Genomic DNA, 71,104 nt, shown 5'->3' on the forward strand with positions numbered 1-71,104 from the left:
CACCTGCAGTGACAGGCTGAGGAGTTGTACCTTCCTTCTTGGGGCTCTTGGAGCCATGGAAATTTTTGCGTAAAAGGGACATGATCTAAGTTAAGTTTGAAAAAATCCCCAGAGTCTGTTCAGTAGAAGCACAAATTGTAGGGCTGCTGAGGACGTTGCGGCAGAGGGTGTTTGGGGTTATTTCCCCAAGGACACAAAACTGCTGAGAGTCAATACAGAGGTTAGATGGTCGGTCCGAGATTACCTGGCTCTGGTGACTCCCAGGGGTGCAGGGAAGGCCTGAGCCCCTGGTAGGATGCCGTGCTCACATCCCCCTAAGACCTGCCTCTTCCCACAGGTTTCCATGGCTGCGGAAGTGCTTTTGGAACCTAATCAGGTAAGTGGCGGTTTCGTCCTCCCTCACTGGTCCCAACCCCTATTTTCTCCAAATTTGTGGTGTCATGAGACTTGTCACCTGCCATTTTCCCAACCTTTGGGTGTGGGGACCTTAGAGAATACTAGCTCAGGGTCCTGAGTTGAGTCCAGGGGTTTGATGGAAGGGTTCCCATTTCAGGCCACCAATGGAAAGAGATGTAGAAGCTTGTCACTAAAACGGGAAGTGCTTGGAGGTGAGGCTAAGCTGGTTTAGGGAATTGCAGGTCTCCTTCCTTTCTGGTGAGAACAAACTGGGTGTGGGGAGTAAGAGTCAGACTTGGAATGACTGCCAGTGAGGTTAGGCATCTGTTCTGCAGGCAGTGGGAGGTCTGGATCAGATGAGGGAGGTGTTCGCATCTAGGTCTTAACAGGCCCCATGTGGTTGCAGAGTGGACAGCAGAGTGAACACAGTGCTGGGAGTATGAGAAGACAGCAGACACCAATGGCACCGGGATCTGGGATCTCCTCTGCGATCTTAGGAGGAGGATGGACATGGGGTAGATGTGTGAGGAGATAGATTGTGGGTCTTCAGGAGTGAGGCTGTTGATGATTTCATCTGTCTCTGTCCTGGCAGGGAAGTGTGACCTTTGAGGATGTGGCCCTGTATTTCTCCTGGGAGGAATGGGCCCTCCTTGATGAGGCTCAGAGATGCCTGTACCACGATGTGATGCTGGAGAATTTTGCACTTACATCTTCATTGGGTAAGCCCTTACACCTGCCCCTATGCCCTGGGCAAGGCTTGGCCTTTCTCTTTTCTCCAGGGTCAAGTATGTCTCCATCTAAACCATGGGTACTGCTTCCTTTCCCAGTTGCCTGGGTATGTGCTGTGGTTCAAGGGGTGAGCTGAGTGCATGTCTACTTCTCATCCTTATCACTCCAGCACCTCCTGCCCCGAAGCTTCACAGGGAAGGATTAGGTATCGCTGTTCTTTAGGTCAGCCTAATGGATCCCACCTGTCATGCCCTCTCTCTCGCTGGGTGACTGTCTAGTTCCATGGCACCCTAGTATTGCTCCCTTCCTGTACCTCATATTTATTTGTTCCTGACTGTGCCTGGAAATGTAGTTACTTATATAGTCACTGCTTACACAGATGATCTTGATAGGTCTTTTGCTAAGATTCTTTTTTCTTTATTTTAGTTGTGGCAATTTTGCAGAACAAAACATTTACCACTTCTAAGTGGCATTTAGTAATTCTCACTGTACAACCATCACAATCATGCATCCACAGAAGTTTTTCATCTTGTAAACTTCAACTCTGTACCCATTAAACAGTAACTTCCCCCATCCACTCACAACCACCATTCTACTTTCTGTATCTGAATTTGACTATTCTGAGTGTCACATATTGGTAGAATCATCAGCACCTTTTTTTTTTGGTCTGGCTTTTTTGACTTAGCATAATATCTTAAAGGTTCATCTGTGTTGTAGTATGTGTCAGAATTTCCTTTCTTTTTAAGGCTGAATAATATTCTATTTTATGAATGTACCACATTTTGTTTACTATTAATCTATCGATGGACACTTGAATGCTTCTACCTTTTGGCTCTTGTGTATAATGCTGTTATGAACATGGGTGTGCAGATATTTAGTGTCCCTGCTTCAATTTTTTTGGGTATATACGGAAAATTGGAATTGCTTCATCTTATGATAAATCTGTCTTTAATAGAATTAAAATTACAGCTGCACAAAGGTTCCAATTTCTCCCATCCTTGCCAACACTTCTGTTTTTTTTGGGTGATAACCATCCTAATTGGTGTGAAGTGGTAGCATAGTTGGGGTTTTTTGTTTGTTTTGTTTTTGTTTTTTTAAAACAGGTATGTTCTTTTATTTATTTATTTATTTTTGGCTGCATTTTGTCTTCGTTGCTGGGCGCGGGCTTTCTCTAGTTGTGGCGAGTGGGGGCTACTCTTCGTTGTGGTACGTGGGCTTCTCATTGTAGTGGCTTCTCTTGTTGCAGAGCATAGGCTCTAGGTGCACGGGCTTCAGTAGTTGTGGCATGTGGGCTCAGTAGTTGTGGCTCGCGGGCTCTAGAGCCCAAGCTCAAGAGTTGTGGTGCACAGGCTTAGTTGCTTCGCAGCCTGTGGGATCTTGCCAGATCAGGGATCACATCCGTGTCCCCTGTATTGACAGGCAAATTCTTAACCACTGCACCACCAGGGAAGTCCCAGTATCATAGTGTTTCGATTTGCATTTCCCTAACAGCTGGTGATGTTGAGCATCTTTTTGTGTGCTTATTACCCTTTTGTATATCTTTGTTGGAGTAATGTCTGTTGAAGTCTTTTCCCAATTTTTTTTTTTTTTTGGCGGTACGCGGGCCTCTCACTGTTGTGGCCTCTCCCGTTGCGGAGCACAGGCTCCAGACGTGCAGGCTCAGCAGCCATGGCTCACGGGCGCAGCCGCTCTGCGGCATGTGGTCTCTTCCCGTACCAGGGCATGAACCTGTGTCCCCTGCATCAGCAGGCGGACTCTCAACCACTGACCCATCAGGGAAGCCCTTTTCCCAATTTTTGAATCACGTTGCTTGATGTTTTTGTTTTTGAATTTTAGGAATTCTCTATATATTCTGGATATTAATTTTTTATCAGATATTTGACTTGTAAATATTATCTCCCATTCTGTAAGTTGCCTTTTTAGTATTTTCTTAGCATCGTTTGATGTACCAAAGTTTTTCATTTTGATGAAGTCGTTTGTTTTCCTTTTGTTCCTTGTGCCTTTGATGTCGTTTCCAAGGAATCACTGCCAAATGCAATGTCATGAAGTTTTCCTCTGTTTTCTTTGAAGCATTTTATATTTGTAGCTCTTAAGTTTAGATCTTTGATCCATTTTGAGTTAATTTATGTACCTGGTGTCCATCTAATTTAATTTTTATGCATGTGGTATTCAGTTTTCCCAGCATCATGTGTTGGAAAGCCTGTCCTTCCCTGTCGAATGGTCTTGGCCTCCTTTTTGAAAACCATTTAACCATATATGTGAGAGTTTATTTCTGAGCTCTTTATTCTGTGCCATTGGTCTGTATGTGTGCCTTGATTCCAGTATCACACTGTTTTGATTACTGTAGCTTCACACTGATAACTTGAAATTTAGAATTGTGACTCCTCCAACTTTGTTCTTCTTTTTCAAGATTGTTTTGGCTGTTTGTTGTCATTTGAGATTGCATATGAATTTTAGGATGAATTTTTATATTACTGCAGAAAACATCATTAGAATTTTGATAGGGATTGCATTGAGTCTGTAGATGGCTTGGGGGTCATATTGACATCTTCACAATATTAAGTTTTCCAATTTATGAGCATAGAAGTCTTTCCATTTACTATCTTTAATTTTTTTTAGCAGTGTTTTATACTTTTTAGTGTACAAGTCTTACTTCCTTAAGTTTATTTCTAAGTATTTTATTCTTTTGATAGATAGTTTTATAAGTGGAGTTTTTCTTAGTTTCCTGTTCAGATTGTCCATTGTTAGTGTGTAGAAATACAACTGTGGAGAACTGCCGCCATGTCCTGCCTGCCGTCTGCCACACATGGTGGGTAGTCGATCCAGGACCTTGCTTCATACATGTGGAGGGAAGCCCTTCCCCTGAAGTTAGTTATGACTTGCAGCAATTGGGTAAACTACACCTGTGCATAGAATTGAAACATTTTTCTTTTCTCCCTGCCTGGTGCCTCCAGAAACTGGGGACTCTTGGGTTCTGAACAGCCTTATCAGGGGAATGGAAAAGGCTGACTCCTGGCATGTGCAGGAATCTCAATATTTTGGGGACTTCTAGAAGAGAAAAATCCACCAAGGCATAATCTGGTGGCATGCCTTTGGCATGGCTTTCCTGGCCTTGAGAGGCCTTTTGGGAATTCATTCTGACACTCCTTCTGAGGAATTCCACCACAACTAGTTTGGAGGAGCCTAAGTGGTCAATTGACCACACTTGTTTTACAAACAGAGTAGTTTCGATTTGGCTGTGTTTGGTGGAGATGAGGGTAATTTCAAGGAGAAAAAAGGCTATGTTTTAGTAGATATTAAATTCTAGTTCTGTTAATTGAGGTTTGTATTTATGAAAGTTATTGTGTTAGCCATACTTTTGCCCTGATGTTCTGGATGGAAAGAAAGTTATGTAGTGAAATTGCCACAGAGTGTGTGACAGTGTGACTGTGTCACATGAAGTGTGACACTGCTTGCTTTAAGTCTGCTACTAAAAGCACATGTACAATGCTGTGTGACAATTGGGTATAAGAAATATATGGTCTAGGGCTTCCCTGGTGGCACAGTGGTTAAGAATCCACCTGCCAGTGCAGGGGACACGGGTTCAAACTCTGGACCAGGAAGATCCCACATGCCACACAGCAACTAAACATGTGCACCACAACTACTGAAGCCCACGTGCCTAGAGCCCGTGCTCTGTAACAAGAGAAACCACCACAATGAGAAGCCCACGCACCACAATGAAGAGTAGCCCCCGCTCACCGCAACTAGAGAAAGCCCGCGTGCAGCAACAAAGACCCAATGTAGCCAAAAATAAATAAATCAATTTATTTAAAAAAAAGAAAGAAAGAAGTATATGGCCTATAAAGTGTTTGCCCATTAACATTCTTCTGAGCCTGTTCATGAGATCTGATTGGTTTTCCCCCACCTTGTATAACTAGGCAAATATAAGGGAGGCCTAGCACTGAGGGACATGATCTGAACCTGGGGTAGGAGCCAGCACCCCAGCCTAGAGGGACGGATATTTTAGTCATCAATGTTTGCTACTGAGAGATTTGCAATCAGAAGGGGAAATGATGGAAAAATCTTCATGTGTTGAGGTATAGGGGAGTCATTCTGGCTTAACTTAAATTTTACTGATCAGAGCAGCCTATTTGTGATCTTTCAGACATGCGTTGTACATCTGCTTTGGCCATTGAGGAAGGGAATGGGTTTGAAAGTCAAAATGGAGTAACTTGTTCAGACATCCAAGGTGAAACTAAGGGGCCATCGTATACATGATTTTAGTCACGTTCTTGTGTTATTGAAAGTTGTGTTTTTGAACTGTTTTACAGACTAGGAGAAAAACCACAGGCAGGTGTGTTATCTCAGAATGTGGTTACTGCTTGTGTTTTGCTAATTTGTCATAATCTCCCCTGTGTTGTGCCTGTTAGATGTCTTAAATTTCATCTCTAGCCTGAAGGAGGAAATCTATTCCACGACTGAGCAGCAACACTGGCCTCACTGTGAAGTGAGTCTAATTGCTGGGTCTCCAGCGAGTTGTAATTGTCAACCTTCTCTGGACTTCCATGAAAAATTGACCTGGCTACTATGACTATTTGGGGACTACTGACAATGGGGGAGAAAGACTCTCACCATATTTTTGTCCCACATGCCAGTACATCAGAAGGAGCCCTGTTGAACTAAGATCTCGCATGCTTCATGGCACAGCCAAAAATGAAAAAAAAGAAAAAAAAGAAAAAAAAAAGAAGGACCCCTGTTGGTAAACGTTACTATACAGCTGACTGCCCATGAGCCTCCCTTGGCTATGCTGTGTGGAATGGAATAGGCTGGCTTCTGGGCACATAAGTCCAACTAGTGGGATTAACTCTTTTTTGTTTGGAAGGATCTAATGGGTCCAACCTTAATGGCACTCAACCCAGCATGGGGAGACAGATCTGTAGTGCGACTGCTGACCATTGGCCAGGCCACCAGAATGTTTCTTTAAAATCCGGACCTCACCATGGGGGTAGCTCTGGGTTTGTGAAAACCCGGGGTGGCCTTACCTTCCTTGTAACTGGACAGGGCACTCCTACTATTGACTCTCTTTCCATTGACCTGGTAAGATCTTGCCTCCAAATTTTGCCCACATCCTGGCAAATGACTCTTCTGAGCATAGTAGGTATCTTGATACTCTGAGGCTGGTGCTGTCTGTATGGTGTTTGTGGTATCTGGTTGCAGTGCCCCCTACATACTTGACCCCAGGGATATCGCGGAAGAGGGTAGACCAAGATTGTAAGGGTCGTGCAGTATGTGTAGGGGTAGAGTGTATGGTCAGGCCACTCAAGATGGCTGTTCTATTGCTCTCTGTACATCCCCTGCCCGACCATTGCCTGCTTCATCTATACCCTATGCACATGACTGACCTTCCTCCTCACTTGCCCCAGACCCCAGCTAGTGATCATTCTTATCAAAGGGGTGGTGAGGGGTTTGCCTCTCTACTGGTTTCCCTGGTAACTAATGAGCCCACCTGATGCCAGTTCCCCTATAACTGGTAATCTTCTCTTCCCCCTGGGAGCAAGGACTGTTGTCATGTCCTGCCCATTGTTTGCTGTACAGGGTGGGGTGTCACGTCAGGACCTTGCTTCAGATTTGTAAGCTCCCCCATCCATTAAGCCATTGATGTCTCTGTTGCTGGGAGGAAAAAAAAAAAAAAACACAACTGTTTAATTCTTTTTTTTTTTTCCACACTGCCTGGCTTGGAGGATCTTAGTTCCGGACCAGGGAGTGAACCCAGACCTTGGCAGTGAAAGCTCTGAGTCCTAACTACTGGACCACTAGGGAATTCCCACAACTGTTTAATTTGTATCCTCTTCCTTTGCTGAATTCATTTATTCTAACAGTTTTGTGGTGGAATCTTTAAAATTTCATGAGCTATGGATGCTTTTTGTCTTTCCTGCCTAATGCTCTGTCTAGAATTTCCAGTACTATGTTGAATAGTAGTGGTGGAAGCTGGTGTCCTTTTCTTGTTTTTGATATTGTAGGAATACTTTTCAGTCTTTTACCGTCGAGTACAATATTTGTCATGGATTTTAAATCCTTTGCTTTTATTATGTTAAGCTAGTTTGCTTCTATTGATAGTTTGTTGAGTATTTTATCATGAAAGGGTATTAAATTTTGTCATGTGCTCTTTGTGCATTGATTGAGGTGGTATGATTTTTTCTCATTCTGTTAATGTGATATATTACACTGAATTTTGTATCTGTTTTTAAAATATTTATTTATTTATTTTTTGGCTGCATCAGATCTTAGTTGCAGCACACAGGATCTTCCTTGTAGCATATGTGATCTTTCACTGTGGTGCGTGCTTCGTTGTGGCGTGCAGGCTCAGTAGTTGTGGCTCAAGGGCTTTAGTTGCCCTGCGACATGTAGGATCTTAGTTCCCTGACCAGGGATCGAACCCGCATCCCCTGCATTGGAAGGTGGATTCTTAACCACTGGAACACCAGGGAAACCCCTGAATTTTTTATGTTGAACCATCCTGGTAAGTTGTGTCTTGTAGAAAGCATATAGTTGGATTATGTTCTTTTATCCATTCTGCCAGTTTCTCTTTTGCTTAGAAATTTTATTCCATTGACATTTAGAATAATTACTAATGAGGGGGGAATTACTTCTGTCATTTTGCTATTTGTTTTCTACATGTCTTTTGGTCTCTTTTGTCCCTTGTTTCCTCATTATTGTTTTTTGTGTTCCACTGGTCTTTTGGTAGTAAAATGTTTACATTTTTTTTCTTTGTAGTTACCATGGAAATTACATTTACCATGCTAAAATTATAACACATTATTTGAATTTATACCCTTTTAGCTTCAACGATATTTTAACAAGGGTGAAAGGGGGTGGAGGGATAAACTGTTGGTTTGTATGTCCCATGATTTTTTTGTTGTTGAAAAATGGGTGTTTGTGTCTTACATTGTGGTAACTTGAGATTCAGTTCTCCCTCTTCCTAGGGTTTGCTGGGATCTGTTTGTTTATCTTTCTATTTGCTTGTTTAATGGCTATAGGGTGTCTCCATCCTGGAGATCAGTCTGAGGTATAAAGTTAAGGTCTACTCAGATTTTTTTCTTACCCAGATATGCATGGTGACTTTGTAAATTCCCCTGCATATATGATTGATTTTGAGTGCCTTAGTCCTTGAATTTCTGCCTATCAAAATGGGACTAAGAGAAAAATGATGTGAGGGGGGTGGACGGAATAGACGCCTGCCCTTTAAATCCCCTGTGAAATTGCTTCAGCTAGTGAGGGGAGGGCCTTTGCACCATTGGTAGTGTGGTTTCCAACAATGGCTGCCCAACTCCGTAGCACTACCATCATTAGAAGCAGCAAAAAGAGCATAGATTTCTGATATTTGGAGGACAGATGCCTTATTGCCCAACCTGGCTCCTAGAAGCTTCTCCAGGAACACGTACATGGTGCCTGCCCCAGGGCTCAGAGTTAGGGGAGTTGGAGAATGAAAACCATTACCATGCTAAGAGCTGAAAGTGATCAAAATTAAAGCAGTTTAGCATTGCAGAGGGGTTACATCAGATTGATTCTACCAGTATAGTTGTCCAGAAGGGAAGACACATTGCTGGTTCTTACTTTTCTGCTCTCTTACCTCTGTCTGTCCTTAGGAACTTTTTTGTAGTTTTTAAATAGCTTTCTGGTGGTCTATTGTGTGCTGAGTTGTCTGGGACAGTATTGGCTATTGACTTGTCCTGTCATTCCCTTAGGAATTGGGTACTCTTGGTCTCATGCAGATCCTCAGATGAGGCTACAGAAAATGTCCTCTGCTTCACAGGATGGACATGACTCCATTCTCAACAAGATGGGCTCAGAGCAGGCCTGACACAGATGAATGGCAGTTGAGAGAGGACATCACTTCAGGGCTTTGTCAAAATCATACAAAGAACCTGTCCTGTTTAATTGTGTTTTGGTGCCATTGCTAGTGGCCACACCTCACTTCTACTTTCCCTTCTCCATTCTTAACATTTTGCTGACTTGTCATTTCTACTAGTCATTTTTATTCTGACTCCAGCTGAGAGCTACTCCCCACCTCTCTGGACTGCTTACCTCACTTATTCCTCACACTGTTCCCTCCTTAGTGCATTCCCACTTTGTAGTGTCCTAAAGTGTGCATGTGTCTAATTATCCTTAAGCATTTTTTACCTTTGTTCCAGTCAGATTTTTCTGGGACTGGACTGGACTTCTGCACAGCATCCCATGTTGTCAGCAGATATAATCCTGCTAAAAGCCATTAGCAGAAGAATGAGCTGTAGGACATGCCTTTCTCCCTGGGCCACACCCTTTACTCATGTCCTGTGCCTGGGGAGGCCCACACTATCCTGTGAACTTAGGGACCAAGTGGGGCACAGCAGCTGCTTCCTCAAGCTGACCCCAACTCTCTTTTCCTGAAAACAGTTTCATGGACGGATTCTTTGATGCATCAATTTACATTTGTGATTGTTTTGCCCCCTCTCAATATGGTTAACATGTACTTCACCATCACTTTTTCAGGCTGTTGGCATGAAGCGGAAGATAAGGAAACATCTCCTGAACAGAGCATTTCTGTAGAAGGAGTGTCACAGATCAGGACTCTTAAAGCAATTTCATCTCCCCAGAAAGCCCAGCCCTTTGAGATGTGGGGCCCAATCTTGAGAGATATTTTGCACTTACCTGAGCACCAGGGAATGCATCTTGGGCAGAAACCATACACATATGGGAAACAATTTTATTTCACTGCCAACCTTCAGCAGTACCAGGGGCAGCACATTGGAAAGATACCCATCAGAAGTTCTGCAGACCGAGACTTGTATGCAAAGAGTTGCACAACCCACTTGTCAGGGAAATCCATTATCTGTATGGAGATTGCGAAGGACTTCTTAGCCAGCATGGGATTTTTCCATCAACAGGTCATTCACACTGAGGAGAAGCCAAACAACAGTAATGAGTGTGAGGCTGTCTTTCACAGTGGAAAAAAGCATCAGAAATGGGGAGAAGGCAAAAAAGCCCTCAACTGCACAGACACACTTGTTGAGGACCAAGGAGTCCTCTCTAGAGAAGGGCTTTATGAGTGCAGCAAATGTGGAAAAGCCTGTACCCGAAGATGTAACCTCATTCAGCACCAGAAAGTCCACACTGGAGAAAGGCCTTACGAATGCCATGAATGTGGAAAATTCTTTACCTACCTTTCCAGCTTCATTATACATCAGAGAGTTCACACTGGAGAAAGGCCTTATGAGTGCAGTGAATGTGGGAAATCCTTTAGCCAGAGCTATAGCCTCAATAGCCATAGGAAAGTTCACACAGGAGAAAAACCTTATGAGTGCAGGGAATGTGGGAAGTCTTTTAGTCAAAGATCTAACCTCATTCAACATCAGAGAGTTCACACTGGAGAAAGGCCTTATGAGTGCAGTGAATGTGGGAAATCCTTTAGCCAAAACTTTAGCCTCATTTACCACCGGAGAGTTCACACTGGAGAACGGCCTCATCAGTGCGGTGAATGTGGGAAATCCTTTAGCCGAAGCTCCAGCCTCATTCACCACAGGAGACTTCATACTGGAGAAAGGCCTTATGAGTGCAGTAAATGTGGGAAATCCTTTAAGCAAAGCTCCAGCTTTAGTTCACATCGGAAAGTCCACACAGGAGAAAGGCCCTATGAGTGTGGGGACTGTGGAAAATCATTTAGCCATAGTTCCAACCTCAAGAACCACTGGAGAGTTCACACTGGAGAAAGGCCTATTGAGTGCAATGAATGTGGAAAATCGTTTAGCTGCAAATCTAACCTCGTTAAACACCTGAGAGTCCACACAGGAGAAAGGCCATATGAGTGTGGGGACTGTGGAAAATCCTTTAGCCAAAGTTCCAGCCTCATTCAGCACCAGAGAGTTCACACTGGAAAAAGGTCCTGAGTGCAGTGAATGTTGGAAAAAATTTTCAGCTGCAAATATAACCTCATTCAACATGAGAGACTTCACACTAGTGAAGGGCCATAGATAGCTGGGATGTGCAGTTTCCTTCTAGTGTAATTATAGTGGGGGAGAGAAGTTGTGAGGGAGCCATTTACCTGAATTAAAGCCCATACATCCAAAAATCTGCAGTGGGGAGTGTTATGTAGGAATCCTTAAGGAGCTGTGTTATACTTTATTTCCTGCCAGGCTCTTTCTAGCTTTATGTCACTGCCAGTATGACAGAATTCATTTCACCTGTGTTACCCAGCAGGTTCACACAATGTGCAAAAGTTATCTCCCAACATGTTCAGGGAAGTTGACTTCTGTCCCATTCCTGTTTGCGGGGTAAGTACTGAGTAGTCTTAGCTCTTGTGGGATCCTCATTCCCTTCCCATTTCCAAAGTAGGGCCTGGACCCGATCCAGTTTGGGCCCAGTGGAGCCAGTCTGAGTTCTGTTTGTGACTTGCCAGGAAGGACTGCATTTTCAGGGACATGTTTGTTTATGGTGACATTTCTTTTGGATTTTCCCAGCCTCTGAGTCACAAAGCTGGGAATTGCAAGCCTCCTATTGCTCTGCATTTTGCAATAATAAAGGCATTAATGTTTAAGCCACCTTTGGTCTTGGAGTTCCATTCACTGTGTGAGGTGATCTGAAAACAACTGGGCTCTACCAGCATTAAGGACAGCACAGCTCTCATGGTGGGAGGGGGGTCCCATGCTTTGTGTGCCTCACATGTCAGTATGATTAAGAATATAGCTCTCGGGCTTCCCTGGTGGCGCAGTGGTTGACAGTCTGCCTGCCGATGCAGGTGACTCAGGTTCGTGCCCTTGTCCGGGAGGATCCCACATGCCATGGAGCGGCTAGGCCCGTGAGCCATGGCCGCTGAGCCTGCGTGTCTGGAGACTGTGCTCCACAATGGCAGAGGCCACAGTGGTGAGAGGCCCGTGTACCCACCCCCCAACACACACACTATGTGTGTGTGTGTGTGTGTGTGTGTGTGTGTATGTATATCTTTCTGGTTTTGGCCTAAGGTAAATATATTGTTGCCCAGGGTCTCCTAGAAAAGACTGCAGGGTTTTAGGGTCCTAATTTGTGGACTGGGTATCAGGATTTTTTGTGGGCTCAGAAAACACCCTGAGGAGCCAGGACGTTATGACAGCCTTCATTGCTTCTGATAACAACACAAATTGTTTTTCTTATTCACAGTAAATATCACATAATGCTCAGCAGTTATCCTGCAAAAGAACCACATGCCGTGATCCCCAGAGTTCACTAGATAATGCCACTGTAAGACTAGGGCCGGGGGAACCATCTTGGTAAAGAAACCCTGGAGTGGAGGAGAGTGCAGTGAAGTAGATGGAGTGTGCCCCTTCTAAAATTGCATCAACAAATGCTCCATTGACTGTGACTGTGCAGTATCAGTGGGCACAGATGCCCAGAAATTCTCACAACCTCCAGCAAGTGTATCTTTTGTAGCTGAGGTCATTGTGAAAGAAAATAAGCTATTGTTTTTCTGGATTCCTGTAGCCTCTCTTGGATGTTCACCTAAAGGCCATTGCTACAGAGACAGAGAAACAGAAAGGAAATCCCTTAGTCCAGGGTTCCCTAACCCACTGGCCTTGGACCAGCAGGCACTGATTCGCGGCCTGTTAGGAAGCGGGTCGCACATCAGGAGCTGAGTGGCGGGCGAGTGAGTGAAGCTTCATCTGCTGCTCCCCATTGCTCACGTTACCTCCTGAACTATCACACACCCCACACCCCCACCCCTCACCCCCCACCCCCCCTCCCCTGTATGTTGAAAAATTGTCTTCCACGAAACTGGTCCCTGATGCCAAAAAGGTTGGGGACCACTGCCTTAGTCCACAGTGTGGCTCTGTGACCAGCCAGCATTCCTGTTAACTCAGGTGGGAAGGAATGTATTACTCATCAGTATTTGCTACCACTAAAGCAAGGCTGTTCCTCCAAGGTCATCAGAAAAGAGAGGCAATATAGGATTGCTAGGCCTGATTTTTGTTTGTTAGTTTTTGTTTTTTGGCTGTGCCATGTGGCTTGTGGGATCTTAGTTCCCTGACCAGGGATTGAACCCAGGCCATGGCAGTGAACCACTGGACCTGCCAGGGAAATTCCCCAGACCTGAGTTTTTGAAAAAAGTGAGAGATCTAGATTTTTCTTTTGAACAATTTTGTGAATTTTTATTCAGGTATAGTTGACATGTGATATACTGTATCTATTTGAAGTGTATAAATTTTTACATATAAAACCACAAAGTCTCATCATAATCATGATAATGAACATGTCTATCATCTCCAATTTACCTCATGCCATTTTATAATGTCCTTTCTCTCCCCCACCCACAGATCACCATTCATTTACTTTTATTTATAGTAGGTTAGTTTGTATTTTCTAGAATTTTATATGATTTTATTAATGAAATGTTTACATTTTTTTCCTGGTTTCATTCATGATTAATAAATATTTTGAGATTCTTCAGTGATCCGTATATAAGCAGTTCATTATTTTATTGCTGAGTAGTTTCTTTCCTATACTTATTTGTTTATCCATTTGTCTGGTTATGGTTATTTGGGTTATTTCCAGTTTTGGCTATTGTAAATAAAGGTGCTAGAACATTTGTGTGCAATTCTATATGTATGTATGTATTTTCACTTGCCTTGTGTTAGTAACTCAGGGTGTAATGCCTGACTCATCAAATAGGTGAATGGTTAACTTATGAAACTGCCAAACTGTGACCTGAAATTGTTTGCTTTTACATACCCACCAGGAGCATGTAAAATGCTTCCACATTCTTGCCAATACTTGTATGGTCGGTGTTTTGAATTTCCTTAAATTTTGAATTTAAGCAACCAGTAGTTTTAATTGCATTATTTTCCATTTGTATATCTTCTTGGTAAAATGTCTGTTCATATCTTTTGACTATTTTTCTTTTCATTAACAAATAAATAGCTTATTTTTATCCTCAATTTTTTGCGTGCTACATACAATGTAATTACCACAAAAACCATGTATATACCTTAAATTTAATCTGCGTTGTTCACATCTTTTTTTTTTTTTTTTTTTTTGCGGTATGCGGTTCTCTCACTGTTGTGGCCTCTCCCGTTGCGGAGCACAGGCTCCGGATACACAGGCTCAGCGGCCATGGCTCACGGGCCCAGCCACTCCGCGGCATGTGGGATCTTTCCAGACCGGGTTATGAACCTGTGTCCCCTGCATCAGCAGATGGACTCCCAACCACTGCACCACCAGGGAAGCCCTATTCATATATTCTTAAATCTTGACTTTGAATAATATACTGAAGTCCTGGTTTGTAGTATTTTCCAGTTCGCCTGATACAAATACTGCCACCACGGACAATTTCAAACTAGGAAACCGACGAAACAATGATTGTTAATCAGCAAGAATTTGCCCACCCTTCTTTGGGACCCACACTTGACTAACCTAACTTAAAAGCTAAGTCTTAATGCAGGCAGACATCTCCAATGAAGACTGTAAAATGGCACTATGAAATCATTATGATTTTAATTGCATTTCTCTCAGTATCCTTTTTCTTTTAAAATTAATTAATTAATTTTTTGGCTGCATTGGGTCTTCCGTTGCTGTGCCCAGACTTTCTCTAGTTGCGGCGAGCAGGGTCTACTCTTTGTTGCGGTGTGCAGGCTTATTATTGTGGTGGCTTCTCTTGTTGCGGAGTGCGGGCTATAGGCATGTGGGCTTCAGTAGTTGTGGCACGCAGGCTGTAGAGTGCAGGCTCAGTAGTTGTGACACACAGGTTTAGTTGCTCTGCTGCATGTGGGATCTTCCTGGACCAGGGCTCGAACCCGTGTCCCTGCATTGGCAGGCGGATTCTTAACAACTGCACCACCAGGGAAGCCCCATCCCTCAGGATTCTTGATGTTGAAGTTTTTTTTTTTTTTCTCAAAAAATGCTCTTTATTCATTCACATATATTATTGCATTTAATGCTCACTTCATACCCATGAACAGAGGAAGCAGAAAGATAATTCCTTCACAGATGAAGAGTTTGAGATCCATAATAAAGTCCTTCTTCCCAATTAACAGCGAGTGAACAGAAGATCAAAAACCACCTCTGAAAAAAAAAAAAAACCACCTCTGCTTTCAGCTCTCCAACTTCACCCTTCTTTCTTGAAGACAATGGAGTGTTCAGCCCTCATTTTCACATATGTTTATTGTTATTAAAAATATTTTTAGCAACAAACTTGAAGTATAACCAAAAATCCATACTTCAAAATGTATAGAAATTATATTTACATATAATTTTTCACATTAACTCATTCAAAGTGTAACTATTATATTACAGGTGTTGGTTGAAACATCTAGGCATCTTAGCATTTTATCTTCATATCATGCAAACTAAGTCCTAACCAGGACTTAGTGTGTGTCCTGTCTGGTTAAATTTCTATTCCTATTTTTTGCCTACTTTTATTTTGTGAGATTTGCCTATTTTCTCTTTTTTTTGACAAATAGGAGAGCAGGGAAACAACAAAGACATCTGTGAGATTTCACTCATTCACCAATAACGTGAGTGAATTTTTTCTGAATGTAATTGTAATTTGGGATAGGTTCTCATGTTTTCTTCAATTTTTTTTACTATGCATGACATAATGACCACATACATTATACATGTTTAAGATAAATCTGCATTAACATATGCTACCTCAGGCCTAAGTCCAAACATTCAATTACACAGTAAATTAAGCCCTGTTTTGTAGTGTTTGCCAATTTCCCACCATAGCCAATGTCAAATTGCCAACATAATGTCACCGAACATGGAGTTGGGAAGCATTGCCAGTAGGCCACCATTGTATACTTTTTCCACCTTACAAGTTCAGCAGCAGCAAATAATTTTAAGATTGTAGTTACCATAGTAGAATGATTATAAAGTGACAGCTTTTGCATATTTGTTTTATGAATCATTTAATGGATGTATAGTTGACTTAGAATAAATTGCAAGTATTTGAAATGTACATTTTGACATTTTGATACTTGTGCACACCCCTGAAACCAGTTTCCTCCTGCCATTTTTAATTCATCCTCAACATTAAAATTGCTGTTGCAAGGGACTTTCCTAGTGGTCCAATGTTTAAAAATCCGCCTTCCAATGCAGGGGACCCGGGTTGGATCACTGGTCAGGGAACAAAGACCCCATATGCCGTGGGGCAACTAAGCCCGCGTGCCACAGCTACAGCAGAGCCCGGGTGCAGAAACGAAAAATCCTACATGCCACAACTAACACCCTATGCAGCCCAATAAATATTTTTTTTAAATTACTGATGCAAGAACATATTCTACTTTTGTGATGACTATTTTCAAGTGTTTATATAAACGGAATGACTGTTGGATCCTACCCCTATGTTAGATCATTTATCATATCATGCACATTTTTATGCTTGTGTAACATCATGTATGTAGTGATTTTTAAATTTATAATTCCAGGTATCATGTCATTGAATACATAATTTCTTAGCATGTATTTCTAAAATAAAAGAGCCCTCACATAATTCTGGTAACTTTATTGCACATGAAAGTATTCTAAATATTACTGCATATCAGCACAACTGGGGACACAGTGTGTTAGATTTTGAATGCTAACACCCTTCAATGCAGCCTGGACGTACAAGCTCATGTACCACAGCACAAAAGATGTGTGACAGAAATGAAACCTTGGGAAAATAAAATGGGAGGTGCTGACCCAGCATGGCAGGGGTGGCCACACAAACACTCCAGGTAGATTGTGGGACAGGCATGTTATAGGGATGCTCAACATTCTGGCGTATGGGCCACACACAATCACACAGTTCTCGTGGATCCATGTGATGAGGTGGGTGCAGACTGGCTTAGAAAGTAAAGCCTCTCCCACATCACTGCAAGTTTGATGATGCACTGATGGTGTTCAGTTCAGGGACTGGGTCATCACCTTGTTAAAAGCGGGAGATTCACACCTGTGAGCAGCTTTATCAAGCAAAGGACTTGGGGTGGGGATTTACAGGGTTTATGTGAGGTGTCAGCCTGCATTCAGCCCTTAGCATTTGGATGAAAGTTTGTCAAGGGTGAGTCCTGAGGAGTTGTGGGCACGTTCTTGCTGATTAGCAATCATTCGGTGATTTATGTTTTTCTGGTGGGTAGGAGGAGCTGTAAGGAGATGGGTGAGGGGGTTAGGAGGAAGAGCCTTGTTTACAGGGAGAGTGCTGCAGTGGACATTCTTTGTCCTTCAGGGACCCTCACAGGGTTCGAAATACCAGGACAATTTGTACCCAGGCACATTGTGAAGTGGGTTCATGAAGAACATGGACACGACCTTGGAAACAAATCACTGCATATGTCTTATGGTGGAGGTACGTGTCATATTTGGGGCGATGCTGAAGACCCTGTGTGGTTTGTTGTGTTCGTGCTGCTGTCCCTGTGAACAACTTCACAAAAGGAAAGGTGTTTGCAGGGAGATGTACACTGGGGGAGGTGGAGCTGGAGGCCCTGGTGTGGATGCAGACGTGAGCTGTGGGTAGTTCATGGTCGGGACACAGCTGATGTATTCTGTGCAGGGAGGTGCAGAAGAGAAGCCAGTGCACCTGTTCAGTGTAGAGGATGCACTCTCATCAAAGGGATGGCAGCTGAATGCCATTCTGGAAGTCCCTCAAACTTTCTGAACTGCAGACCCCTCCTTTCACAAATGGGAAAAATAATAATACATTCCGAGCACTGGGCAGGTTGGGTAGATAAGTGGGGTCATTCATAGGAAAGCCATCAATGTTTGTTCCCAGTGAAAAGATAGTCCTGTCCATCAGCATGGGGTAGAGAGAATGAGAGGGGCTCTTGGGGAGAAGGGTACAGAGGGTGTCAGGATGGGCAAGGTGTTCTTTGAGTCCCCAAACCTGCTTGGGGAGTGAAAGAGGACTACAGTGACCAGACCTGAACCAGGTGACCTAACATTGAATCCAAATTCCTAGTCCATTGCTGGGGGTTCACAAGCAGAGCAGAAGATACCCTGTATGTGGGCCACACTTTCCTCTCAAGAAATGGTCCATTTGCTGCAGGATAAATGCCCCTACATCCTCCCACCCTGTTACCACCTAAACTACAACCCCAGTGCCCTCCATGACCTTTCTGATTCCTGCTCCATCTGAACTCCCTGCGTCCTCTCCCACAGTTCCTTGGGTAGGAAATGGGACTTTTCAAATCCCCTTCACAGCATTTGTTCCCTTTGAGCAGCCACAGCAAGGAGCAGAGGCTGCAGAGTCTAGAGACCTCTTTGTGGATTCTGACTGAGTCCCCTCTGGGGTTGTGACTTTGAGGAAGTCCCCTCGCAGCCCTTCCATTACTTCAGGTCTGAAATGGGGATATTATCAATACCTCCTATGGATTTAGAGGATTGTGGAGGGTACATGTGAGATCCAAGTTCCTCAGTGCCCAAGTGGCTCCCTAGGTGCCCTTTTTGGTGGTGTGTAAGGATCCTCCCAATACTCTGTCCTTGTCTACAGAGAGTAGGTTTATGTTTGACTGAAATGGATTTAACAGTGTTATGGGAAAACTTTATTCTGACACTTGTTAAAATGGTAAGGAATTCTTTATTCAGAACTATCAATATTTTGGATGTGTCAAGCTTCTGACAATATAGGTGAAATATTGAGTTCAACTTTAAGACAGCTGAGGATTTGAGCCAAGGAGTAGAGTGAACGGGTCAGTGGATGGAAAATTACTAACAGAAAACAGGGTAAGGGGTGTTCTTGGTAAACCAACTTAAAAATCTTGCTGTAGAGGTCAGATATCGAGGATAGGAAATGGGTGTTTGATCAGATATCACTGAGGGAGTTATTCTTACTAAGCGGGCTTTGCAGATTTCTTGATAAAACTTGGCTAAGCAGGCCCTGCAAGGATGGGTCAAAGACCAAGATCTGTGGGAAAGAACGCTCAGAAGATTCCGACTAAAGCTTAGGCAAATAGAGAGGCTTTGTCAGTCTCTGGTGTTGAAGGAAGTGACCTTTTGTCCTCCAAACAATATAGGTTCATTTCTCATTTGGTTGTTTTTGTTCGTTATGGACCAGCTGAGAGGAAATCAAGGTGGCAGTGTAAGAGGACATGAGCTCACTTCTCCACATGAACACATCAAAAATACATTTACAGTGGAAAAATCTTCACTGAAAACTAAATGGAAACTGGCAGAAGGACTCCTGTACAACCAAGGCTGTAAGCATCATACACACGTAATCCGGCAGGAAGGGAAGAAAAGCACTGAGGTCTAGAGATGTGGGACTCAGAGGAGAAGGGAGATCACAGGTGGCAGACACCCACCCGGGGCAGTGAGCTGATCGAGCCACAGATTGGATGACCCATTCCTAGGTTCTGTATGGTAGAGGCAAGCCTCCTTACTTGTTGGAGGACGAGTGGGACAGAGAGAAAGGTTGGAGGATCCTGGACTCTGTTTGGAAGGAGTGTGCATGCTCCCACCGGGTCCTGGGGCCGGGCAGAGAGAGGTCTGCTTCAGCAGCTGCCGGTTTCCAGTGAGCAGGTTCACCACACACCCCAGCCAGAGCAGAAGAAATGCTCTGGCTCCACTAACTCCATGCCCCAACATGTTGCTGGATTTGGGGCAGTCAAGACCAGGGAAAGACTCCATTTATGGATGAAGAGGCAACCTAGTCCCAGGGCAGAGCCCAGGTGGGGCTGCGGTGGCCATTGTGGGAACTTGCTCCACCGGTACATGAGAAGCAGCCCACACCTCTGACGGTAGCTGTTTGGCCACAGCTCACCCACTCCACCATACATGCAGAGAAACAACACTGGCTCTGCCTTCTCCCTGTGGAGTGGTGCCACAGCAGGGCGGGAGTGGTGGAGTCTGGAGACACTGGTCAGCTGGGAGAGAGTAAGGGGTCTTGTCCCAGAAGCAGGATAATATATGAATAATTGGCCAGCCTGAAGACCAAAGAAAGAGCCCAGAAACAAGGACAGAGACATCAATGGTTTAATGGATAGGGGATCTTACTTATCCAGAGCAAGGTCCTGGAGACACACTCCCACCATTGTCTGCAGACAGGAGGCAGAATGTGACTGCAGTTCTTTTTTACTGGGAGGCAGAAGGAGTTTACCTGATTTAGAGGGAATTGATGTGAGGTTAGCTTATCAGTTCTCAGGGAAACCATCACAGGAGAACAGCACTCAGCCCCTTTGATAAACTATCAATGTGAAGAAGTTATGATCTAAAGATTAGAACAATCACTACCTGTGACTAGGGCAAGAAGGTAGGCATTGACTGAATAAGCCTTATGATTAACAGGGAAGGTCAGCCATGTGAGTAGGGTGCAGGTGAATCAGACTGGTGGGGCAGGGATGTACATAGAGCAAGAATACAGCCATTTTGGGTGGCCTGATCATCCGTCAGTGTTTCTCAGTGACTTGGGCACAATCACTGACTATGCAGCCCGGAGAGCCTTTGCTGGGGGGACCAAAAGCTGTGCTTTCCCTCTTGTTTAGCTGCATCAGGCCTGCCCAATATCTCCTCTCCAGATTCCCAGTCAGTGTCCTGTCTTTTTTCTTGTCCCTGATCATAGCTTACAAAATGACTCTAGCACTTCAGGGTGCACGCATTTCAAGAGCAATAGTTTGTTTATTTACTTCTAGTTACCACTGGATGTCGACGTGGTTTGGCTTCAAGGAGTCTGAGATTAAATAAATGCTCTGAAGTATACCCCCCCTTTTCCTCATGTATCCCCACCCAGACATTAAGAGGGATGGAGCCGCTTCCTCGCCCCCTCACCCCAGCTGATTTCCCAGCGCTCCGCTCGGTGCTGTTTGGCTTTTTTCCTGGTGCTTCCAGTGTGGAGCGCCACTGCTTCAGGCCACGGAACTACATTACACAGAAGAACTTGCGCTAAGGGGACGTTCATCCAATGAAAATCTAGAAAAGGGGCATTTCCGGGAGAGGAACATCAGGGAGGAGAACTTCCGGTGTCTTCGTAAGGAGATTTTGATTGTTGTTGAGACTGTACACCTGTTCAATATCTCCGCTGTGCGGTGTTGGGAACAAGGTGAAGGGCCCAGGAGGCGAAAGTGGAGGGTTTGTGCGCACTACACAGGGGCGGGGCGGGGACGACGCCGCCGCTTGCGGGGAGTAACCGTGCCGACTCCGACCCGGTCGCTGGACTGTCGCCGCTCCGCTCCGCGCAAAGGCTCCGATGGCGGCTCCTGCGCTGAGGGACCCACCTCAGGTAAACGCTGCGGTCTCCGGGTTCTCGCCTGCCCGTTTCCCCACCGAAATACAAACGCCCCGAGTGAGCGGCGCCTGGACACGTCTGGTCCAGGACAGTGAGGGCTTCAGGGGTGTTTTATCTATTTCTGACCACCAGTGTATGCGGTGTGAGTGAGGCTTGGAGATGCAACCGAAGCAGGAACATTCCGGGGACGTGTACTCCGTCTTGTTTCTGCGAGGAACCAAGTTTGAGGCCAGGCTGCATCTGCAGTGGTAGCTGAGAGGCTATACTTTTCTTCTTAGGGCCCTCGGAGCGGTGGAGAGTTTTGAACAAAGGAAGGACACAATCTGAGTTAGGCTTTTAAAACTTCTCCAAAGCCTGTTCAGTGGAAGAAAAGACTCTAGGTGGGCGATGAGGACTTTGAGGCAGAGGGAAGTTGTGGCTTTTCCAAGGTCACAACTGATAAACGGTAGCACTGGGGACGGAGGCAGGGAGGGGAGATTAGCCAGTCAGCCCGAGATTACCTGGCTCTGGTTCCGCTATGGGGCCAGGGAAGGCCTGATGTCCTGGAGTACCACCATGGTCACTTTCTTCTATGGCCTGCTTGTTCCCACAGATTCCCAGGGCTGCAGAAACACTTTTGGTTAATGGAGGTTGTCCCAATCCCTCACTTGTTTTCACCCCCACGCACACATTCTCTGTATTTGAGGTGTCTTAGGGCTCGTCACCTGCCATTCTACTAGCTTTTTGGTTTGGGGACTTTGGAGAACTTCATGCCCTGGGTACTGAGTGCAGGCCCAGACGTTCTATGGAGGGAGTATGGAAGGTTACTCCAGAACCCACACCAGTATGTGGAAGTACTTTGAGGTGAGGTTGAGTTGGTTTAGGTAAGTGCAGGTCTCCTTTGTTTTCTGGTGGGAATAAACAGCACAGAAAAGCAGGATTTCGGCTTCAAATGACTGCCTGTGTGTTCTGGAGGTATTGGGAGATTCAGATCAGAGGAGGGAGGTTTTCTACTCCAGGTCTCAAATGGCTCCATCTTTTTGGGCAGTAGGAGAAGTGTGTGGGAAGATGGATTGTGGGTTTTCAGGAGTGAGACCGTTCATGGTTTCATTTGTCCCTCTTATACCAGGGCAGTGTGACCTTTGAGGATGTGGCCGTGTACTTCTCCTGGGAGGAATGGTGTCTTCTTGATGAGGTTCAGATACACCTGTACCTTGATGTCATGCTGGAGAACTTTGCAGTTGTATGCATGCTGGGTAAGGCCCTCACACCCACCCCTATCCTCTGAGCTAGGTTCTTCCTTTCTTCTCTTCCTCAAGGGCAGCTCTGTCCTCACATCTGGTACATGGGCACTGCTTTCTTCTTAAATTCCTTGGTTATGTGCTGTGGTTACTATGGCTAGGCAGAGTGCATCCCTAGTCCTTAGTGCCCGAACACCAGTAGCCCCAAAGTTGCAGGTAAAGATTCAGGGTCAGTAGTCTTTTTTGTAGATTGTTTTTAGTTTTATTGAAGTATTGTTGATTTACAATTTTGTTTTAATTTCTGCTGTACAGTAGGTCCGTGGTTATCCATTTAAAATACAGCAGTGTGTACATGTCAATTCCAAACTCCCTAACTATCCATCCCCTTCAACCTTCCCCCCTGGCAACCACAAGTTCATTCTCTATGTCCGTGAGCCTGTTTCTGTTTTCTAAATAAGTTTATATGTATCAACTTTTTTTTTTAGATTCTGCATATCTTTCTCTTTGTGACTTAACCTCACTCAGTATGACAATCTGTAGGTCCATCCATGTTGCTGTGAATGGTGTTATTTCATTCGTTTTAATGGCTGAGTAATATTCCATGGTATATAAACACCACATCTTCTTTATCCATTCAACTGTCGATGAACATTTAGTTTGCTTCCATGTCTTGGCTATTGGAAACAGTGCTGCATTGAACATTGGGGTGCATGTATCCTTTCAAACCATGTTTTTCTCTGGATATATGGTGAGGAATGGGATTGCTGGAATATATGGTAACTCTATTTTTTGGTTTTTGAGGAACCTCCATACTATTCTCCATAGTGGCTGTACCAATTTACAGTCCTAGCAGCAGTGTAAGAGGTTTCCTTTTTCTCCACACCTTTTCCTACACTTGTTATTGTAGGCTTTTTAATGATGGCCATTCTGACTGGTGTGAGGTTGTACCTCATTGTATTGAATAGTTTTGATTTGTATTTTTCTGATAATTAGCGATGATTAGCATCTTTTCATGTGCCTATTGCCCATTTGTGTTTTTGCTTTAGAGAGATGTTTATTTAGGTCTTCTGGGTTGTTTGTTTTTTGTTATTGAGTTGTATAGCTGTTTATATATTTTGGAAATTAAGCCTTTGTCAGTCACATTATTTGGAAATAGGATATCTTTTTGTTTTCTTTATGGTTTCCTTTGCTGTGCCAAAGCTTATAAGTTTGATGAGGTACCATTTGTTTATTTTTGCTTTTATTTCTGTTGCCTTGGGAGACTGTCATGGTCAGTAGTCTTGCCATCCACCTGATCAATCCCTCCTTGTTTGCCCTGTCTTTGGCCAGGTGACTATCCAAATGAATGGTACCCAAACTTTGCTCCATTCTTGTACCTGACATATTTTTGTGCCTGACTGTGTGACAGTGTTGTCACTGACATGGTTACTACTAAAACAGACCATAGGATGTTTTTTCAAGACCTTTTTTCAAGATTCCAATTTCTCTATATCCATGCCAGCATCTGGTTTTTTGTTTCTTTTTATTTTTTTTTAACATTTATTTATTTATTTCAGTTTTGCCAAGTCTTAGTTGTGGAAGGCGGGTTCCTTAGTTCTGGCTCGCTTGTTCCTTAGATGCGGCTTGCAGACTCCTTAGTTGTGGCATGTGAACTGTTAGTTGTGGCATGCATGTGGGATCTAGTTCCCTGACCAGGAATCGAACCCTGACCCCCTGCGTTAGAAGCGCAGAGTCTTAACCACTGCTCCATCCCAGATGTTCCAGCATCTGTTATTTTCTGTTCTCTTTTTTTGTTTTGTTTCGGCCTTGCTGGGGGGCTTGCAGGATCTTAGTTCCCCAAGAAGTGATGACCAGGGATCGAATCTGTGCCCCCTTCAGTGACAACGTGCAGTCTTAACCACTGGACTGCCAGGGAGGTCCCTGTTATTTTCTGTTCTTTAGATCATAGCCATCCTAATGGGGGTGAAATGGTATATTTTTCCCATTTCAATTACATCCCTTTCGGTGTGCTTATTGGCCATTTGTACAGCTTTAGAAAAATATCTGTTCAAGTTCTTTTTTATTTATTAATCAAGTTGGTTTTTTGGTTGTTGTTGAATTACAGATTTATCCATAAATTCTGGGTATGAATCCCTTTTTATATACGTGGTTTGGAAATGTTTTCTCCCAATCTGTGGTTTCTTTCTTACTGTGTTTATAATGTCTTTTGATGTTAAAAAGTTTTTCATTTTTTTCCTTTCTTCCCCCAGCTTTCTTAGGCTATAATGACACATAAATTTGTGTAAATTAAAGGTATGCAACCAAAATTGTTCGTTTTTATGAGGTCCAATTTGTTTATTTTTTCTTTTGTTGCTTTTGCCTTTGTTGTCAAAGGCAAGAAATCATGGCTGAATCCAACGTTTTGAAGCTTTACTTGTTTGTTTTTTCTAACTCTCCCTGTAAACAAGGCTCTTACATGTTAGCTCTTACGTTTAGGCCTTTGATATATTTTGAGTGAATTTTTGTGTATGGTGTTAGGTAAGGTTCTAATTTCATTGTTGTGCATGTGGGTATCTGGTTTTCCCTGTGCCACTTGTTGAAAAGGCTGTCCTTATTCAATGAAAATCATCCTCTTCTTAGTAATTATTGCATCATATATTTAAGGGCTGATTTTTAGACACTCTAGTGTCTAGTCTCTGTTATATTCCACTGGAGTATATATCTGTCTTTATGCCAGTAGCACCTTATGGTGTTTTGCTTACTGTAGCTTTGTAAGAAAGTTTGAATTCATGTGTTGTGAATCCTTCAACTTTGTTGATTTTCACAATTTCTTTGGCTGTATTGAATCCCTTGAGAGTCTATATGAATTTGAGTCTGAATATTTTTTTTTGAATTTTTCTATTTCTTGAAGATGTCATTGTTTTTGATAGGGATTGCATTGAATCAAAAATCCACCATCTGAGTGTTAAAGCTGATGAACCTACACGAACACATCATTATCACTCAAAATATAAAGTTTGCAATAGGGTTCACTCATGGTGTTGTACATTCTGTGGGCTTTGATAAATGTATAATGACACGTATTCACCGTTATAGTATCATACAGAATGTGTTCAATTTTCAACTAAAAATTCTCCATGCCCCACCTGTTCATCCCTTCTTCCCCCATACTCCTTGGTGTCCCCTGATTACTTTTTTACTGTCTCATTAGTTTCCCCTTTTTGAGAATGTCATATCCTTGGACTCATACAGTATGTAGCCTTTTCATCTTGGCTTATTTCACATAGTAACATGCATTTTAAGTTTTCTGCTTGTCTTTTCATGACTTGATAGCTCATTGCAGTTTATTTGTAAATAATGTTGCTGTTCTCTAGATGTATCATGTTTATCCATTCATCTACTGAAGGATTTCTTGATTACTTCCAAGTTTTGAAAGTTTTGAATAAAGCTACTGTAAATATCTGTTTGAAGGTTTTAGTGTATATGTCCCTTTTCAACTCCTTTGTATAAATACCGCAGAGTACAATTGCTGGAGGATATAAGATTATGTTCAGTTTAGTAAGAAACTACCAAACTGCCTTTCAAAATGGACTCTACCATTAAGCATTCCAATCGGTAATGAATGAAATTCTTGTTGCTCCACACCCTCACCAGCATTTGGTGTTGTCAGTGTTTGGATTTTGGCCATTTTTATAGGTATGTATTGGTATCTGCTTTTGAGTTTAATTTGCATTTCCGTGCATCTTTGTATATGCTAAATTGTTATGTGTATATCTTCTTTTAATAAAGTGTTTGTTAAGGTGTTTTGCTCATTTTTTATTTGGGTGGTTGTTTTCGTACTGAATTTTAAGGTTTTTTTTTTTTTGCGGTACGCAGGCCTCTCACTGTTGTGGCCCCTCCTGTTGCGGAGCACAGGCTCCAGACGCGCAGGCTCAGCGGCCATGGCTCACGGGCCTAGCTGCTCCGCAGCATGTGAGATCTTCCCAGACTGGGTCACAAACCCATGTCCCCTGCATCGGCAGGCGGACTCTCAACCACTACGCCACCAGGGAAGCCCAAGGGTTTTTTGTACTTAACTTTTAGGCCCATTATCCATTTTGAGTTAATTTTTTGTGAAGGGTGTAAGGTTTGTGTCTAGAATTCATGTCTTGGCATGTGATGTTCGGTTGTTCCAGTACTATTTATTCTAAAGACTTCATTTTTCTCCATTGTATGGCACTTGTCATCTGTCAAAAGTCAGATGAGTGTATTTCTGTGGATCTGTTTTTGCGCTCTCAATACTGTTCATTGATCTGTTTCTCTGTCCTTTCTACAGTACTGCACTGGCTTGATTACATTTTTGTTTTTTTTCACCATGCCACGCAGCTTATAAGTTCTTAGTTCCCCAACCAGGGATTGAACCCTGGGCCCTCAGCAGTGAATTTGCAGAGTCCTAGCCAAGGGTGCCAGGGAATTCCCAGGCTTGATTACCTTAGATACTAAATCTTGTTTTTCTTTTCCTTTCTCTTTTTTTCTTTCTTTTTCTTTTTAAGATACTAAGTCTTGAAGTTGAGTAGTGTCAGTCTGCGACCTTTGTTCTTCAGTATGGTTTTGGCTATTCTGGGACTTTTGTCTCTCTGTATAAACTTTAGGATCAATTTACTTATGTCCACAAAAAAATGTGCTGGGATTTTGATTTGGATTGCATTGAATCTAGGTGCAGTCTAGGTGAAATTAGGAAGAACTGACTTCTTGACAGTAGTGGGTCTTCATATTTATGAACGTGAAATATCTTTCCATTTATTTAGTTCTGTTTATGTAGTTCTTTGATTTATTCATCAGAGTTTTAGAGTTTCCCTTATGTAGATTTTTTTTCTTTTTATATTTATTTATTTCTGGCTGCGTTGGGTCTTTCTTGCTGCAGGTGGGCTTTCTCTAGTTGCGGCAAGCAGGGGTTTCTCTTCATTGCGGTGCGCAGGCTTCTCATTGTGGTGGCTTCTCTTGTTGTGGAGCATGGGCTCTAGGCACATGGGCTTCAGTAGTTGTGGCACGTGGGCTCAGTTGTGGCTCACAGGCTCTGGAACACAAGCTCAGTAGTTGTGGCTTATGGGCTTAGTTGCTCCACAGCATGTGGGATCTTAATGGACCAGCAATCAAACCCACCTCCCCTGCATTGGCAGACAGATTCTTAACCACTGTGCCACCAGGGAAGTCCCCCTTCATGTAAATCTTGTATATGTCTTGGTAGATTTATAATTGTTTCTTCCTTTCTCTCTCTACTTGTTTAGGGGGGTGTTAATGTACATGATCTTGTGTTTTTAATTTCAAATTTCACTTGTTTATTCTTGATGTATTGGAAAGTGATTGACTTTTGTATAGTATCCTTGTATCCTGAAACTTGGCTATAATTGCTTCCAAATTCCAGGATTTGTTTTGGGTTTTTTTTTGTGTGTGTGTATTTTGGTTTTTACATAGCTGGTTATATCATCTGAGAATTAAGGCAGTTTGATTCCTTCCTTCCCAATCAGTATAACTTTTATGTAACTTTCTCCTATCAGTCCATTAATTATGACTTATAGTATAAAGTTGAAAGGGAGTTGCCAGAGGGAAGAGCCTTGCCTTCTTCATCTTATTGGGAAAGTTTCTAGTTTTTCTCTAGTTTTTCATCTGGTAAAGATGAGAGTATAGGGTTTATTTCAATTGTCAAGTTGAAGTTCTTTTTCTATTTTTAGTTTACTAGGAGATGGAGATTTTGATCGTGAATAGGTGTTGGATTTTGCCAGATCTGGTTTTCTGAATCTATCAATGAGATCATGTATTGGTGGATTTTTTTTCTTTTTTCTTTTGGCTGTGCCACAGCTTTCAGTGTCTTAGTTCCCTGGCCAGGGATTGAACCTGGCCTAAAGCAGTGAAAGCGCCAAGTCCTAACCACAGGACTGCCAGGAAATTCTCACATATTTGTATTTAAAGTGGGTTTCTGGACTTCACTCATGGCACATTGGTTAAGAATCCACCTACCAATGCAGGGGACATGGGCTTGATCCCTGGTCCAGGAAGATTCCACGTGCCACAGAGCAGTTAAGCCTGTGAGCCACAACTACTGAGTCTGTGTGCTGCTACTATGGAAGTCTGCATGCCCAGATCCCACATTCTACAAGAGAAACCACCACAATGAGAAGCCTGCGCACTGCACTGAAGAGTAATCCCTGTTTGCTGGAACTAGAGAAAGTGCATATGCAGTAAGTTGATACAGCCACTATGGAGAACAGTATGGAGGTTCCTTGAAAAGCTAAGAAAATAACTACCATATGACCCAGAAATCCCACTACTGGGCTGAGATCCCACTACCTTGAGAAAACCAGAATTCAAAAAACTACATGTACTACAGTGTTCATTGCAGCACTATTTACAATAGCCAGGACATGGAAGCAACCTAAATGCCCATTGACAGTTGAATGGATAAAGAAGATCTGGTGCATATATACAATGGAATATTACTCAGTCATAAAAAGGAACAAAATTGAGTTATTTGTAATAAGGCAGATGGACCTAGAGTCTGTTATACAGAGTGAAGTAAGTCAGAAAGCGAAAAACAAATACCATATGCTAATGCATATACATGGAATCTTAAAAAAATGGTACTCATGAACCTAGGGGCATAACAGGAATAAAGATACAGTTGTAGAGAATGGACTTGAGGACACAGGGAGGGGAAAGGGTAAGCTGGGAGGAAGTGAGAGAGTAACATTGACATATATACACTACCAAATGTAAAATAAATAGTTAGTTGGAAGCAGCTGCATAGCACAGGGAGATCTGCTCAATGCTTTGTGACGACCTGGAGGGGTGGGATAGGTAGAGTGGGAGGGAAGCTCAAGAGGGAGGGAATATGGGGATATACGTATACAGATAGCTGATTCACTTTGTTATACAGCAGAAACTAACAAAACATTGTAAAGCAATTATATTCTAATGAGGATGTAAAATAAATAAAGTGGATTATTTTGAGAGAACATATAGCTGACTCCTGCTTATGGATTCACTCTGATAATCTCTCTTTTCATTGGTGCATTGAGACTATCAGTGTTTAATATATTGATATAGGTGGATAAATATTTAATGTATTTGTTACCATTTTCTACCATTGACCATATTCTTTGTTCCTATTTTAGTATTCCACTCTTGTTTTTATTGTTTAGATCGAGCATCTTGTATGATTGCATTTCCTCTCCTTGTTAGCATATCAGATATACTCGTTTCTTTTCATTTTTTTAATGTAGTTGTGCTAGAGTTTGCACTCTGTATTTACATCTGATTGAAGTCCACTTTTCATATAACACTGTATGGCTGCCTTGGTAGTTTGAATATCTTATAATTTAAAAAAATCCTAATTGCTATCCTGCATTGTATTATTGTTCTCATTTGTTTTAATTTTACATAAGCATACATAAATGGGTGTGTTTTAAAATGCATAACGGGGCTTCCCTGGTTGTGCAGTGGTTGCGAGTCCGCCTGCCAATGTAGGGGGCGCAGGTTCAAGCCCTGATCTGGGAGGATCCCACATGCCTCAGAGCAGATAGCCTATGTGCTACAGCTTCTGGGCCTGTGCTCTGGAGCCCATGAGCCACAACTACTGAGCCTGCATGCCACAACTACTGAACGCTGTGCACCTAGAGCCTGTGCTCCGCAACAGGGGAGGCCACTGCAATGAGAAGCCTGTACACCGCAACAAAGAGTAGCTCCCGCTTGCCACAACTGGAGAAAGCCCACATGCAATAATGAAGATACAATGCAGCCAAAAATAAATAAATTCATTAATTAAAAAATGCATAATGGAGTATACAGTTACTATTTTTCCTTAGAAGACATGCATATGGGCAATGGCTACATGAAAAGATGCTCAATATCACTAATGGTTGGGAAATGCAAATCAAAACCATGATGAGGATTTCCCTGCTGGCACAGTGGTTGAGAATCCACCTGCCAGTGCAGGGACACGGGTTCGAGCCCTGGTCTGGGAAGATCCCACATGCCCTGGAGCAACTAAGCCTGTGAGCTACAACTACTGAGCCTGCACTCTAGAGCCTGGGAGCCACAACTACTGTGCCTGTGTGCCACAACTTCTGAAGCCCGCCCGTGTAGAGCCTGTGTTCTACAACAAGAGAAGCCACCACAATGAGAAGCCCGTGCACCACAGCAAAGAGAGCCCCTGCTTGTGGCAACTAGAGAAAGCCTGCATGCAGCAACAAACACCCAACACAGCCAAAAATAAATAAAGAAATAAATTTATTAAAAAAAGAATAATCCACCTGCCACTGCAGAGGATGCGGGTTAGATCCCTGATCCAGGAAGGTCCCATGTGCTGCAGAGCAGCTAAGGCCCTGTGCCACACTACTGAGCCTGTGCTCCAGAGCCCATGAGCCACAACTTCTGAGTCCGAGTGCCACAACTACTGAAGCTTGTGTGCCCTAGATCCTGCACAACTACTGAGCCCATGCGACAGAACTGCTGAAGCCTACGCACTCTAGGGCCTGTGTGCTGCAATTTTCGAGCCTGCATGCTGCAACTACTGAAGTCTGTGCACATAAAGCCTGTGCTCCGCCATGAGAGAATACACCACAATGAGAAGCCCGTGCACCACAACAAAAGCCTAGCCCCCACTCACCGCAATTAGAGAAAGCCCACATGCAGAAACGAGGACACAATGCAGCCAAAAATAAATTAAAAGTTAGGAAAAAAAAACCACCGTGAGATATCACCTCACACATGTTACAATGTCTGTTGTGAAAAAGCCAAGAAATAAGTGTTGGTGAAGTTGTGGAGAAAAGGGACCAGTTGTGCACTGTTGGTGGGAGTGTACATTGTTACAACTACTATGGAAAACTATGGAGAATCCTTACAAAATTCAAAAAGGAACTTCCATATGGTCCAGCAATTCCACTTCTGTGTATTTATCCACAGGGAGTGAAATAATCATCTCAAAAAGATATCTGTACCTCAGGTTTATTTCAGCATTATTTACAACATTCAACAGATGGAAACAACCTAAGTGTCCATTGATGGATGAGTGGATCTAACAAACATGTGGTATATGTGGCATATTATGCAATAATATACAACCATAAAGAAAGAAAGAAATTTTGCCATTTGCCTCAACATGGATAGACCTTGAGGACATTATGCTAAGTGAAATAAGTCAGAGAGAGAAAGACAAATCCACTTGTCCCACTGTTTCCACGGAGGATTGGTTCCAGGAGCCCCTGCATATACTGAAATCTGTGGATGCTGAAGTCCCATAGTCAGCCCTCTGATTCTGAAGTTTTCCCGTTTGTGGATTCATCTAGCTACAGATGTATTTCAACAAATACAGTGTATTTGTTGAAAAATATCTCTGTACAAGTGGACCCAAGTAGTTTTAACCCATGTTGTTCCAGGTTTACCTGTACTACATGAGTATACTTACATGTTGAATCTTTAAAACAACCACCACCACCAGCCACTATTGTCAGTGGCTACAAATCACTTCTCTCGTCTTTCTCCGTTCGTGACATTCTGCCAACTTGTTATTTCTACTACTTCCCATTTTTATTCTGACTGCACTCTCGGATTCATTACCTACCACCTCTCACTTATCTCATGTGGTCTTCACACTGTTTTTCCCGTAGTACCTACTGACACTATTTGTGTCCTCAACATACGGATCCTTTAATATTTCTGGAATGCCAGTGACCTCTTGCAGTCAGATTTTCTGAGACCTGGACATAACTTTTCTTTTTTTTAACATCTTTATTGGAGTATAATTCCTTTACATTGTTGTGTTAGTTGCTGCTGTATAACAAAGTGAATCAGCTATATATACACATATATCCCCATATCCCCTCCCTCTTGCATCTCCCTCTCACCTTCCCTATCCCACTCCTCTAGGTGGTCACAGAGCACTGAGCTGATCTCCCTGTGCTATGCGGCTGCTTCCTACTAGCTATCTGTTTTACATTTCTTAGTGTATATATGGACATACACTTCTGTACGTATCAGAGGTCACCAGGAGATGCACTCCTGGTAAAGGCCATTGACAAGGAGTGAATTGCACAAGATGCCTTTCGCTTTGGGCCCCATCCAGTCCTTGTGTCCTGTACTTGGTGAGAACAGCTGCTTCTCAATTTGACCCCAAATTCATTTCCTGAACACAATCCTGTGGACTGGTTCTTTCACTTGTCAAATGTAGACTTGTGATGGCCTCACTCCCCGCAATAAACTCAACATGAACTTCATCATCGCTTCTTTGTTTTCAGGTTCTTTTCCTGCAGTTGAGGATGAAGAGACGTCTTCTGAACAGAGTGTATCTGCAGAAGGAGTGTCACAGATGAGGACCCCCAGGGCAGGTTCATCTCCTGAGAGGGCCCAGCCGTGTAAGATGTGCATCCCTGTTTTGAGAGACATTTTGCACTTGGCTGAAGAGCAAGGAACAAATAGGGGGCAGAAAGCATACACATGTGGGGCATGTGGGAAACAGTTCTATTTCACTGCAAACCTTCAAGAGCACCAGAAGCAGCACATTAGAGAGAAACCCTTCAGCTGTGATATGGGGAGACCCGCATTTTTCAAAAGCTGCACAATCCATGTAATGGAGAATCTCTCTACCTACATGGAGATTGGGAACAACTACGTAGCCAACATGGAACTTCAGCCACAGACCACTAATACCAGGAAGAAACTGAACAACAGTAAGGAGTGTGAAGCTGTTTTTGACAGTGGAAAATGTCATCACAGCTGGGGAGAAGGCAAGAAAGCCTCCAGATACACAGAAATACTTATTCAGGATGAGAGAGTCCTCACTACTGAAGGGTTTTGTGAGTTCAGAGAATCCGGGAAAGCCTTTACCCAAAGAACTAACCTTATTCAGCATGAGCAAGTTCACACTGGAGAAAGGCCTTATGGATGCAGCCATTGTGGACAATTTTTTAGCCACAAATCCCATTTCCTTACACATCAGAGAGTTAACTGTGGAGGAACACGCTATGACTGTAGTGAATGTGGGAAATCCTTTAGCCTAAGGAAGTACCTCAAAGCACATAGGAAAATCCACAGTGGAGAAAAGCCTTATGAATGCAAGGAATGTGCTAAGTCTTTCATCCAAAAGTGGAACTTAATCGAACATCAGAAAGTTCACACTGGAGAAAAACCTTATCAATGCACCCAATGTGGAAAATATTTTGCCCGCAAATCCAATTTCCTTGCACATCAGAGAGTTCACACTGAAGAAAAGCCTTACGAGTGCAATGAATGTGGGAAATCTCTTACTACTAGCTCTGGTCTCTATTATCATCTGCGAGTTCACACTGGAGAAAGGCCTTATGAGTGCAGTGAATGTGGGAAATCTTTCACTACTTGGTCGATCCTTTGTAATCATCAGAGAATTCACAGTGGAGAAAGGCCTTTTGAGTGCAGTGAATGTGGGAGATTCTTTACCCAAAATGAAAAACTCAGTGCCCATATGAATGTTCACACTGGAGAAAAGCCTTATGAGTGCAATAAATGTGGGAAATCGTTTACGAGTAGGTCGAACCTTTGTAATCATTGGAGAGCTCACAGTGGAGTGAGGCCTTTTGAGTGCAGTGAATGTGGGAAATTCTTTAGCCAAAAGGCACACCTCAATGCCCATAAGAAATTTCACACTGGCGAACAGGTTTATGAGTGCAATAAATGTGAGAAATCTTTAACTCCTAGGCTGAACCTCAAGTGTCATCAGAGAGTTCATACTAGAGAAAGGCCTTATGAGTGCAGTGAATGTGGGAAATCTTTTGTTGCTAGGAGTGGCCTCCGGTATCATCAGAGAGTTCACAATGGAGAAAGGCCTTATGAATGCAGTGAATGTGGGAAATCTTTTACTGCTAGGTCGAGCCTTCGTGACCATCAGAGAATTCACACTGGAGAAAGGCCTTATAAGTGCAGTGAATGTGGGAAATGTTTTACTGGTAGCTCTAGCCTTCTTCGTCATCAGAGAGTTCACAGTGGAGTAAGGCCATATGAATGCAGTGAATGTGGGCAGTCATTTACTAGTCGATCCTCTCTCTATGATCATCACAGAGTTCACACTGGAGAAAGGCCTTATGGGTGCACTGAATGTGGGAAAGCCTTTAAGCAAAGACAGCTCCTCCGCATCCATAGGAAAATCCACACTGGAGAAAAGCCTTTTCAGTGCAAGGAATGTGGTAAATCTTTCACCCAAAGGTGCCACTTGATTAAACATCACAGAGTTCATACTGAAGAAAGGGCTTTATGAATATCACGAACGTGGCCGGCAGTGACATTGAAGGAGTTCTGGGTGGTAAGAGACTGAGAAGAACCCGTGCAGCTAATGGACCCTTTCTAGAGAGGAAACAGACATAGAGATGATGTGTCATGTGTTTGTGATCTCCCAGAAATGGACAGTGATCTGGGCTTCAATGCCAGGTTGCCTGGTTCAGGATATCGAGAGTCTGGTCACTTCACTCCTCCCCTGCCCCCACCCCCAGGTTTGTGGACTGAAAGAACACCTTGTCCATCCTGACACTTCTGTGCTCTGATCCCCACACCAGGAGCCCTGCTCACACCCCAGCCCCATGCTGATGGACAGGATTATCTTTTCTCTGGGAACCAATATTGATGACTTTCCTGTGACTGACTCCATTTATGTATCCAACAAATCCAGTGCTGTGATTCAGTTATTATTATTGGCATTTGTGAAAGAAGGGGTATCCAGCTCAGAGATGTTGAAGGACTTCTACGAGGGCTCACTAATGCCAGGCCTTTGATGAGAGCAGTTCCTCTACACCCTGCACCCGTCCACTGTCTTCTCTCCTGCCCCTCTGAGCAGGGCCTCCACTTGCTGTGTCCTGACCATGAACTACCCACATCTGACATCTGCATCACTACCAGGGTCTCCAGCTTCATTTTCACCAGTACACATCTCCCGGAAACACCGTCCTGCTTGGGAAGTTCTCCACAGGGACAGCAGCACTAAGCCAGGCACTCTGGACTGGTCATTGGTGTTACCCCAGATTTGACATGGGTTCTACCGCCATGTGCAGTGATTCGTTTCCAAGGTCCTGTCCATCTTTACATACCCACCTCAGGATGTCCCTGTTGCCCTGTTATGTGGTTGACCCGCTCACTGTTCTGGGCAGTGTGATGGAAACAGAAGGACTAAGAATGTCCAGCGTGGCCCTACGTGACCTGGTCTCCAAGCATCCTCTTCCTAAGCCCTTGATCCATTGCCTCACTGTTCCTCCCATCCCTCCAGAAAAAGTGTTAACTCACCAAAATGGTGATTGTTAATTAGCAAGAACTTGCCGTCCTTGCCTTGGGACCCACAGTTGATCAACCTACCTTAAAAGCTATGACTGAATGCATGCTGACCCCTCCCATGAAGACTTAAAAACTCATGTACAGGGCTTCCCTGGTGGCACAGTGGTTGAGAGTCCGCCTGCCGATGCAGGGGACATGGGTTCATGCCCCGGTCCGGGAGGATCCCACATGCTGAGGAGAGGCTGGGTCCGTGATCCATGGCTGCTGAGCCTGCGCGTCTGGAGCCTGTGCTGCGCAACGGGAGAGGCCACAACAGTGAGAGGCCTACGTACCGCAAAACGAACAAACAAAAAATGTATAAAAAGATTATGATTTTAGGGGCTTCCTTGGTGGTGCATTGCTTAAGAATCTGCCTGCCAATGCAGGGGACATGGGTTAGAGTCCTGGGACGGGAATTTCCTACATGTCACGGTGTAACTAAGCCCGCATGCCACAACTACTGAAGCCCGCGTGCCTAGAACCCATGCTCCGCAACAAAGAGAAGCAACCACAATGAGAATCGCATGCACTACAACGAAGAGTAGCCCCCAGTCGTGCAACTAGAGAAAGCCCGTGCACAGTAACGAAGACCCAATGTAGCTATAAACAAACATAAATAAATAAATGTATTTTTTAAATTGTGATTTTAATTGCATTTATTTCAGGTTTTAGTTTTTTAACCCTATCACACAGCATGCATGATCTTAGTTCTGACCAGGAAAGTAACCCATGTGCCCTGCTGTGGAAGCCTGGAGTCCTCACCACTGGACTGCCAGGGAATTCCCTTTGTTAGGATTGTTGATGTTGAATTTTGTTTTTCATGTGTCTGTTTTTTACCTGTGTGTCCTGACTGGTTAAATTTCTATTCCTATCTTTTGCCTACTTTTATTTTGTGAGATATGGCTATTTTCTCTTTTTTTGACAAAAGAGAGCAGGTAAACAACAAAGATATCTGTTAGATTTCACTCATTCATCAATAATGTGAGTGATTTCTTTTCTGAATGTAATTGTAATTTGGAATAGTGAAAGAATATGTTCTCAACTTCTACTCAATTTTATACTATGCATAATGTAATGGCCACATACATTATACAGGTTTAGGAATAATCTGCATTATTAATATATGCTACCTTAGTGTTAAGTCCAGACATTGAATTACACAATAAATTAATCTCTGGTTTGTAGTGTTTGCTGGTTTCCGTGTATATATATTCCAACCATAATCAAGGTCAAATTGCCAACATAATTTCACTGAACATTCATTTGGGAGGCATTGCCAGTAGTCCGCTATTGTATTCTTTTTCCACCATTACAGGTATAGTAGCTGCAATTTTAAGAATGTAGCTAATAAACCATAGTAGAATTATAATAAAGTGATAGGTTTTGCATCTTTCTTTTGAAAATCATTTACTGGATGAATAGTTGACTTAAATTTTGCCTATTTAAAATGTAAATTTTGACATACTTGTGTACAACCCTCCAACCACTTTCCTCCTGCCATTGTTAATTCATCCTCAACATTAAAATGACTGATGCAAGAGCATATTCTACTTTTGTAATAGCTATTTTCAAATGTATATATAAATGGAATGACTGTGTTTGCCCCTTCCTGTATCTTACATCATTTATCGTGTTTATGCACATTTTTTTGTGTTTCATGATTTACTTAATAGTTTTTAACGTTTATAATCCTAGGTATCATGTCTTTGAATACATAATTTCTTAGAATGCATTTCTAAAATAAGAGAGCCCTGGGACTACCCTGGTGGCACAGTGGTTAAGAATCCACCTGGGCTTCCCTGGTGGCACAGTGGTTGAGAGTCCACCTGCCAATGCAGGGGACACACGTTCGTGCCCTGGTCCGGGAAGATTCCACATGCCGTGGAGCGGCTGGGCCCGTGAGCCATGGCCGCTGAGCCTGCGCGTCCGGAGCCTGTGCTCCGCAACAGGAGAGGCCACAACAGTGAGAGGTCCGCGTACCGAAACAAAACAAAACAAAACAAAACAAAACAAAAATGCCTGCCAAGGACTTCCCTGTTGGTGTAGTGGTTAAGAGTCCACCTGCCAATGCAGGGAACACGGGTTCAAGCCCTGGTCTGGGAACATCCCACATGCCGCGGAGCAACTAATCCTGTGTGCCACAACTACTGAGCCTGCGCTCTAGAGCCCATGAGCCACAACTACTGGAGCCCGTGCGCCTAGAGCCCATGCTCCACAACAAGAGAAGCTACCGCAATGAGAAACCTGCGCACCTCAATGAAGAGAAACCACTACAGTGAGAAGCCTGCACACCTCAATGAAGAATTGCCCCCACTTGCCGCAACTAGAGAAAGCCCATGCACAGTAACGAAGACCCAACACAGCCAAAAATAAATAAATAAAATAAATAAATTAAATAACAAACAAACTGAGGCTGGAACTTCCCTGGTGGTCCAGTGGTTAAGACTCCAATGCAGGGTGCACTGGTTCGATCTCTGGTCAGGGGACTAAGATCCTACATGCTGTGTGGCAAGGCCAAAAAGAAAAAAAAAAAAGAAAAACAAACTGAGACCATGAGACCACCTTACACTCATTAGGATGGCTAATATGTGATATATATATTTGTTGTGAAAAATGTAAGTTTTTAATCTAATGTGTTTTTTAATTGAGCATTTATTTTTAAAAAAACTGTAGAATTGCTGATGTTGTACATCTGGTTAGACCTCATAATGGCCTTGTCAGTATACTTTGGACAAAATTAGAATTTTGGACTGGATTTATAATATATATCAGTACCAACCATTACATACGTTTATTGTTTCTCCTCACACCATATGTCTCCTCTATTTCTGCATTCCAAACATGGTGGATATCTTCAGATCTCTGATAACTCTGTGAAGTTATGTGTGGGGCTCTAGAGGTGTTTTTCGTCTACCTGGAACTCCTGGATCTGAATATGCCTTAAAAATTTGTTTTTAAAGTAACCATATAAGATACAAGTACATAAAGACACAAACTTTTATGTCTAAATTTCCTGTTTCTTTCCATAGTACTTATTTAATGAAAACTTTCTGAAGAGTTGCTACTAGGTAGTATAGTATAAGTAGATTAAGTAAATTCTGTATAACTAGAGAAAATTTTCATTTTCTGCATATTCTATTAACTCTAGAAATGCAAGAATTTATCTGTTCTTATTCAGCAATATATCCCAATTAATGAATGAAAATTGAAAGCCCCTTAGCCAATCACCTTTTCATTGTATTATTATTTGTACCTGACCATCACCTAAGTTAAAAAAGAAAATTAGGGACTTCCCTGTTGGTGCAGTGATTAAGAATCTGCTTGCCAATGCAGGGGACACGGGTTCCAGCCCTGGTCCAGGAAGATCCCACGTGCTGCGGAGCAATTAAGCCCATGCGCCACAACTACTGATCCTGTGCTCTAGAACCCATGAGCCACAACTACTGAGCCTGCGTACCACAACTACTGAGTCCCATGCGTCTAGAGCCTGTTTTCTGCAACAAGAGAAGCCACCACAATGAGAAGCCCAAGCACCACAATGAAGAGTAGCCACCACTGGCCACAACTAGAGAAAGCCTGTGCACAGCAACGAAGACCCAATGCAGAGAAAAATAAATAATAAATAAAAAATAAATAAATTTAAAACAAATTGAGGTCCAGAGCTCTCACGTGGCTGAACTAGGAAGGAGTAGATCCCAAAATTTCCCTTAAAAAAATTGTTTCACTGCAGAAATAAGAAGACAAATGTTTAACAATATTAGGAAAATAATTTTTTGGGAGCAGAAATCATAGAAAAATCACTGCTGATGAGAACAAAGGGGCTGAAAGCTGGGAAATCCGGAGCTAGTAGCAGAGATGTTTCCATCAGCCACTGGTCTGGATTTACAATTACAGTAACACAAAGACTCAAAATGGAAGAGAGACAGTAAAAAGAGATGAAGAAACTCACCAGGATAAGGATGGTGCATGTGGCTTTGGCCACGTGGGGAGGTCTGGGGTAAAGTCTGTTGCTGTGGATGTATTGGGCTCGCTGCTTGTATCTGTGCAGGACAAATATCATGCACCCACTAGTCCAGATCTTGAAGCCCAAATAACATCCAGGGGATAAAATATAAATGCATGTAATAAGCCGAGATTTCTGTCTGACGTGGCTGAGAAACCGTATGTAAAAATTTTTTTCACACATTTGTGCTGTTTCTAGGACCAATCACATTCATAGGAATATAGACATTTACCAACAGCTGAAGGAACCAGAAAAGGAAAGTAAAGAAGCCAATGCATTTGGGGAGATTGAATTCTGAAGTCTATTCACCAAGAGGTTCTGGGGCAAAACTTAATGGCCAGGAAGCCACTCAGAAGGCAGGTAGTGCCGAGAGAAACCCCCGTGGCCACTCTGTAAATACAAGACAAATGTACACCCAAGATCATAGAGGAAGTGTTTCAATTCAAAAGCTGTCATTGTCTGTGGGATCCCTCTGGAGCTAAGAGCCAAGTTGTTGGGGAGGCTAATAAAATAGTCTTGTTCAGGCTTCAGAGACAACAATAGGCTTTTGACTAAACAAAGATTCTGAAAGAGCTACACATCAAGCTGCTAGACTACATGCAGGTCAGCAGAAACGGTGTTAGTCAGCCTTGGGATCCAACAGATAAAGAAGGGAGTAAGTCACAAAGCTTCCTGGGACTTGGGAATCTGGCCAGTTACTGGAATTCAGCGAACATTCTGAGACTTACAACTAAAGTATCAAAATATTTGCGTTAATAGAGCTGCGTACTTGCACGCAAGCTGATGACTATCAGCTTGCGGTTTGGCGTTAAAAGCAGGACTCCTTTGGGCAGCACTCTGAAGTCCCACCCGTGGGGTGGACTCACCACCCGGGACCTTCCCAACTGGGACTCCAGACTGCTGTTCAAGGGAATTCCTAGCTGCCACTTGGATCTGGAAGTAGGTGTCGGCCCAATTCGGTGATGTATGCTCTGTTATATACTCTGTTAATATTATTGCTCTCCCTCTAATGATTGTATATTGAAATTTATATACTCTGTTAATATTCTTATTGATTTCTCTCTAATGATTGTATATTGAAGTTAAGTTAAATCACTTTCTATTAAAGATTTGATTGAAGCTGTTTATTCGTGTGAGACAAGTGGTTATTTTGCCAGCGAATCCAACGAACCTTAAAACTGAAAGCAGGGGCCTTCCCTGGTGGCGCAGTGGTTGAGAGTCCGCCTGCCGATGCAGGGGACACAGGTTCGTGCCCCAGTCTGGGAAGATCCCATATGCCGCGGAGCGGCTGGACCAGTGAGCCATGACCGCTGAGCCTGCGCATCCGGAGCCTGTGCTCCACAACAGGAGAGGCCACAGCAGTGAGAGGCCAGCGTACAGCCAAAAAAAAAAAAAACTGAAAGCAGGCTTTTGGCAAAACCGTTGTTGGCCAAGATCAGTTTGTTGTCAGTCTGATCAGTGGGTCTCAACTTGTAACTGGTGAGCAAGGTGAAGTTATGAAGACAAAGGCAGGAGAAGTTTTCTAGGACCCCAGCTCCAGCGTGAGTGAGGAACATAATCCCTACTTCCAAGTTGGCATGCCCATCACTTTAATATCTAGGAGATATTGATTTTAATTTGAGACAAAGAAATGGTAGAAAGATAAACATAAATGTATTACCTACTTCTACTCAGCTGTATCTTCTGCTCAGCTGTATCAGATAAATGGGCACTGAGTAATCTGGAGAAAGTAAATCTTGCCTAATATACAGGTACTTCTAAGCTCAGCCAGTTACTCAATTGTTTTTGATAGTTATATTTTTTCCAAAAAACAGAAAAATCTATCTTGGGTTAGGAATCCACCAATATTGATAATTTTGTAAAGTCTATATTAAGAAAATTGTGCGTTGCACACGAAACTGCTCTGTTTTCAGTGGAACCTCTGGGTAGCCTCTGTACATCAGATCAAACCATTTTCAGTAATAGATAAAAATGTGGAAATACAAAGTGAAATATTATCTAAAGATTAGCACATTCACTAGCTGGGGCCAGGATAAGTAGGTACGCATTGACTGATTAGGCCTTATGATTAAGAGGGAAGGTCAGGGAATTCCCTGGCGGTCCAATGGTTAGGACTCCACCCTTTCCCTGCTGTGAGCCTGGGTTTGATCTCTGGTTGGGGAACTTGTAAGGTCGGATCTTAACAAACGGCACCGTGAAACAGAGGAAAGCTTCAAGTGAGCTTTATTAGGGAGCGCTCCTGGGCGAGGTTCACTGGTCTGAGAGAAAGGAGCCAGAGAAGTCGCGCCCGGGCGAGAGTTTGGACAAAATTTATAGGGGAAGAAGGGGAAGGGGTGTGGTGAATCCGGGAGGGCGCAGGGTAGTCCTTATTTGTTGGTCTCTTCGGGTATCGTGGCAATATCTGGTGCCGGTTGCATCAGTCTTGGGACCGTTAGTCCCGCCCCTAGAAAGGCGGGAAGGCTGGGCCGGTTGGAAAGTCCCCAGGTCAGTTCCTGGAACTGGGTGGGTGGGAGCTCCAGGTCAATTCCGAGAACTGGGTGTGTGGAACGTTCCGGGCTGATGCAACCTGTGAGTCTGATTGCGTTCCCCTGCCTCGGGCCAGTTGGCCTTACAGAACTAAGATCCCAAAAGCCACACAGTGCGGCCAAAATAAATAAATAAAATAACAATAGTAAGGGAAGTTCATTCACGTGAATAAGGTGTAGGTGAATCAGACTGGTGGAGCAAGGAAAGTACAAAAAGCAAGAGAACAGCTATCGTGGGTGACCTGATCATCAGTTTTTGTCACTGAATTGGGCACAATCACTAACTATGCAGTCAGAAGAATCTTTTCTAGGGGGACGAGAAGCAGTGCTCTCCCTCTTGCCGAGCAGGCCTGTCCAAAATCTCCTCTCCATATTCCCAGTCAGCGTTCTGTCTGACTTTTTTCTGGTCCCTGAACAAAGCCCACAAAATCACTTTAACTCTTCAGGCTGTACGTATATCAGGAGCAATAGGATAATGTTTAGTCTTTGTTCCTGTTACCAGTGGGTTTAAACGTGGGGTGGTTTAAAGGATTCCGAGATAATGCACTCCCCGACCCCATGGGTCCTCCGCCCCATTAATAAGGCTGGAGCCCCCGCCCCCAGCCCTAGAGGTCATTTCCTAGTGCTCCTCCTGGTGCTTCTTGGCTTTGTCTCAAGTGGGGCTTCCAAGTGGGGCTTCCCGGTGTGGGGCTTCCTTCCTTGAGACTTTTGCACTACATTACCCAGAAGAATTTGTGCTAAGGGGCAGCGACTTTCATCCAATGAAAATCGAGCAAGGGGACATTTCCGGGAGGGCGAACCTCCTGGAGAGGGACTTCCGGTTTCTTCGTGGCTGCCATTTTAATTACGGTGAAGTCTCTGTAGATGGTCAGGGACTTATGTGTGCGGTGTTAGGAGCGAGGTGACAGGCTAAGAGGCGCAAGAGTAGGCTCTGTGCGCACTGAACCGGGGCGGTTTTGAGGGTCGGGGACAGACCCTTGCAGTGTCCGTGCAGAGTGGGACCCGGTCGGTCGACTGTCGCCACTCCTTTCCGTCCAGAAGTTCCGATGGCGGCGTCTGCGCTGAGGGACCAGGCTCAGGTAAACGCTGTGCGTTCCGGGTCCTCTCCGGCCTGTCTCCCCACCCAGATACGAACGGCCCGCGTGGGAGGCGGCTGTTCACGTCACTTTATCCCAGGCCCAGGGTCTAGGACAGAGAGGCCTCCAGGGGTCTTTTCCCTTTTTCTGCCTGCGTGAGACTTGGAGATGCAACTGAAGCAGGAACATTCCGGGAACCTGCAGTCCATCTTGTTTCTGCAAGGAAGAAAGTTTGAGGCCAGGCTGCATCTGGAGTGGTAGATGAGAGGTTATACCTTTCTTCTCCGAGAGGAAAGCCCTCCGAGAAGGGCTCCGAGAGCCCTCGGAGCGGTGGAGAGTTTTGAACACAGGAAGGACACCATCTGAATTAGGCCTTTAAAAATACTACAGAGCCTGTTCGGTGGAAGCACAGACTGTAGGGGGTGATGAGATTATTGAGGCAGAGGGAAGTTGTGACTTTTCTAAAGTCACAACTTGTAAGAGGTAGCACCGGGGACCGAGGCACGGAGGAGAGGTTTGCCAGTCATCCTGATGTTACCTGGCTCTGGTACCTGACAGAGGTCCAGTTGTGAGAAGGACAGAGATGCCCTTGGGAAAAAGAGAAAGTCAGAGCCTAGCTCAGAGCATAGGGGTGGGTGTGAGGGCTTTACCCAGCATGCATACAAGTGCATGAGCCTCTGGAACACAGCCATGGTCTCTTTCCTCCATAGTTTGCCTTTTCTTACATGTTCCCAGGCTGCAGAAACACTTGGAGCAAGTGGAGGTTGTCCCAGTCCCTCGCTTGTTCTCACCCCCCACACACACATTCTCTGTATTTGAGGTGTATTGGGGCTCTTCACCTGCCATTCTCCCAGCTCTTTGGTTTGGGGACCCTGGAGAACCCCATGCTCAGTTTCCTGAGTGAAGGCCGGGTTCTATGGAGGGGTTTCCCATTTCCCAACACCAATGGAAGGAGGCGTGGAAGGTTACTCATGAATCCAATACCAGTATGTGGAAGTGCTGTGAGGTGAGGCTGAGCTGGTTTAAGTAAGTGCAGGTCTCCTTTTTTCTGGTGGAAATAAAAAGGGAAGGGCAAGAGTTAGACTTGAAATGACTGCCTATGTATTCTGGAGGAAAAGGGAGGTGCAGATCAAAGGAAGATGGTTTTCTTCCCCCGGTCTCAAGAAGCTCCATCTGATTGGGTAGTAGGGGAAATGTGTAGGAAGATGGATTGTGGGTTTTCAGGAGTGAGACTGTTCATGGTTTTATTTGTCCCTGTTTACCAGGGCAGTGTGACCTTTGAGGATGTGGCCGTGTACTTCTCCTGGGAGGAATGGTGTCTTCTTGATGAGGTTCAGATACACCTGTACCTTGATGTCATGCTGGAGAACTTTGCACTTGTATGCATGCTGGGTAAGGTCCTCACACCCACCCCTATCCTCTGAGCTAGGCTCTGCCTTTCTTCTCTTCCCCAAGGGCAGCTCTGTCCTTCTCACATCTGGAACACAGGCACTGCTTTCTTCTTCAATTGCTTGGTTATGTGCTGTGGTTACTATGGCTAGGCAGAGTGTATCCCTATTCCTTAGTGCTGGGACACCTGTAGCTCCAAAGTTTTGCAGGTGAGGATTTAGGTTCAGTAGTCTTGCACTCAGTCTGATAGATCCCTCCTTGCTCGCCCTCTCTGCCCAGGCGATTGTCAAAATCCATGGTACCCAAGTTTTGCTCCATTCCTCTCCATGACATTTTTTTGTGCCTTACTTCACAACAGACCGTTGTCACTGACACGGTCGTTACTAAAACAGACCATGAGCTGTTTCTGTAAGACCTTTTTCCAAGGTTCCGATTTCTGTTTATCAACACTGGCATCTGTTAAGCATTCCGGTCAGCAATGAATGAAATTCCTGTTGCTCCACACCCTTATAGCATTTGGTGTTGTGAATGTTTGGATTTTGGCCCTTCTTACAGGTATGTAATAGTGTGTACTTTTCAGTTTAATTTGCATTTCCTTGCATCTTTGTATATGCTAAATTGTCATCTGTATATCTTATTATTATTTTTTTTGGCTACGTTGGGTCTTCATTGCTGCACGTGGGCTTTTTCTAGTTGCGGTGAACAGGGTCTACTCTTCATTGTGGTGCGCGGGTTTCTCATTGCAGTGGCTTCTCTTGTTGCAGAGCATGGCCTCTAGGCACGCAGGCTTCAGTAGTTGTGGCACGTGGGCTTCAGTAGTTGTGGCTCGCAGGCTCTAGAGTGCAGGCTCAGTAGTTGTGGCACACGGACTTAGTTGCTCCGTGGCATGTGGGATTTCCACGGACCAGGGCTTCAACCTGTGTCCCTGTATTGGCAGGAGGATTCTTAACCACTGCGCCACCAGGGAAGTCCTGTATATCTTCTTTTAATGAGGTGTTTGTTAAGGTGCTTTGCTTATTTGGTATTTGGGTTTTTGTTTTCTTACTAAGTTTTAAGAGTATTTTTGTATTTAACATTTAGGTCTGTGATCCATTTTGAGTTAATTTTTTGTGAAGGTTTGTGTCTAGAATTCATTTCTTGGCATGTGATGTTCGGTTGTTCCAGTACTATTTATTCGAAAGACTTAACTTTTCTCCATTGTATTGCGCTTGTTCATCTGTCAAAGGTCAGTTGAGTGTATTTCTGTGGGTCTATTTCTGGGTTTTCAATACTGTTCATTGAACAGTTTCTCTGTCTTTTCAGCAATATCACACTGGCTTGATTACTTTACATACTAAGTCTTAAAGTTGAGTAGTGTCAGTGTGCCAGCTTTGTTCTTCTTAAGTTTTGTGTTGGCTATTCTCGGACTTTTGCCCTTTTGTATAAATTTTAGGATGAAAGTATTTATGTCCACAAAATAACTTGCTGGTATTTTGATTTGGGTTGCATTGAATCTATTGATGAAGTTGGGAAGAACGGACATCTTGACGATACTGGGTTTTCCTGTTTATGAACGTGAAATAGCTTTCCATTTATTTAGTTCTTTGATTTCTTTATTAGAATGTTTGATCGTTTGTTTGTTTTTTGGCTACTCTCTGAGACCTGAGGGATTTTAGTTCCCCTACTAGGGATCGAACTCAGGCCCATGGCAGTGAAAGCATGCAGTCCTAACCAGTGGACCACCGTGGAATTCATGATTTCTCTATCTAAGTTTTATAGTTTCTCTCATGTATATCTTGTACATGTTTTGGTAGATCTGTAACTCAATATTTCTTTCTATTGCTCTCTTTTTTTTTTTTTTTGAGAGGGTGGTAATTTACATGGTATTGTGTTTTTAATTTCAAATTCACTTGTTCATTGATGGTATATAGGACATAATTGACTTTTGTATATTAAGCTTATGTCCTGCAAGCTTGCTATAATTGCTTCTTAGTTCCAGGAATTTTTTTTTACTCTATTTTTTGGGTGTTTTATATAGCTGATCATGTCATGTGAGAATGAAGACAGTTTTATTCCTTCCTTCCTGATCAGTATGCCATTTATATAACCTCATCTCATTGCCTTTGTTTTGACTTCCACTGTAAAGTTGAAAGGGAGTTGTAAAAGGGAACATCCTTGCCTTCTTCGTCTTAGTGGGAGAGTTCTAGTTTTTCTCTAGTAAGTATGATAGTAGCTATAGGGTTTTATTTAGTTTATCAAGTTTAAGTATTTTTTCAATTTTTAGGTTATATCATATGCAGATTTTGAATATGAGTGGCTGTTGGATTTTGTCAGATCCTTTTTCTGCATCTATTGATGAGATCATGAGTTGGTTTTTAACCTGTTGATGACATGGATTATATTAATTGATTTTTTAATGTTAAGTCAGCATTGTATAACGTGGATCATTCTCAGTTGGTCATGGTGTATAATCCATCCTTCCTTCCTTCCTTCCTTCCTTCCTTCCTTCCTTCCTTCCTTCCTTCCTTCCTTCCCTCCCTCCCTCCCTCCCTACCTCCCTCCTTCCCTTCCTGCATTGCTGCGCACAGGCTTTCTCTAGTTGCGGTGATTGAGGGGCTACTCTTCACTGTGGCATGCGGGCTTCTCATTGCAATTGCTTCTCTTATTGTAGAGCATGGGTTCTAGGTGCGTGGGCTCAGTAGTTGTGTCTTTCAGGCTCAGTCATTGTGGCTCACGGGCTTAGTTGCTCTGCAGCATGTGGGATCTTCCCAAACCAGGGCTCCAAACCCTGTCCGCTGCATTGGCAGGCGGATTCTTAACCAGTGTGCCACCAGGGAAGCCCTCCTTTTTCACTTTGATATTAGTAATTTGTGTCCTCTCTTGTTTTTGTGACTAGGCTGACTAGCATGTTTTTGATTTTATTGGGCATTTTAAAGAACCAGCTTTTTTTTGACTTTGTTGATTTTTCTCTACTGATTTTTAAAATTATTTCTTCTTTTTTTCTTTTGTATTTCATTTCCCCTAGTTTCCTAAGATAGAGGCACAGATGACTGATTATAGGTTTTTCATCTTATCTAATATATTCTTTCAGTGCTACCGATTGCCATATAAACACTGCTTTCACTGCATCGGCATTTTTTTTTAAGTTTATTTTTCGGTGCGTTGGATCTTCGTTGCTGTGTGGGCTTTGTCTAGTTGCAGTGAGTGGGGGCTACTCTTCGTTGTGGTGCACAGGCTTCTTATTGTGGTGGCTTCTCTTGTTGCAGAGCGTGGGCTCTAGGGGTGCGGACTTCAGTAGTTGCAGTGTGTGGGCTCTAGAGCACAAGCTTAGTAGTTGTGGCACATGGGCTTAGTTGCTCTGCAGCATGTGGGATGTTCCCAGACCAGGGCTTGAACCCGTGTCCCCTGCATTGGCAGGCAGATTCTTAACTGCCACCAAGGAAGTCCCCATCTGCATGTTTTCACAACTGCTGTGTTTCTTTCTTTCAAAATACTTAAAAATTTATCTTAATATTTATGCTTTGACCCATGTTTTATTTGGAAATGTATTATTGAATTTATCAGTGTTGTGCAATTTTATAGCTATCCTTTTGTTACTGGTTGCCGGTGTAATTCCACTTTGTTCTGAGAACTGATCTTGTATGTTTTCTATTCTTTTAAATTTGTTAAGGTGTGTTTTCTGGCCCAAGGTGTAGTCCATCTTGTGAATGTTCTATGTCAGCTTGAGAAGAATATTCTCCTGTTTTTGAATGGAGTAGCCTAGTAATCTGTAGGTGACTGTTACATCCAGTTGACTGATGATGGTGATCCTCAGTTTACCAGCATCCTTATAGATTTTTTTCTTTTCTGGATCTGTTCATTTCTTAGAGAGGTTTGTTGAATGAAGTCTCCAAGTGTTATAGCAGATTCATCTATTTTTTACTTGTAGGTCTGTTTTGCCTCATATTTTCACATTGTGTTGTTAGACGCAGACATGTTAAAGATTGTTGTGTATTCTGGAGTATTGACCCCTTTACCATTGTGTCATTCTCATTATCCCTGATGACTTTGCTTATGCAAAATCTGCTGTGATCTCAGTATAGTTACTACCACTTTTCTTTTTTTTCTTTTGATTTGTGTGGACCTCTTTTTCTATATTGACGTACTTTTAATTTATATGCATCTTTTTTTTAAGCATCTTTTCAAAAATTTTTTGTGGTATGTGGGCCTCTGACTGCCGTGGCCTCTCCCACTGCGGAGCATAGGCTCCGGATGTGCAGGCTTAGTGGACACGGCCCACGGGCCCAGCAGCTCTGCTGCATGCAGGATCCTCCTGGACCGGGGCACGAACCTGCGTTCCCTGCATCGGCAGGTGGACTCTCAACCACTGCGCCACCAGGGAAAACCTTTAAGCATCTTCTTAAAAAAATTTTAAATTTTGGTTATGCTGGGTCTTAGTCGAGGGTCGCAGGCTCCATAGTGGTGGCTCACTTGCTCCATTAGTTGTGGCATGTGTGCTCCTTAGTTGCGGCACGTATGCTCCTTAATTGTGGCTGGTGGGGTCCTTAGTTGCAGCTCAGAGGCTCCTTCGTTGTGGTGTGCAAACTCTTAGTTGCGGCATGCATGTAGGATCTAATTCCCAGACCAGGGATCAAACCTGCGTCCCCTGCATTAGAAGGTGGATTCTTTTTTTTTTTTTTTTGGGGGGGGGTGGGGTACACAGCCCTCTCACTGTTGTGGCCTCTCCAGTTGCAGAGCACAGGCTCCGGACGCACAGGCTCAGCAGCCATGGCTCACGGGCCTAGCTGCTCTGCGGCACGTGGGATCTTCCCAGACCAGGGCACAAATCTGTGTCCCCTGCATCGGCAGGTGGACTCTCAACCACTGCGCCACCAGGGAAGCCACCTACTTCCCATTTTTATTCTGACTCCAGCCTGGGATAATTTCCCTACCACCTCTCTAACCCATTTATCTTATGTGGTCTTCACATTGTTTTCCCCTTAGTACTTACTGGTATTGTTTATGTCCTCAACCATGTATATATCCTTTAATATTTCTTGAACACCAGCTACCAGTTGCAGTCAGATTTTCTGGGGCCTGGAAATACACTTCTGCATAGTATGATAGGTCACCAGTAGATGTGGTCCTGGTAAAAGCCATTGACAGAGGAGTGAATTGTCGAACTTGCCTTTTGCCTTGGGCCACATCCAGTCCCTGTGTCTTGTACTTGGTGAGAGCACCTTCTTTCCCAATTTGACCCCAACTCCATTTCCTGAACACAATCCTGTGGACTGCTTCCTTCATGTGTCAGATATACAGTTGTGATGGTGTCACTCACACCCAATAACATGAGCAAGAACTTCACCATCATTTCTTTGTTTTCAGGTTCTTGGCACTGGGTCGAGGATGAAGAGACACCTTCTGAACAGAGCGTATCTGCAGAAGGAGTGTCACAGATCAGGACTTCCAGCGCAGGTTCATCTCCTGAGAAGACCCAGCCCTGTAAGATGTGCCTCCCAGTCTTGAAAGACATTTTGCACTTGGCTGAAGAGCAAGGAACAAATAGGGGGCAGAAAGCATACACATGTGGGGCATGTGGGAAACAGTTCTATTTCACTGCAAACCTTCAAGAGCACCACAAGCAGCACATTAGAGAGAAACCCTTCAGCTATGATATGGGGAGACCCGCATTTTTCAAAAGCTGCACAATCCATGCAACAGGGAATCTCTCTACCTACATGGAGATTGGGAACAACTATGTGGCCAAAATTGGACTTCAGAAAGAGGTCACTAATACCAGGAAGAAACTGAACAACAGTAAGGAGTGTGAAGCTGTTTTTGACAGTGGAAAATGTCATCACAGCTGTGGAGAAGGCAACAAATTCTCCAGCCACACAGAAATACTTGTTCAGTCTGAGACAGTCCTCACTTGTGAAAGGTTTTGTGAATGCAGCAACTGTGGGAAAGCCTGCACCCAAAGAAGTAACCATAGTCAGCACCAGAAAGTTCACACTGGAGAAAGGCCTTATGAATGCAGCCAATGTGGAAAATTTTTTACCCACAAATCTAGCTTCCTTACACATCAGAGAGTTCACAGTGGGGAAAGGCCTTATGAGTGCAGTGAATGTGGAAAATCTTTTACTACTAGGTCTGGCCTCTATTATCATCTGCGAGTTCACACTGGAGAAAGGCCTTATGAGTGCAATGAATGTGGGAAATCTTTTAGTAATAGGTCAATCCTTTGTAATCATCAGAGAGTTCACAGTGGAGAAAAGCCTTTTGAGTGCAGTGAATGTGGGAAATTCTTTAGCCGAAATGGACACCTCAGTGCCCATAAGAAAGTTCATACTGGAGAAAAGCCTTATGAATGCAATAAATGTGGAAAATTTTTTACTGCTAAGACGAGCCTTCATTACCATCAGCGAATTCACAGTGGAGAAAAGCCTTATGAGTGTAGTCAATGTGGGAAATCTTTTACTACTAGCTCTGGTTTCTATTATCATCAGAGAGTTCACAGTGGAGAAAGGCCTTATGAGTGCAGTGAATGTGGGAAATCTTTTACTAGTAGTTCTGGTCTTTATTATCATCAGAGAGTTCACAGTGGAGAAAGACCTTATGAGTGCAGTGAATGTGGGAAATCTTTTACTACTAGTTCTGCTCTCTATTATCATCAGAGAGTTCACAGTGGAGAAAGGCCTTATGAGTGCAATGAATGTGGGAAGTGTTTTACTGGTAGCTCGAGCCTTAATCGTCATCAGAGAGTTCACAGTGGAGAAAGGCCTTATGAGTGCATTGCATGTGGGAAATGTTTTAGTATTATATCTGATCTTTATGTTCATCAGAGAATTCACACAGGAGAAAGGCCTTATAAGTGCAATGAATGTGGGAAATGTTTTACTGATACGTCAAGTCTTCGTCGTCATCAGAGAGTTCACACTGGAGAAAGGCCTTATGAGTGCACTGAATGTGGGAAATCCTTTAGCCGAAGACAGCTCCTCCATATCCATAGGAAAATCCACACTAGAGAAAAGCCTTGTGAGTGAAAGGAATGTGATAAATCTTATTGAAAGGTGCCACTTCATTAAACATCAGTTCACACTGGTAAAAGGGCCTTATGAATATAGCAAATATAGATGGGACTAATGTTCAAGGAGTTTGAGATTGTAACAGGGTGGGAAGAACCCCTGCAGTTACTGTGCAGCAAATGTACCCTTTCTTGGGACAAACTGAGGCACAGAGAGAATGTATCATCTGTTGTGAACAGCGATCTGTATTCAATGTCAGGTTGCCTGGTTCAGGACATAGGGAATCTGGTCACTTCAGTCCTTTTCTCCCCCTTCCCCCGTTGAGGACACAAAGACACGTTGTCCATCCGGACACTTTGCCCCCCACCCCAGGAGCCCTGCTGATACCATAGCCCCATGCTGATGAATAGGGCTGTCTTTCTCTGCGAAACAACATTGATGGCTTTCTTGGAAATGACTCCCATTCATCTACCCAACCAAACCAGTGCTTATAGTGTTTTTTTTTTTTGCTTATAGTGTTTTTATTCACATTTGTAAAGGAAGACATGTGCAGCCCAGAGACGTTGAGGGAATTCCACAAGACCTCACTACTGCCAGGTCTTTGATGAGAGTGCTTCCTCTACACTGCACCCTTCCGGTGGCCTCTCCTGCTTTGAGCAGGGACTCTCATTTTCTTTGTCCCAAAGATGAACTACCAACACCTGATGTGTTTTCCACCTGGACCTCCAGCTTCATTTTTTCCAGTGTACATCTCCTTCCTGCAAACACCCTCCCTCTTGGGACGTTCTTACAGTGACAGCAGCACCAAGCCAGGCACTGCAGAGGATCATTGGAGTCACCCCAAATGTGACACTGGCTCCACTGCCATATGCATTGATTCGTTTTCAAGGTCCTTTCCTTCTTTTTCATAAACCCACTTCAGGATGTCCTCATTTCCCCATTATGCAGTTGACATGCTCACTGTTCTGGGCAGTGTGAAGGACACTGAAGGACTAGGAATGTCCACTGTGGCCCTCACATGGCCTGGTCCCCAAGGCTATTTCTCCTAATCCCTTTTACCATCCCCTTACTGCTCCTCCCCCACCACCCTCCCCAAAATGTAAGTCACCAAATAATGATTTTTAATCAGCAAGAACTTTCATGACCCCCTTTTGCAACCTACTTTTGACCAACCTAGCTTAAAAGCTAAGACAGAATGCAGGGTGACCCCTCCGATGAAGACTGTAAAATCACAGTATAAAATCAGTATGATTTTAATTGCTTTTTTCTCATGGTTCTTTTTTTTTTGGGGTGCACTTTGTGGCATGTGGGATTTTAGTTATCCAACCAGGGATTGAACCTCTGCCTCCTGCAGTGGAAATGCAGAGCCATAACTAGTGGACTGCCAGGGGATTCCCTCAGGATTTTTCAGTTTGAGTTATTGTTTTTTTTTTTTAATCTATTTTTTACCTGCATGTCTTGTTTTGATAAATTTCTATTTCTTCTACCTGCTTTTATTTTGTGAGTTCTTGTCTGTTTTCTCTTTCCTTGACAAGTAAGAGATCAGGGAAACAACAAAGGTATCTGTGAGATTTCACACATTTACCCAATGTGAGTGACTTCTTTTCTGCATGGAACTGTAATTTGGCGTAGTGAAAGAATATGTTCTCAATTTTTTCTTAATTTTGGTCTTATGCATAATGTAATGGCCACATACATTATATATGTTAAAGATAAATCTGGGGCTTCCCTGGTGGTGCAGTGGTTGAGAGTCCACCTGCCGATGCAGGGGACACGGGTTCATGCCCCAGTCCGGGAAGATCACACATGCCGTGGAGCGGCTGGGCCCGTGAGCCATGGTCGCTGAGCCTGCGCGTCTGGAGCCTGTGCTCCACGATGGGAGAGGCCATGACAGTGAGAGGTCTGCGTACCACAAAAAAATAAAAGATAAATCTGCACTATTAACATATGCTACCTCAGGTTTTTTCCTCTTTTTATTCTCAGTCCCCCCCCCCCTTTTTTTTCCCCACACCACACAGCTTGTGGGACCTCAGTTCCCTGACCAGACATCAAACCCAGGCCCACTGAAAGCCCAGAATCCTAACCACTAGGCCACCAGGGAACTCCCATATCCTACCTCAGTCTTAAGTCCAGATATTCAGTAACACAGTAAATGAAATCCTGGTTTGTAGTCTTTGCCAATTTCCCTGGTGTAAATACTTCCAGCATATCCAATGTCAAATTGCCAACATAATGTCACTGAATATGGAGTTGGGAAGCATTGCCAGGAGCCTACCATTGTATTCTTTTTCTACCTTACAGGTACAGTAGCCACAAATAATTTTAAGAATGTCGCTAGTAAACCATAGTAGAATGATTATAAAGTGACAGGTTTTGCATATTTGTTTTAAAAATGGTTTAATATATGTATAGTTCACTGAAAATAAATTACATGTATCTTAAATGTACATTTTAACACTGTGATACTTGTGTAAAGCCCTGAAACCAGTTTCCCCCTGTCACTTTTAATTCATCCTCAAAATTAAAAATACTGATGCAAGAGCATATTCTACTTTTGAAATAACTTTTTTCAAATGTATATATAAATGGAATGACTGTGTAGGAACCTTCCTGTATATTACATCATTTACTGTATTTTGTAGATTTTTTGTGTTTGTGTATCGTGATTTACTTAGTGGTTTTTACAATTTATAATCCCAGGTATGTCTTTGAATACATACATTTCTTTTTTTTTAATTTATTTTATTTACTTTTGGCTTTGTTGGGTCTTCGTTGCTGCACACAGGCTTTCTCTAGTTGCAGCGAGTGGGAGCTACTTTTCTCTGCAGTGCATGGGCTTCTCATTGCAGTGGCTTCTCTTGTTGTGGAGCACAGGCGCTAGTCGCATGGGCTTCAGTAGTTGCAGCACTTGGCATGTGGGATCTTCCCAGACCAGGGATCAAACTCATGTCCCCTGCATTGGCAGGCAGATTCTCAACCACTGCACCACCAGGGAAGCCCCTGAATACATAATTTCTTAAAATGTGTTTCTAAAATAAGAGCCTTTACATAACTCCAGTAACTTTATTACACATGAAAGTATTCTAAATATCAGTGCATATCAGCACAAATGGGGACACTGTGTGACAGATTTTGATTGCTAACACACGTCCATGCATCCTGTACCTACAAACTACCACAGCACAAAGGATTTATGACAGAAGTGAGAACCTGTTTGGGAAATAAAGTGGGAGATGCTGACGTAGCACAGCAGGTGTGGCTACAAAAGTCACAAATACTCCAGCGAGATTTTGGAGCAGGCATGTGATAGAGATGCCCAACATTCTGGTGTGTGGGCCGCACATAATCTCCCAGTCTTCCTGGATAATGTGTGATGAGGTGAGTGCAGACTGGTTTGGAAAGAACAACTTCTCCCACATCATTGCAAGTATGATGATGCACTGATGGTTTTCAGACCAGGGACTGGGTAACCACCTTGTTACAACCTGGAGATTCACACCTGTGAGCAGCTTTGTTAAGCAAGCAGAAGGACTTGGGGTGGGGTTTTACAGGCTTTATGGGAGGTGTCAGGCTGCATTCGGCACATAGCATTTAGACTTAGGTTTGTCAAGCATGAGTCCCGAGGAGATGTGGGCACGTTCTTGATGATTAGCAATCATTATTTGGTGACATTTTTCTGTTGGATAGGAGGAGCAGTTAAGCAGTGTGTCCTAGAGTTAGGAGTAAGAGCCTTGGGGACTTGGAGAGGGCTACAGTGAACGTTTCTAGTCCTTCAGTGTCCTTTACAGTGCTTGGAATAGTGACTGGGAGAATTTGGACACACACACATCATGAAGCAGGTTCATGAAGATGGACATGACCTTGGAAACAAATCACTGCATGTGGTGGTGGAGGCCTCTGTCACATCTGAGGTGAAACTGAAGACCTGTGTGTGTTGCTGGGTGGTGCTGCTGTCCCTGTGAAAATCTTCCTAATAGGGAGGCTGTTTGCAGAGAGGTGGTGTGCACTGGGGATAGTGGAGCTGGAGGCCCTGGTGGAGATGCAGACGTCAGGTGTGTATAGTTCATGATTGGGACACAGCAGATGGAGTGCCTCCTGGAGGGGCCCCAAGAGATGCCATTGGACAGGTGCAACTTAGAGGAATCACTCTCATCAAGGGCCTGAGAGCTGTGTACCTTTGTGAAAGTCCCTCCACCTCTCTAAGTTGCAGACTCCTCCTTTCACAAACTGCAGTAATAATAATTACTGGGTATCACTAGGTAGATTGGGTAGATAAATGGGGTCATTCACAGGAAAGCCATCAATGTTGGTTCCCAGTAAAATATACTCTTGTCCCTCAGCATGGGGTGTAGGGTATGAGTAAGGCTCTTGGGTGGAGGGTCACAGGGTATCAGGATGGGCAAGGTGTTCTTTAAAGGAGTCCCCAAAGACTGAAAGATTGAGTTCAACATTAAGTAAAGACAGCTGAGGACTTATAGCCAAGAAGTAGAGTGAAGGAGTCAGTGGATGGAAAATTACCAACAGAAAACAAGGTAACGGGTGTTCTTGCTAAACCGACTTAATAAGAATCTTGCTATTCAGATCAGATATCAAGGGTAGGAAATGGGTGTTTGATCAGATATCAATGGGGGAGTTATTCTTACTAAACTGGCTTTTCAGGTTTGATAAAACTGGGCTAAGCAGGCTTGTCCTCCAAACAATATAGGTTCATTTCTCATCTGGTTGTTTTTGTTCATTATGGACCAGCTGAGAGGAAATCAAGGTGGCAGTGTAGGAGGGCATGGAGCTCACGTTCCCCCACGAACACATCAAAAATACATTTACTTTGGAACAATCCTCACTGAAAACTGGCAGAAGGACTCCTGTTCAACCAAGGCTGTAAGAAACATATACATGTAATTGGGCAGGAAGGGAAGAAAAGCAATGTGGTCAGGAGTTGTGGGACTCAGAAAGGAAGGGCGATCACTTGGGCAGTGAGCTCCCTGGGGAGTGAGTGGCTTGAAGTACAGACTAGGTGTTCCAGTCCTCGTGTCTATATTGTGGAGACAAGCCTTGACGGGGTGGAGGACCACTGGGACAGACAGGCTGGAGGAGCCTGGACTTTGCTTGGGAGGAGTGAGCAAGCAAATGCCTGTCCCTGCAGCCAGGCAGAGAGAGGTCTGCATTAGCAGGTTTTTGCAGGTTTCTGGTGACCAGGATCTTAGCACACCCAAGTCAGAGTGGAGCAAATGCTCTGGCCTCACTAACTCCATGCCAGAGCACGGGACTGCATGTGTGGCCGCCAAGACCTGGGAAAAGAGTCGATATTTGGAAGCAGAGACAACCTGGTCCCAGTGCAGAGTCAGAGTGGGGCTTTGGTAGCCATTCTTGGCACTTACTCCCCAGGTATATCAGAAGCAGCCCAGTCTTCTGATGGCAGCTGGCTGGCCACAGCTCACCCACCCCACCATACATGCACAGAAACCACAGGGGACTGCCTCCTCCCTATGGAGTGGTGCTGCAACACAGAGGGAGTGAGGGAGAGTGGAGATACTGATCAGCTGTGAGAGAGCAACAGGTCTTGTTTCCAATGCAGGGCAGCGATAGGCCTCTAGCAGCTGTTGAGTTCACCGTGATCACCTCACCATGGCCCCCAGCCCAGTGAACCCTGTCCAAGCCAAGAAAATGCCCCAGCCCACTGCATGCCACAGTGCAGCACTGGATCTGGGGCAGCCACAACTGAGGAAAAGACCCTAGGTTGCATCTGAGCATAGCCACAGAGGCCTACACAGACAGCATACCAGACCGCTGTATGCACGAAAATCCCACTTGCTTCAACACTCCCTTCCTGTGGCTAAAGTCCCAGTGTGGGGAGAAGGAAGAACACACAATTAATGGGAACAGAGCCAGCCCCAGCCCGACCCTCATGGCTTCTGGTCCTGCAACTTGGGATCAGGTCTCACACCCGGAGCTGGCTGTAGTCCCTCAATCTCCAGTCTCAGCCCTTACTGTGGTGATAGCTGCCATCACGCTCTGAGGAAAGACGTGACTGGCACCCACATCAAATCCAGCCCTCCCACCAAAAGCATTGGGTATATCCACTCTGCATAGTCATAGTCCCTCAGAAGGCCACCCCTTCAAGACCCCAAAGGGAAACTGTATCACCTAAGTTTATAGAGGTAGAGAAAGTTAAATAAAATGAAAATTGCCAATGAAATACTCTCAATTGGGAGAAAGAGAAAACCCCTTAAAGAATAAACAATGAAACAGAAATAACTGTTACAATGTAAATAATTCAAAACATTGGTAATAAAAATATTAACCGAACTAGGAAAAATAATTGAGCTAAACACTGGATATTTTAACAGAGAACTAGAAAACAAAAGGAGACCCAATGAAAAATAAATACTTCAAGGGAGTTCTCTGGTGGCCTAGTGGTTAGTATTCTGGGCTTTTACTCTTGTGGCCCGGGATCAATCCCTGGTTGGGGAACTGAGATCCAACAAACTGCGTGGAGCGGCCAAAAAAAAAGTTCAATGGCTCAAATAAAAAGCACGCTAGCAGGAATGAACAGCAGAGGAAGAGAGACAGAGAATGCATAAGTGGTCTGGAAGATAGAATAATGGAAATCACAGAATCAGGAAAGCAGGCAGAAAAACTATGTTTTTTAAATGAAAGGAATATACAAGATCTCTAGGATAACGTTGTGTCCCAATATTCGAATTACAGGGGTTCCAGAAGGAAAAGAGAGGGAGCATGGGAACAAAAATATTTTTCAAGACATTATGGGTGAAAATTTCCTTTACCTGAAGAAGGAAACTGGTATTAAGGTACAGGAAGTATTGATACACAGGATCCCAAACAAGATGAACCCAAACAGACCCACACCAAGACATATCATAAGAAAATGGCAAAAGTTGAAGATAGAGTTCTCAATGCATCAAGAGAAAAAGAAAGAGTCATAAACTAGGGAATCCCAATAATGCTATCAGCTGTTTTCTCTGCAGATGCTTTGCAGGCCAGAAGGGAATGGCAGGATATATTCAAAGTGCTGAAAGGGAGAAAGCTGCAACCTAGGATACTCTACCCAGCAAGATTATCATTTAGAAAAGAAGGAGAGATAAAGAACTTCCCAGATCAGCAAAACCCAAAAGAATTAATCAATACTAATCCTACCATAATAGAAATGTTGAAGAGTCTTCTCTAAATGGAAAATAAATAATAATCTTCAGGAAAGGGAAAATTCCACTAGGGAAGGCAAATATATAGTAAAGAATGAAAATCGTTTAAATAAGCTGGTAAGTAAATTTTTAAAAAATGTAGACACAACAGGATAAGCACAAAGATGTAAAATATGACATCAAAAACACAACTACAGTAATTATTATTATTTTTTGGAGGGGGGCCTGTAACATGACTTGTGGGATCTAAGTTCCCTGAACAGGGATGGAACCCTGCCACGGCAATGAAAGCGCTGAATTCTAACCACAAGGCGAGCAGGGATCTCTCCAAAAATCAACTACAATAAGAAAAACGGGAAAAGAACAAATATGTGGAGTCTAAATAACATGCTACTAAACCAATGGGTCAGTGAAGAGATCAAATGGGAAAGCAGCAAATATCTTAAGACAAATGTAAACTGAAGCACAACACTCCAAAATTTATGGGATGAAGCAAAAGCAATTCTAGGAGGGAAGTCTATAGCAATGCAGGCCTCAAGGAACAAGAGACAACCCAAATAAATAGCCTAACCTACTATCTATGAGAATTAGAAAAAGAAGAACGACAAAGGTTCCCTTCCCCCTTAAGAAGACTGGAGCCCCTAAACTACTAACTATGAGAATTAGAAAAAGAACAATAAACCTTCCGCGCTCCCTTAAAAAGATAGGAGTCCCTTTCCCGCCCTAGAAGTCATTTTCCAGTGCTTCCGTGGTGCAGCTTGGTTTTTTCCGGGCGATTCAGGTGCCGGGTGACATTCCCTGAGTCCTTGGCACTACATTACCCAGAAGAATTTGCGCTAAGGCAGCGACGTTCATCCAATGAAAATCCAGGAAGGGGGCATTTCCGGGAGGGCGAACCTCCGGGAGAAGAACTTCCGGCGTCCTCGTGGCGCCCATTTTGATCGTGGAGCTAGTCGGAAGGTCGGAGTGTGCGGTGATGGGAGCGAGGTGACGGGCCAAGAAGACGCAGGAGGAGGCTTTGTACACACTGCAAAGGGACGGCCTGAGTGTTGGGGACACCGCCGCCTGCGGGGTGCATCGGTACAAAGTCCGACAGGACCCCTCGACTGTCGCCACTCCTCTCCTCCCAGGAGCTCCGATGGCGGCGGCTGCGCTGACGGACCCGGCTCAGGTAAATGCTGCGGGCTCCGGGTTCTCCCCTGCCCGTTTCCCCACCCAAATACGAAACTCCTGAGTGAGAGGCGTCTGGTCCAGGACAGTGAGGCCTGCAGGGGTGGTGTCCCTATTTCTGACCACCGTTGTAATGTGGTCTGAGTGAGGCTTGGAGATACAACTGAAGCAGGAATATTCGGGAACCCGGAGTCCATCTTGTTTCTGCGAGGAACGCAGTTTGAGGCCAGGCTGCACCTGGAGTGGTAGATGAGTGGTTGTGTTTCTCTTCTTAGGGCCTTGGGAGCGGTGGAGAGTTTTGAATAAAGGAAGGGCACAATCTGAGCTAGGATTTTAAAAATAATCCAAAGTGTTCAACGGAAAGCAGAATGTAGGGGAATGATGAGGACATTGAGGCAGAGGGAAGTTGTGGCTTTTTTCAGGGTCACAACTGGTAAGTGGGAGCATTGAGGATGGAGGCACAGAGGAGAGGTTAGTAAGTCAGCCAGAGTTTACCTGGCTCTGATATTGGGCACAGGTCCAGGGAAAGTGTGAGCCCCTGAAGCACTGCTTACGTCACTTCCCTCCATCGCCTGCCTTTCCCCACAGATTCCATGGGCTGGAGAAGCACTTTGGGCAAGTGGCGGTTGTCCCAGTCCCTCACTTGTTCTCAACCCCACGCACACATTCTGTGTATTTGAGGTGTCTTAGGGTTCTTCACCTGCCATTCTCCCAGCACTTTGGTTTGGGGACCCTGGAGAACCCCATGCTTGGTTTTCTGAGTGCAGGCCAGTTTTTGTGGAGGGGGTTCTAGTTTCCCACCACTGATGAAATGAGGTGTGGAAGGTTACTCCTGGAACCGGTACCAGTATGTGGCAGTGATTTTTTTTTTTTTTTTTTTTTTTCTTTTTGCGGTACGCGGGCCTCTCACTGTTGTGGCCTCTCCCGTTGCGGAGCAACAGGCTCCGGACGCGCAGGCTCAGCGGCCATGGCTTACGGGCGCAGCCGCTCGGGGGCATGTGGGATCTTCCCGGACCGGGGCACGAACCCGTGTCCCCTGCATCGGCAGGCGGACTTTCAACCACTGCGCCACCAGGGAAGCCCGGCGGTGTTTTTTAATGTTATTTTTGGCCCCACCACACGGCATGCGGGATCCTTAGTTCTCCCACCAGGGATTGAACCTGTGCCCGCTGAAGTGGAAACTCGTAGCCTTAACCACTGGACCACGAGGGAAGTCCCTGTGGCAGTGTTTTGAGGTGAGGCTGAGCTTGTTTAGGTAAGTCCAGGTCTCCTTTTTTCTGATGGAAATAAACAGGGAAGAACTGGAGTTAGACTTGAAATGACTGCCTGTGTATTCTGGAGGCAATGGGAGTTTCAGATCAAAGGAGGGAGGTTCTCTTCCCCAGGTCTTGAGAGGCTCCATCTGGTTGGGCGGTAGGGGAAATGTGTGGGAAGATGGACTGTGGGTTTTCAGGAATGAGACTGTTCATGGTTATATTTGTCCCTGTTATACCAGGGCAGTGTGACCTTTGAGGATGTGGCCGTGTACTTCTCCTGCGAGGAATGGTGTCTTCTTGATGAGGTTCAGATACACCTGTACCTTGATGTCATGCTGGAGAACTTTGCCCTTGTCTGCATGCTGGGTAAGGCCCTCACACCCATCCCCATCCTCTGAGATAGGCTCTGCCTTTCTTCTTTTCCCCAAGGGTAGTTCTGTCCTTCTCACATCTGGACCATGGGCACTGCTTTCTTCTTAAAGTTATGTGCTGCTGTTACAATGGCTAGGCAGAGTTCATCCCTACTCCTTAGTGCCATGAAACTTGTAGCCCCAAAGTCTTGCAGGTGACCATTCAGGTTCATCAGTGTTGCAGTCCGCTTTAGAGATCCCTCCTTGCTTGCCCTCTCTTGGGCTAAGTGAGGGTACGGATCCATACTATCCAAAGTTTGCTCCATTTCTGCACCCGACAGTATTTATTTATTTGTCTGTCTGTCTATCTATCTATCTATTTATTTATGGCTACATTGGGTCTTCATTGCATATGGGCTTTCTCTAGTTGAGCCGAGTGAGAGCTACTATTTTTTGTGGTGCATGGGCTTCTCATGGCAGTGGCTTCTCGTTGCAGAGCATGGGTTCTAGGCCTGTGAGCTTCAGTATTTTTGGCGTGCAGGCTCTATAGCACAGGATCAGTAGTTGGCGGTGCATGGGCTTAGTTGCTCCGCGGCATGTGGGATCTTCCCGGTGCAGGGATCGAACCCATGTCCCCTGCATTGACAGGCAGGTTCTTAACCACTGCACCACAGGGAAGTCCTTAAAATATTAAATAAGGAACTACAGTATGATCCAGCAATTCCACCTCTGTGTGTTTATCCAAAGGGTGTGAAATCATATCAAAAAGATATCTGGGGACTTCCCTGATGGCACAGTGGTTAAGAATCCACCTGCCAATGCAGGGGACACAGGTTCGAGCCCTGGTCTGGGAAGATCCCACATGCTGTGGAGCAACTAATCCCATGTGTCACAACTACTGAGCCTGCGCTCTAGAGCCCGTGCTCTGCAACAAGAGGAACCACTGCAATGAGAAGGCCATGCACCACAACAAAGAGTAGCCCCTGCTCGCCACAACTAGAGAAAGCCCACGTGCAGCAACAAAGACCCAAAGCAGCCAAAAATAAATAAATTTATTTAAAAAAAACAACAAGATATCTGTACTCCCTGTTTATTGCAGCATTATTTACACTATCCGAGACATGCAAAGAACCTAAGTGTCCATTGATGGATGAATGGGTAACAAATGTGCTGTATGTGGAACACTATTCAATATTGTTCAACCATTAAAAAAGAAATCCTGCCATCTTTAATAACATGGATGGACCTTGAGGGCATTATGCTAAGTGAAATAAGTCTGACAGGGAAAGACAAATACAGTTGTTTGCCAGTTTCCAGAGAGGATTGATTCCAGGAGCCCCTGCATATACTGAAATCTGCAGATGATGAAGTTTCACAGTCAGCCCTGTGATTCTGAAGTTTTGCATTTGTGGATTCATTCAACTACTGATCACGTGGTGCTGTGTTTATTTAATTAAACGTAACCATGTGTAAGTGGACCCATGCAGTTCTAACCCATGTTGTTCAAGAGTCAGTTGTACTCCATAATTACACATACATGGGGAATCTTTTCCTTTTGGGTGCGACGAGTCTTAGTTGCGGCATGCAGGATCTTCATCAAGGCATGTGGGATCTTTCGTTGGGATGCTCAGGCTCTTCGTTGTGGCGCAGGCTTCTCTCTAGTTGTGTGCAGGTTTTTCTCTTCTCTAGATGTGGTGCGCAGGCTCCAGGGTTTGTGGGCTCTATAGTTGTGGCACGCAGTCTCTAGTTGAGGTGCGTGAGCTCAGTAGTTGTGGCGTGTGTGCTTAGTTTTCCCACAGAATGTCAGATCTTAGTTTCCCGACCAGGGAATCGAACCTGCATCCCCTGCATTGGAAGGTGCATTCTTTACCACTGGACAACTGGGGAAGTCCCTGGAATCTTTAAAGAAAAAGACACACACACACCCCAAACTCAGAGACAGCACAGAAATTAGTGGTTGCCGGAGTAGGGGATGGGTGAACAGGGTTAGATGAAATGCGTGAATGGTGTCAGAAGCTACAGACTTCTAGTTGTAACGTGAATAAGTCCTGGGGATGTAATGCATAGCTTAGTGATTATAGTTAATTATACTGTATGGTGTATTTCAAATTTGCTAAGAGAGTAAATCCTAAAAGTTCTCATCAGAGGAAAAAAATTGTATTGTGGTGTTAACTAAACTTATTGTAATCATTGCACAACATATACACATATCAAATTATGTTGTACAGCTTAAACAAATACAATGTTTCACATCAATTATATGTCAGTGAAACTTTTAAAATTCTACAGTGCTCATCCTTTCTCTGAAACCCAAATTTCTGATCTTTATTATTTTCCACCTCTCTAAAGAACTTTTTTTAAACGAATTCCCATGATTTTTGTACATCTAAGAACATGTTTATTTCACCATCACTGTTGAAGAGTAATTTTATTGCATTCTGAATTCTAGGCTGACATTGGCCACCCCCCAACCCCACCCCTGCCAAGCTTTAAACGTTTCACTCCTTTCTCTTGTTTGCATGATTTCTGAAAATTCAGATGTTATTCTTTTTGTTGCTTCCCCATGACTAAAGTGTTTATTCCTCTGGTTTCTTTTGGGATTTTTTTTTTTTTTCTTCTGTATTTGAATGTGATATGCTTAGGTGTAGTTTTGTTGTTGTTTTTTAAAATAAATTTATTTATTTATTTACTTATGGCTGTGTTGGGTCTTCATTTCTGTGCACAGGCTCTCTCTAGTTGCGGTGAGTGGAGGCTACTCTTCATTGTGGTGTGCGGGCTTCTCATTGTCATGGCTTCTCTTGTGGAGCGTGGGCTGTAGGTTCGCAGGCTTCAGTAGTTGTGGCATGTGGGCTCAGTAGTTGTGGCTTGTGGGCTCTAGAGTGCAGGCTCAGTAGTTGTGGCACACAGGCTTAGTTGCTCCACAGCATGTGGGATCTTCCTGGACCAGGGCTTGAACCTGTGTCCCCTGCATAGGCAGGTGGGTTCTTAATCACTGTGCCACCAGGGAAGCCCCAGCTTAGGTGTAGTTTTTTGGCATTAAACCTGCTTGATGTTCTCTGAGCTTCCTGGATCTGTGGGTTGGTGTTTGACATTAATTTGGTGGAAATTCTCCATGATTATTGCTTCAAATATTTTTTCTATTCCTTATTCTTTTTTTCTTTTGATGTTTCTATATATGTATGTTAAAGCATTTGCAGGTGTTACACAGTTTTTAAATATTCTTTTCTTTAGTCCTTTTTCTCTTTGTTTTTCAGTTTTAGAAGTTTCTACTACAAGAACCTCAAGCTGAGAGATTCTTTCCTGAGTTGTGTTCAGTCTTAATAAGCCCATCCTATTCATTCTTCATTCCTCTTCTCTTCTTTTTGATCTCTAGCATTTCCTTTTGGTTCTTTATTAGAATTTTCATCTCTGCTTTCATTGCCTTTCTTGGCTTGTATGCTGTCTGCTTTATCCATTAGCAGGCATTAATTAGCATATTAATCATAATTGTTTTACATTACCAATTTGATCATTCCAACAGCCCTGTGATATCCCTCCCTCCCTCCCTCCTTTCTTCCTCCCCTCCCCTCCCTTCCCTTCCCTTCCCTTCCCAGCATGCAAGATCTTAGTTCCATTACCAGGGATTGAACCAGTGCCCCCTACAGTGGAACTGTGGAGACTTAACCGCTGGATCCCTAGAGAAGTCCCTCCCTGTGATATCTGATTCTGGTTTTGAAGCTTCCTTTGCCTTTTCAAAATTTGTTTTTTGGCCTTTTAGTTGGCCCTGTAATTTTTTTCTTTGTAACTGGCATGATGTATTCCCTAAAAGGAACCATTGTAGATAGGCCTTTATTGATGTGTTGGTAAGATGTGGAGAGCGGAAGCATGCATGTTGCTGTTAGCATTCATATTATATTTAATTTTCAATCTTTTAATGAGCCTGTGTGTCTGGATCCTGAACTTCACAACTTCTTCTCAATTTAATTTTCCCTCCCTTAGTTGGGACAGGATGGGTATTGGGGGCTGTAGTTGGGTATTTCCTCTTTCCCAGGTAAGTTAGGCTCTGATAAAATGACAGTAGGTTTGGCTCTGGTTAAGTAGTTTCTACTGAGGGCAGGCTTTGTTAAGAACAGAATGTTCTGACAATTTTGTTTTTCTAATCTTCATTTCTTTTTTCAGAAGGCTTTGTTTAGTTTGTTTTGTAGTTCCTCAAGTTGTAAAGGTATGTTGTTGATTGATGATATTTCTTTGTTTATATGTAAGCATTTATAGATGTAAATTTTCTCCTTAGTACTGCTTTTGTGGCATCCTATAAGTTTTAGTATGTTATATTATTGTTTTCTTTAGTCTCTTAAGTATTTTCTGGTTTCCTGTGTGTTTTTTTTTTCATGGACCTGTTGTTTCAAAGCATGTTGTTTGATTTCCAGAAATTTGTGGATATTTGTTTTCCATATGTGATTGATCTCTATCTTCAATCTGTTTCAGTTGGAGAGGACAGTTTGTATGATCTTTATCTAATTTAAACTATTGTTCTTGTCTATTGCTGAGAGCAGAGCATTGAAGTGTCCCCATACTATAGTAGAAATGTTTCTCTTTTCAGTTCTGTCAGGTTTTGCTTTATATCTTTTGTCTATTATGAGGTGTGTAAATATATATTTTTATTTTTTTATTTATGTTTGGCTGCGTTGGGTCTTTTTTTTGTGTTTTTTTTTTTTTGCAGTACGCGGGCCTCTCACTGTTGTCGCCTCTCCCATTGTGGAGCACAGGCTCCAGACATGCAGGCTCAGCGGCCATGGCTCATGGGCCCAGCTGCTCCACAGCATGTGGAATCTTCCCGGACCAGGGCATGAACCCATGTCCCCTGCATCGGCAGGTGGACTCTCAACCACTGTGCCACGAGGGAAACCCTTTTTAAAAATTTATTTATTTTATGTATTTATTTTTGGCTGCGTTGGGTCTTCATTGTGGCATGCAGGCTTTTCATTGTAGTGGCTTATCATTGCAGAGCACAGGCTCTAGACATGTGGGCTTGAGTAGTTATGGCACGTGGGCTCAGTAGTTGTGATACATGGGCTTAGTTGCTCCATGGCATGTGGGATCTTCCCAGACAAGGGATTGAACCTATGTCCCCTACATTGGCAGGCAGATTCCCAACCACTGCATCACCCGGGAAGTCCCTAGACTTCTTTATCGTTTGATATGAATAATAGCCACCCCTGTGTTATTTTGGTTACTATTTGCATGAAATATCTTTTTCTAACCTTTCATTTTCAATTTAATTGACTTTTGTCAACAGCATACAGTGGATCATTTTAAAAAATTTGTCAGTCTGTCTTTTGCTTTGAGTGTTTAATCCATTTACATTTAGAGCAATTACTGATAAGAGGTATTTTTGTCATTTTGCTCTTTGTTTTCTGTATGCCTTAGAGCTTGTTGTTCCTTAATTTTTGTTATTTTCTCTTTTTGTATTTAGTTAAATTTGTTTAGTGATATGTTTTAATTGTTCATTTCCTTTGTGTACATTATATGATTATTTTTAGTTACCATGGGGATTACATTTTATATCCTAAACCTACCAGCATACTAATTCTAATTTACACCAGCTTACCATCAATAACGTTACAAAAACATTTCTGCTTCTGTAGTGCTCTGTCCCCACTATTTTCTAGTATTGATTTTACAAAGTTACATACTTGTATGTGGTGTGTTTAAGCTGAGACTACAGTTTCTTTAAATGCATTATTCTCTGCAATCAGGTAGAAAACGAAAAAGTGCTGTTATAAACTTACAATCACAGTAGCTTTTATAATTTTCTATGGATTTACCTTTATCAGAGACCATCATTTCTTCAAATAACTTTGAATTACCGTTTAGTGTTTTTTTTTCATTTCCACCTGAAAGAATCCATTTAGCATTTGCTGCAAGACAAGTCTAGTGTTAAAGAACTTCTTTAGCTTTTGTTTACATTGGAATATGTTAATTTTCCTTAGTTTTTGAAGGATGTCTCCCTGATGTAGGGTTATTTGGTTGACACGTTATTTTCCTTCAACAATTTAAATATGTCAGCCCACTGCTTTCTGGCCAGATTTCTGATTAGAAATGTGCTGATAACCTTCTTGGGGATCCCTTGTCTGGAATGAGTCACTTCTCTCACTGATTTCAAGATTCTTTGTCTCTGCATTTCAACAGTTTTATTATAATGTGCTGCAGTATGGCTCTCACAGTCTATTCTGCTTGGAGTTTATTTAGATTTTGGGATGTTCCTATTCATATCAATCCATAAGTGTGCTATGTTTTTCTGTTCTGAATCCCTCTAGTGTTTTTTTTTTTTCACTTCAGCAATTGTACTTTTCAGTTCCTAAATTTCCTTTTTTGCAATACTTATACTTTCTTTCTCTTTATTGTTATTCCTACTTTGTTCAGGCAACACTTTTTTTCTGTACACCTGTTTCTTTTTAGCGATTGTACTTTGCAGTTCCCAAATTTCCATTTTTACAATACTTATATTTTCTGTCTCTTTACTGTTATTCCTACTTTGTTCAGGCAACACTTTTTTTTCTGTAGACCTTTTTTCTTTTTAGTTATTTGAACATCCTTTAGTCAGTTTTTAAGTCTTTCTACTTAGTTCGCCATCTATTTTTTGTGTACCTGTTTATAAGTTACAGTTGCGGTTGATTTGTTATTTTCCTTTGCATCATACGTTCCTGTTTCTTTGTATGTCTTGTGAGTTTCTTTCATTGAAAAATGAGCATTTGTATCTTATAATATTGTAATGCTGGAGATCCTGTTCACTTTAACAAGGGTTTGCTGGTATGGGCTTCTCTTTGTTTTTGATGTTTTCAGGTGACTCTTTCCTGGATATCAACATGAGCTGTAAACTTAAGGGGCTTTCACTGTGCCTTTCTTGGGGGTGCACTATGACTTTTGCAATTCCTCTATATAAGTGGCTGATTGAATGTCTTAGTCCTTAAATATCTCACTCTCCAAAAGTGAAAAACCAGGAAAATGAAGAGCGGGAAAAGAGACACTGGCCCTTAAAATCAGGTGGGGAGACGGATTCATAACACCTTGTACTCCATCCACTGTTGTTCAGGTTGGGACTGGATTCCTAACACCTATTACTCCATCCAGTGTTTTTCAGGTAGGGAGATGGATTCCTAACCCATCCCCTGTTTTACAGGTGGGGAGAAAAACACCTAACATTTTGTTTCCATTTTGTTTCCAAGCATTTTGTACTCCATCCACTGTACGTCCTTCCCTCTGGCTCCACTTACGTTTCTGTTTGTAGTATTTAAATATCGTTCCTTTGTTGTGTGCTTAGTTCCCCTGGGTTCGTATTTGCCACTCACCCATCCTGACATTCCATTAGGCCTTGTGTCATATGTGTCCCATGTAGTTGTTCAACTGGGGATGGAGAGTCCTTGGGGCTTCATGGGATGGACATGACTCTGGTCTCAGCAAAAAGAGCTCACAGGTAGTCTGGCCAAGATGAATGGCAGCTGGCAGAGGGCTTGATATCAGGTCTGTGTTTTAAGTCATATCAGGGACATATCTTGTGTGATTAGTGTTTTAGCCCCATTGCCAGTGGCTCCAAATCACTTCTTTTGTCTTTTCTCCATTCTTGGTACTCTGCCAATTTCTCATTTCTATGACTACTTATTTTTATTCTGACTGCAGCTTGGGATTTATTCCCTACCACCTCTCTAAACCATTTCTCTCATGTAGTCTTCACATTGTTTTCTCTATAGTACTTTATGACATTGTGCAGGTATCTTTGAATGGCATTAGACAGGTATACTTTAATGTTCCATGAATACCAGCTACTGTTTCAGTAAGATTTTCTGGTGCATGGGCATATACTTGTGCACAGTATCACAGATCAGCAGCAGATGTCCTAGTGAAAGCCATTGACAGAGGAGTGAACTGTAGAACATGCCTTTCACCCTTGGGCCACATCCAGTCCTTGTGTCCTGTGCTTGGTGAGGCCGCGTCAATTCTGTGACCTTAAGTCCCAATAATGCAGAACAGCTGCATCCTCAATTTGACCCCAACTCCATTTACTGAACACAGTCCCATGGATTGGTTCTTTCATGTGTCAGACATACAGTTGTGATGGTGTCACCCCCATCCAACGTCAACATGAATTTCACCATCACGTCTTTGTTTTCAGGTTCTTGGCGTGGAGTCGATGAAGAGACACCTTCTGAAGAGAACATATGTGTGGAGGGAGTATCACAGATTAGGACCCCCAGGGCAGGTTCATCTCCTGAGAAGGCCCAGCCCTGTAAGATGTGCGTCCCAGTCTTGAGAGACATTTTGCACTTGGCTGAAGAGCAGGGAACAAATAGGGGCCAGAAAGCATACACATGTGGGGCATGTGGGAAACAGTTCTATTTCACTGCAAACCTTCAACAGCACCGGAAGCAGCACATTAGAGAGAAACCCTTCCGATGTGATGTGAGGAGACTTGCATTTCTGAAGAGCTTCACAGTCTATGCATCAGGGAATCTCTCTGTGTACAGTGAAATTGGGAAGAAATTAGCAACCAACATGGGACTTCAGCAACAGGCCACTAATATCAGGAAGGAACAAAACAACAGTCATGAGTGTGAAGCTGTTTTTCACAGTGGAACAATTCATCGGAGCTGGGGAGAAGGCAGGAAATCCTCCAGCCACACAGATATGTATGAGAGAGTCATCACTAGTGATGCGTTTTGTGAGTGCAGCAAATGTGGGAAAGCCTGCACCCAAAGTTGTAATCTTATGCAGCACCAGAGAGTTCACACTGGAGAAAAGCCTTATGAGTGCAGCGAATGTGGAAAATCCTTTAGCCGAAGCCACCACCTCAGTGTGCATAGGAAGATCCACACCGGAGAGAAGCCTTATGCATGCAAGAAATGTGCTAAATCTTTTCTCCAAAGGTCCAGCTTCATTCAACATCTGAGAGTTCACACAGGAGAAAAGCATTATGAATGCAGTGAATGTGGAAAATCTTTTAGCAAAAAGTCCAATTTCCTTCAACATAAGAGAGTTCATACTGGAGAAAGGCCTTATGAGTGCAGTGAATGTGGGAAATCCTTTATCCATAGATGTCAACTTTTTATACACCAGAGAGTTCACACAGGAGAAAGGCCTTATGAGTGCAGTGAATGTGGGAAATCCTTTATTCATAGATGTCAACTTCTTATACACCAGAGAGTTCACACAGGAGAAAGGCCTTATGAGTGCAGTGAATGTGGGAAATCTTTTACAGTTAGGTCTGTCCTGCAAAATCATCAGAGAATTCATACTGGAGAAAGGCCTTATGAGTGCAGCCAATGTGAGAAATCCTTTATCCATAGATGTCAACTTCTTATACACCAGAGAGTTCACACAGGAGAAAGACCATATGAGTGCAGTGAA

General features: G+C 43.5%; 4 protein-coding genes across 4 annotated transcripts in view; all 4 read left to right on the plus strand.

Moving 5' to 3' along the window:
* The first annotated feature begins 355 nt into the window (after positions 1-355).
* On the plus strand, positions 356-11,030 carry LOC136141317 (zinc finger protein 211-like). Its single transcript, XM_065899509.1, has 3 exons — positions 356-376; positions 989-1,115; positions 9,637-11,030. The coding sequence occupies exons 2-3, from the start codon at positions 1,082-1,084 to the stop codon at positions 11,028-11,030; spliced, it is 1,428 nt and encodes a 475-aa protein (XP_065755581.1). The 5' UTR covers positions 356-376; positions 989-1,081.
* A 10,436-nt stretch (positions 11,031-21,466) lies between these two features.
* LOC136140869 (zinc finger protein 211-like) lies at positions 21,467-34,768 on the plus strand. The gene is made up of 4 exons (XM_065899017.1): positions 21,467-21,535; positions 22,416-22,542; positions 32,778-34,141; positions 34,226-34,768. Exons 1-4 carry the CDS (start codon positions 21,467-21,469, stop codon positions 34,766-34,768), a joined length of 2,103 nt encoding a protein of 700 aa, XP_065755089.1.
* Positions 34,769-44,773: 10,005 nt separating this feature from the next.
* On the plus strand, positions 44,774-51,805 carry LOC136141175 (zinc finger protein 211-like). Its single transcript, XM_065899342.1, has 2 exons — positions 44,774-44,807; positions 50,148-51,805. The coding sequence occupies exons 1-2, from the start codon at positions 44,774-44,776 to the stop codon at positions 51,803-51,805; spliced, it is 1,692 nt and encodes a 563-aa protein (XP_065755414.1).
* Positions 51,806-60,085: 8,280 nt separating this feature from the next.
* LOC136140872 (zinc finger protein 211-like) overlaps positions 60,086-71,104 on the plus strand; it is a 12,522-nt gene continuing 1,503 nt past the window's right edge. Inside the window, exons 1-4 of the mRNA XM_065899020.1 lie at positions 60,086-60,118; positions 61,613-61,739; positions 69,873-70,623; positions 70,702-71,104. The exon at positions 70,702-71,104 is cut by the window's right edge and continues 65 nt beyond it. Coding sequence (XP_065755092.1) covers positions 60,086-60,118; positions 61,613-61,739; positions 69,873-70,623; positions 70,702-71,104 — 1,314 coding nt within the window. The remainder of the gene's footprint in view (positions 60,119-61,612; positions 61,740-69,872; positions 70,624-70,701) is intronic.

The sequence above is a fragment of the Phocoena phocoena genome, chromosome 20 (genome assembly GCF_963924675.1).
Source record: "Phocoena phocoena chromosome 20, mPhoPho1.1, whole genome shotgun sequence".
In the NCBI taxonomy this organism is placed as follows: Eukaryota; Metazoa; Chordata; class Mammalia; order Artiodactyla; family Phocoenidae; genus Phocoena; species Phocoena phocoena.

What these genes read in the sequence shown, in the direction of transcription:
- LOC136141317 (XM_065899509.1), top strand. Translation starts at nt 1,082, where the DNA reads ATGCTGGAGAATTTTGCACTTACATCTTCATTGG. An exon ending in TGCACTTACATCTTCATTGG is followed by an intron (nt 1,116 to 9,636) that starts GTAAGCCCTTAC and finishes TCACTTTTTCAG; the next exon opens with GCTGTTGGCATGAAGCGGAA.
- LOC136140869 (XM_065899017.1), top strand. Translation starts at nt 21,467, where the DNA reads ATGCAACCGAAGCAGGAACATTCCGGGGACGTGTACTCCGTCTTGTTT. An exon ending in TGCGAGGAACCAAGTTTGAG is followed by an intron (nt 21,536 to 22,415) that starts GCCAGGCTGCAT and finishes CTCTTATACCAG; the next exon opens with GGCAGTGTGACCTTTGAGGA. An exon ending in TGCAGTTGTATGCATGCTGG is followed by an intron (nt 22,543 to 32,777) that starts GTAAGGCCCTCA and finishes CTTTGTTTTCAG; the next exon opens with GTTCTTTTCCTGCAGTTGAG.
- LOC136141175 (XM_065899342.1), top strand. Translation starts at nt 44,774, where the DNA reads ATGCTGGAGAACTTTGCACTTGTATGCATGCTGG. An exon ending in TGCACTTGTATGCATGCTGG is followed by an intron (nt 44,808 to 50,147) that starts GTAAGGTCCTCA and finishes CTTTGTTTTCAG; the next exon opens with GTTCTTGGCACTGGGTCGAG.